Source organism: Arvicanthis niloticus, chromosome 8 (assembly GCF_011762505.2).
Source record: "Arvicanthis niloticus isolate mArvNil1 chromosome 8, mArvNil1.pat.X, whole genome shotgun sequence".
NCBI lineage: Eukaryota > Metazoa > Chordata > Mammalia > Rodentia > Muridae > Arvicanthis > Arvicanthis niloticus.
Window position 1 is genome coordinate 57,434,373 of NC_047665.1, and position 70,343 is coordinate 57,504,715.

A 70,343-nucleotide genomic window follows, 5' to 3' on the forward strand; every position below is an offset into this window, starting at 1 on the left:
AAACGATGACTGGAGGAACCTGGAATTGATCTTTTATTTTCTGGTTAGCTTGAATTGGGGCTGGGGTGGCTAGTGGGGGTGAGAAGTGTGTGGAGGCAGGAGAGATGCTGAGGAGAGAGGGGATCTTGGGAAAGTGACCATTATTGCTATCTTTCTATATAAAGATGCAAGTAGCATTTTATCTTAACCTGGCCCTGTGCTTTAGTCAGTGTTTATGATTAATTATCTCCTTTTTCATAAAAATAAATCATGTTAAAAATTAGGATCTCAGCACTGGGGAGAAACTAACCACTGGTTTCAGGTCGATCTTGTTAATTTCAGCCTGAAATTGACACACTAATTAAAGAGCATCGTGGTAAAGCACGAGCAGGCAAGATTATACCCAGCCCCCCCCCCTTTTTTTTTTATCAGATCTACCTTATATTTTCCCAATTAAAAACTGCAAAAAGCAGTTTCATTGCCCAGGGATAAAAAATAAGGGCCCCCTTTTCACAACGCTGGCCATCGCTTTCCACCATCAGATTCATTGTGATGTATTAGATGCAATAAATTATCCCATGTAACAAAACATTGGGAGCTGAAAAGCAGATAATCTGGAAAGCAGAGATAAGGATTCATTATCCAAATCATTATGAATCCAGCGTTGCCTCTGACTTCTTTCTTAATCAGCTCCTCTGATCCTGGATATGTGAGCAGGACAGATAAGGAAAGAGCCGTTTATAATTCTCCACCTCGCCTAATATTTTAAAATAAAGTCAGAGGCAAGAAAACGCCATAAAACACTGGTGAGCAGGCAAGCGCCGAATGAAAAATCACTTCCATGCCATTATATCCACAGTAAGATTTAATTAAAATTCTCCCCATCCACGTGCCTTATTTTCAGATAGGATTTTTTCCCATCACGTAATAATTGATAGGAATTTGCAAACGGGGCTATTTATTTAGGATGCCTGGGTGGATTGGGTCTGAGGGTTCTTTTTGGCTTTGTTGGTTTTTTCTCTTTTTTTGTTTTGTCTTGTTTTTAATTTCTAGTGGTTCTTCTTCCAAACTTCCATTTGAGACATTCATAGTTACCTTTTAGCAAGGTGCCTACTGCAGCCCACCCCCAATCAAACTGAATCTGGGGAAAACACACTCTGATTTTAATGAAAATGTTTTGTTGGGGGATGTGAAAAAACAAGAGGGTACCGGGCTCCAAGCTGTATGGCCTTTGCATTCCTTCAAGACAAACCTCTCCAGTTCCAGAGTAAGCGCCCACGAGTGGGACTGAAAGCCTAGAGTTTTATTTTGTTTTCCTATTTTGTTTTGCTTCAGACAGAATCTCACTTTGTAGCCCACATTGGCCTCAAAATCCTGATTCTCCTGAGTCAGCTTCTCTAATGCTGGGGTTACAGGAATGTACAACCACACCTATCTTGAAGGATTAGAACTTTTAATCACAGGGAAATCAATCATTAAGTGTGTTGTCGTCTTTTAAAGTTCTAAGGTAATCTCAAAGCGTGCACGTGAAGGTTGAAAAGGCAAGATGACATCAGAGACTGACGGGCACAGTGACAAGTACTTTCTGGTTTTAGGGGAAAGAAATGGGGTGATGGGAACCCGCTGACACAGGGTGGCTAAGAATTCCTCATCCTTACAGGCACCACAAGGCTCCACTAACTGGCCACAGCGTCTTAGGAAGATTGGAGATTCTGTCAGAGATTATTACTCTATGTGGGGACTCCCTTTCTTTATCCAACAGGTGAACCTATCTCCATGGCCGTCACAGAGATGGGCACCCGGTGTTTCATTTATGCCTTAGTCATTTACTGATTCATCTTCTTCCAAGTGCCTGGTGACCTCCCTTTCTATTTCAAACCGGGCCCCTTAGATTCTGATCTGAGAAAAGCTATAGAACTAACCTCCGGATTTGAAGCAGCTGGTGATGGTGGCCATTAGGAGGGTGCAATGGCCTCCAGGAAATGTCCCAAAGCCATTTGGTGTCCCTAGGCCCCGGGCTTCACACTGTCTCTCCAGCTAGCTCAGCTCACAATCCTTACCAGTGAGGAATGACCTCTGTCTCTACGTCCCATTTCTACCCCAAACACAAATGAAATAGTTCAGATCAGCAGTTATTCCATGGTTCAGTGGTTATTCCATGCAGGAGAAGTGGAGTCAGAAAAATCTGAGGCAGCAGGTTAGGAAGCTCACAGGTACAGGCAGTGGTTACCAAGAGTGAAGTCTTTAGGTGCCTGTGAACTGGCCTGTGTCTTTGTGATCTAGGTGTCCAGAGAACACACAAGAATCCTCAATGAACTCACTCCCTAAAATTAGTGAGTGGGACCATACTGTCCTCTCTGGTGGATTAACTCCAGGCAGACTCCCAACCCTGGCTTCTTTAGGACATGGTGTGAAATTGGTGTGAAATACAGTCACCTCTGACCGAGGCAATGGCATTTCTTCTTGACACACACACACACACACACACACACACACACACACACACAGAGAGAGAGAGAGAGAGAGAGAGAGAGAGAGAGAGAGAGAGAGAGAGTTAGTTAGTTAGTTAGTTCAACAGAATCAATGAGTGAGAACAACTCCATTGTAAGTCAGACAAGGATCCCATGGCTTCGTTACAGCACTATCTGTGTAGTGTGCTCAGGTGATGTCCGGTAATCTGAGTCAGAGTCTTTCACTTTATTTACTATCCAGAAAAAAAAAAAAAAAAAACAACCCCTCGCCCCCACTTTTTGGTTTGTTTTTCAACACAGGGTTTCTCTGTGAAGCCCTGGCTGTCCTGAAACTTGCTTTGTACACCAGGCTGACTAGTCAGAGATCCACCTGCCTCTGCCTCCGGAGTGCTGGGAATGAGGCAATTTATCAAAGGCCTGCTGGACTCTTTTTTTCTTTACCTCATTTCCTTCCCACTCCCCCAACTCCACGACCAGCCTTCGGTCCCTTATGAGAGCCAGATCATGCCTTTAGCCGCTGTCAGACCACTGTAGTCCTTACGATTTTCTTTTTTAACCCCTGAGTTTCTTTGGAAGCCTAGCTTCCTGCAGTTAAGGCTTTTGGGAGCGATGGCGGGGCGGGGGTCGGGGCACGCGATCACATTTTTATTGCTCTTTACGTTTTAGATCTGTAAGCAATCGGGAGCCCGTGTCGGCAGAAGGGAAGGAGCGCGAGGAGGCGAGGCCGGCAGGACAGACCGGAGGAGACCTGGGGGACAGAAGGTGCTCGCGCTTTAGGAAGAGGAATGGGAGAGGGAAGAAAGTCTGCTTTGATATCGGAAGTATTTAGGACAGGACGTACGTTCTAAGGGAAAATAAGGCTTTCAAATTGGAGGCGAACTTGTTGAAGGTAAGGAGAAAGAAGGGAAGGGACAGCGGGGAGCTTGAAAGGGGACAAGAAGCGTGAATGGGAAGCATGGGGAAAGCCGTAAAAGGCCCCATCTGCCTGCGGGCCCTAGAAGTGGGGTCTAGATACCGCCGGCTGCAGGGGCTTGGGAGGATCGACTATAGTAGTCACGTGGGCACATGCGTGCCTCCCTGGTCTCTGCTCCAGCCCCTACCCAGTCATATGCAAGGAGGAAGGGTGCTTGTGTCTCCTAGGCGTCCCGGAAGCCAGTAACATCTTCCAGGACCCAGGGCTTTCCCGGACAGTTCATAGGGTGCATTAGGGCAACAGGTTGGGCGTAGGTTGTTGAGAGCATGGCCACAGCCTAGTCCTCAAAGCCTCCTGGAGAGCTTGACTCTGCCACTTGGTGGCGGAGAGCCGGAGCGACAGGGCTGGGGACCGGCAGGATTGCTTTGGCGAAGATGGTTCTTCCGGGTTCCCTAAGGGACCAGAAGACTCCCTTCTTTTCCTTTTGCCAGATTAGCAAATGGGATTCTCAGCTTCCTCCACTCTTGGCTTCATCGCACCCTAGAGGATGCCCCGCCGAGGCTCAAACCGGTTGGCAGGCGGGTTGGTGTCTAAATGGAAAAAATTTCAGGTTTGTGGAAGTAGAGACAGGTCGCTGACACTATCTAGGAGAAAAGCGTGCCTATCGAGGTATCACCGGCTCTGCAATGTGATATCCATCACCCGGTACTTCTCTCCGCTCCACGGGTGCCCACTAACACTTTTGGGCCTCCCAGTTTCTCCTTCCTCCTCTGTCCTCCGCCCCGCCTCAGCAGTTCCTTCGGCTCTGACCATTCCCCTACTCCCAGGGATTGATCACCCCCAAACTGGACATTGAGTCACGTCTTCCTACCCAACAGGTTGGAGCAGCCCAAGCTTATTGACTTCATGGTTCAGCCACGGACAAAACTTTTGTTTTATTTCTCCCCAAAGATGTATTTATTTTAAAAGTCAGTCTCCGTATTCTTTTTGTATAAATATTGTGAAGGGAAAACTCGACCTGTCAAAACAAATGGACCCTGACCCTTTTCTACCTCGGTGTTTATGGGGTTTCATTTCACTCTAGCTGAAATTTATTCGTGGCAGATTCTCTTGGTACATGATTCCGATGTTGCTCTCGCTATTGGGATGGGGATGAGAAGGTGTGGGGGTTCGAGGGGAGGAACTCCAAGGAGGACAATGCAGTTTACTGGGTCTTGATAGGCAAACAGCTTCATTTTCTTCCGAGTTTTTTTTTTCCCTGAATGCTTCTGGTTAGTTCCTGTTTTTTATTTTCATTTTTCTTCTTAAAGGTAAAATTTCCTCTTGAAATATTTAAGAGAATTGGGACCCATAGGATTCTTTAGTCTATGTGCCACCTATGAGTATTTTTCTACACCTGGGTTAGACAGCGTTAATCTAGTCCAACCAAAGCCATTCTAATTCTAATTTACTAGCCATCCCGACTAAAGGGTGGTGGTGGTGGTGGTCTGAGCCTTGGGAGAAAGAAAGCACTTTGAAGACTTCATATGATGTTCACTCCTGGATATACCCATAAAACCTCTCATTGAACCATTTGTTCAAAAGTGAGAAGAAAAATGCTTCAAACACGTTTGTACCTATGGTAATGGCCCATTGCACGGGACAGTGACATTTATAGTGTTAATTCCAACCCTGTCTGAAGACAGTGGGCTGGCTTTGTAGGCACCAAGGGCAGGTCGCGTTTCAGGCGATCTTCCTTGCCCATCCCCTTCCAACTCAGTTTCACACACCTCTGATGTGCGGTTTGTGTGTTTGCAAAAGGGGATGCTGTTCATTCCCTCCCTCCTCCTCCTTCTTCCCTCCTCCCTCCTCCCCCCACCCCGTTGCAACCCGGAAGAGCTCTGCTGTCTACACTGAGCCAAGGGAGGCAGAGGGGAGGGGGCTCTTAGCAAGGATTCACATCATCCAGGTTTTACCTCTGGCTGGAAGCCTGGCTGAGATGCAGTGAAGCCACCTCCGCACTGGGGCTGCTGCGGGAGCTTCGGCAACAGTGGTGAAGTCTGCCTGTCATTCTGCCTTCAGATCTCCAGCAAGGCCGGTGGGAAAAAAAAATAAAAAACAGCTGGCCTTCAGGAGAGAGCTGCCCTGGTCAGTGAGTACATAGCTATCTCCTTTTCCTCAGTTCTCCTTCTCCCTGCACCACGTGGAGAGAATTAAGAGGAGGTCTCCCCCATGGGGACAGCTGCTTCTGGAAGAAATGAACTAGACCCCGACCCTTTATTGTTCTTTCTGGGCACTGGAAGTCTTTGGCTTCCTGCAGTGACCTTGGGTGATCATGGTGTGGGAGTGTGTGGATGCCCTTGTTTGGAGGAAGGAGCTAGCAGAACTTGGGGTGCAAAGAAAAACTGAATTGGGGGGAGTAAGAGCTGGCGGGATGTTTGGAAAGGGCTCTGGGTAGCTGCTTTTCACTGCATGGAGAACAGAGCTTTAGAGGAAACAGCCCATCTGCTCAGGAGCTTTCTCTAAAGGTGGCTGCTGTGCCCAAGTGTCAACTGCATGTTTACTTTTTCCAGCTTACAAGGGTATGTTTAGGTTCATTGTCTGCGTATCATCTAAGAAACATGTGCACTGTGAGACAAAGTTGGAGTCCAGATGTGACAACATCTGGCATCCCCTCAGGGTAACTAGTGGTCGGTAGGCACCCTTGCTTACAGAAGCACCCTGCAGTGGGAGAGAAAACCAGTTTCCCAGAGAGTGTGACCAGAATTCCGTGGAGGGAGAAGGCAGAGGGGATAAAATTTGGATATTTTTTCTGGGATAGCAGACCAGCAGACCTCCAATATGTCATTCAGAAATAGATCACAGAGAGAGAGAGAGAGAGAGAGAGAGAGAGAGAGAGAGAGAGAGAGAGAGAGAAAGAGAGAGAATGTTAAAATGCAAGGAAAGTCTGGTGAATCTGAGATATGAGCAGGGCGGTTGTTCTTTTATATATATATAATATATATATTTAATATAATATATATAATATATATTTAATATATATATATATATATCTTTAATAGAGCGGGCTGACAAACTGACAGGTGTAATTCCATCCAGAGTAGGAATGAAGTAACAGTGCCTGCTGGATCCTCCTTGGCGTAGATGTATTTCCATATTTCTTGACCGATTCTTCCCCTTATAGATCACACTGGGACCCTGAAATCACAGTTTGTGAGACCCAGAACTCTGTAGGGACAAATAATGACGATAGCCTTTCTGCAACTGTCACTCTTTGGTGGTGGTGGTCGTGGGCTGTCCCCCCATCGGCAGGTTGATAGCCAAGGAATCCCAGAGAGCCTGGTTTAATGAGTCCAGGTATTTCTAAACAAGATGCTCAGCTGCCCAAATAGCTGTTCCTGAGGAAAAGGGCTTCCTATAAAATGAAAATAAAAACATTCTCTATCCATTTGAACTAGGACTAGACATAATTTCTATCCTGCTCCACCAAGACTCATCATGTTGGTATCAATGAACTCTGTTTACTGATTGATTTAGCAGTAGGATTTTGCAGAAGGCCCAGCTTCAAGGTTCAAGCCAGGGTGTCAATGAGGCCTACGTTTTTCTGGCTCCAGGACACAAACAGGGCATAGAGAATGCCATGCATGGTGGTGGTCAACATCACCCTCTACATAAACAGTCCTTGCTGGCAGCCCCAGATTTCCCAATCCTTTTCAGTTACAATCCAAAGCCCAGACACGGAGAAGTGATCCGGCATTTTCCTTTATTTCCTATTCTGACACTGCCTTCTTGCAGAAAACGAGTGTGATGGGGTTCTGGCATAGGCGTATTGAAGGGATGGGTGCAAGCAGTAGGAAAGCTAGTGTCCTGTGTGTTTGCCCGTCGCCCAAAGCTACACAGAAAGGCCCAGGGAAGTTGCAGGTATATGGGAGTCCTAAGGCTTTCACCTCCTTCTGCAATTTGTATGCCCTGCAGTGAAGACTTTGATAGAGAAAGAAGGATTCTGACACTGTGAGTGGGACAGAAGGGGGAAACCTTCTGTTCTCTAGCTCTGGGCTATTTTAACTCTCTCTAGGCTACCCCGGAGGGTTGTTTTATTCTTGATGTTTCACACTTGAGTATGTGTTCCTTTTCAGATATGCCTTTGTGTACCAATCCAATAGTTCTGATCACCCCTCCCCCACTAACGGTTGGAATAACCCGGGAGGTTCATTAACCGTGGGGGAGAGAGCACCCTTTGCTTCCTTCTGGGTCCAACAGGGCTAGGGTGTTGTCGAGTGAGTGCACAGGCAAGTTGGACGAGGAAGGGTTGCTAGGCGCTCTCTCAGAGGTCCCGGTTTGTTGTCCGGAGGAGTGGTCTGCAAGGAGCTAGTGATGGGTAAGCACGTGCGTCTGGTGGTTGTTTAATTTTATGTAACAAATTGCTGGAGCTCACTTCGCGGAGGTGGCAGGCTGTGGAGGGTGCCCAGTAAGCCAAGACCTGGACCCGAGAGTCGCAGGCAGGCAGGCAGGCAAGCAGGCAGGCAGGCAGGCAGGCAGATAGTAGCTCTGGGCAAAGAACCCGTGGTGCCCGGGAAGTCTTGATTTTGATAGTCTGAGCCAGGCATACTCATGATTTTTTCTATGGGTATCACCATCTTGTTCAAAGACACTAATGGTAATGATTCAAGGGTTTTTTTTTTTTTTTTAAATCCTCTGCTCGTCCCAGGATCCGAGGCGTATCTCCTGCTTTTCCACCTTTGGTGTGAAGCCCACATCTCTCGTCCACCGTGGATTGTCTTTCAACAATCGGCATTCCAATTCCTTAGGCTATTCGAGATGCAAAAGCTCCACATCTCCAAGAAAAAGCCCACTTTCTCCTTTTGAAACCTCCAAAGCTCCAGAGGAGAGTGGGCTGAAGCAGGCGCTGGGAACTGGGGAGTGCCTCAACTAGCCGGGAGAACCTAGAGGCCAGGATTGAACCTAGCAAGGTGACCAAAGCTGGCCCTCCTCAGCCTCACAGCTTTACCGTATTTACTAAGACCAAGGGGCCTGGCCTGTGTGTTTAAGCGTCGAACTCTAACCAGCTGGCTCCGGATTTTCTTGGACGCCACGCGGAATTCTAGGTGCTTTAAAGGTGGGGCCTGGGGCTTTCCTGGGAGCAGGCCAGGTCTAAAGGCAGTGAATATCCTACTGAAAATTAATGGTGCCAAAGGGCAAAGGAGCGGCTGCCGGAGCCTGCACTTCCCAATGGGTCACCCGCATCCTTTCTTCTTTCCCACGGTCCTTCTAGGGATAGATAGAAAGTGCACACCTTCTTCTTTCAGGATTAGTTCTTTCTCTTCCCACCCTAGGCTTAGGCTCTCCAGTCACCATCTCCGTCGCGTGTGCTTTGTTCTATTCGAAAGCAGAAATCCCCGGTCTTCTCCCTGTCTGCCTGCCCCTTTCTGCTTCACCCCTATCTATCCATTTTTTTAAAACCTCGCTATAATCAGGGGTTTTCTCAAGCGGGGGAAAATAATAGTAGCTGAGGGAGGGCAAGAATCCTTCGAAGATGAAGGCGAGGGCTGGGGCTGGGCTGGGGCTGGGCTGGAGCTGGGCTCGGAGTGCGAGGGGGTTAATTGCCCAGCATCTCTCTTCTCTGGCACTCTCCTCGCCCTTATCCCGCTCCTCCTAGCTTGGGTAGCTTTCCTCTGGTGTTTTAAACTGTGATAGATGAATAAGCAAAAAAGAAAGAAAAAGAAAAAAGAAAGAAAGAAAATAAAGAAAAAAGAAAAAAATCAAAACACGTAATCCAAACAGTGGCTCATTTCGTTTGGGAAGTGGAGCCCAGACTCCGGGTGGGTGGGCGTGGGAGCCGGGAGATCTGCGGGTGCATAGCCTTTTTATTCAAGTTCGCATGGTTCCCCCCCCCCCCGACCCCCTCCCCCAGGCTTCTATTTCCAGCTTCTTCTAGTGTCCAGTGACTTTTAGCATCCTTCTTTCTCTACATCATTAAAGTTCCCATGTCTACTGTTTTAATTGGAAAGGTGTCTGCGTTGGGGAGCCTCAGCCAGCATGGCTAACTGCCTGCTTCGTTTTCCACCGCGGTTCGATTTTGCTCTCCTTTCTGCATTTCAGCTCATGCGGGGTCGAGGTGGGGGGAGAAAAGGGGACATGGGGAAAGCTACGGTGATAACGTAATAGTGTTTAACCTGTGAGGTCTGGGTCGCCGAGGCAAAGCGGCCTCCCCAGGCGTTTTGTATGCTCAAGCCAAGCTGGCTGGTGGCGCCTTGGGATTGTGTCCCCGGCATAACTCTCCTGCTCTGCAGCCGGCGAGCTATTTATACAGCGTTACCTGTACTATTCTCGTATCCAGTAAAAATCCTCGCCCGGTCTGGGTAACCTAATCCGGAGGCTGAAACGGAGGAGGGGGTTCTGGGGCTGGCTCCAGAGAAGGAAGTGTGTTGTGAGACTTAAGCGGGGTCTCTTATTTGCTCCTCCCCCGATTAGGAAGGTAATTCGGATTTGGTTCGAGGAACCGAGGCGGGGAAGTAAGATTGAGACTTGGATTCTTGTCCCAGCCTTCCAGGCTTTTCTCCTCTCAAACAGGCACTGTGGATAGACGAGGCGGCCTGCAGCTCCAACTCACGCTCCAAGAAAGAACAGTGGTCCGGGGGATGACCAAGGACGAGTCTCCTACCGTGGCCTGCTTGGGGGCAGGTCTAGTTCTCCCTCCCGCCTTTCTTTTACAACTTCCATGCCTAAGACAAAATGATCAAGGAACCCAACCGGTACCTTCGCAACCAGACCCTCCCGGTTATCCCAGGCCTGCTTATTCGCAGAGCCCGGGCGGGGATTGCAGAGTGCACAGAATCGAATTAAACGCAACTCGGTGGTTATTGTCTCTTGCTAATTGCTTCAACAATAGCCACTGTTAAAAACGGATACACCCAATTAAAGGCCCCGCGCGATCTCCCTGGGTTCTCGCCACCGCCCCACTTCCCTAGTCCGAGGTGATGCAGACCTCCGGGTTGCGAACCGGTGGTAAGGGGATACCGGCGCCGGCCCGAGTACCTCTGGCCTCCACTTCCTTCCCAGACGCACAGCGACCACGGTCTTTTCACTTCGTTTTTATTAATCGATCGCATCGAAGGAAGATTGATCGAGCTGGAATGGGAAGGGACTTTTTCCCTAGTCCTTGGGTCGTCGGGGTCCCGGGCTGTGGTGTATTTAGTTTCTGGCCTTCGGTGCTGCTCTGCTTTCTCCCCGACCACCCAGCCCTTCAGATTCCGGGCTTCACTTCAGTCGGTAACCGCGCCATCAGATCCGCCCAGGCCGGCGCCGTGGCTCCGGGAGGAGGGACAAGGCAGTATTGCCCCGCTCCGCTTCCTTCTCCAGCCTGCAAATATTTGCTTCCTCTAGGAGAATCCTACTATTATTCCTCTTGCGCTCTGCATGCAAAGTCCTTAAGTAAACACTCTCAAATGACAGCCCTAGGCATTCCGAGGCACGCTTTCTACCCTTGCCCAGGATTAGTAACTATAGAACCCCCTAGGTTCGGCTTTGCTGGCTGTTCACTCTCCGGAGGGTAGTGCTCAACACCCCCTCCCCATCCCCCAAGGTAGCATCTTTTAGCATCTCGGCCCCGCGGAGCTCGCCTGGCCTCTCCCGGAGTCAGGCTCGGGTTGATAAAGCTGAGTGAATTTCTACCTTTTGGGTCCATGGCCTCAGTGATGAGGCCCAATCACCCGCTTAGCCTTTTTGCAATCAGGGCTTCCAAATTCTGATGGGGACCGGCTGTGTCTACTTCTAGAGGGATGGGGTCTCAACGCCCAAGTGAAGGCGAGTGGGAGGGACCTGAAGATGGGCAAGTGTGTGTGTGTGTGTGTGTGTGTGTGTGTGTGTGTGTGTGTGTGTGGTGAGGGGTGTCCTAGCTTACTCCAAGCATAGAGAAAGTCAGATCCATTTCTTACCCTTTCCCCAAGAGGGCACACATACCCTGCTCAACTCGACGCCTGCAGCAGCAGCCTTAAGGCCTGGGGTTTTCAGATAGGTCAAAAAGGCTCCGGCTACCCAAGTGCACAGCCCCAGATCCCGGTTCTAGCTGAGCCTTCGCCTGCTCCGTTCCAGGATGCTGAGTCCTCAGGGACCCATAGCGTTCCTCAGCCCCTTACCCTATTGAGAGAGGCCTCATGAACTGCAGGAGCCAAAGACTCCAGGCAGCAGCGGCAACAGCATGCTCCTTGATGACTTTCTCTTGCCTTTCCCCCAGCTCCGCCAGATGCTCCGGGGGACGAAGGGGAGTACCGTACACCGAGTCAGACCCGGTGTACCTTGGGGGTGGGGTGGTGGTACTCCAGGTCTTTAGAAAGGCACCCAGGCGGTCCCTAACGAGGCCCGGATCAGCTTTGTAGCTCTGGAACTGGAGGATGGGGACCACCTTTCCCTCCGGCCTCAAGCCCCCTCCCCTCCTCCGCCACCCGCCAAGGGGGGAGGAAGCCCGGCCTGCATCTGCGAGCAGGGCGGGTCAGACCGGCGCCGGTCCTGGCCCAGACCCCCGGAGTCCAGCTCTCAGCCTCAGGCCACGCGCCTCAGCCTCTCCGGACTCGATCCCTTCCCCCTTCTTCCCGGTGGGTCTCGGAGCCGACCTCGGCCCACCCTCCCCGGTATCCCCCTCCTCTCTTTTTCCCTCCCCCTACCCTGCTCTGTGTTTCTGACTCTGGGGCCGGCCCGTGACGTCAAACCCAGTGTGGCGTCGGCGAGACTGGCCGGCGCGGGCCATCAAAAGAGCAACGTCCTCTTTCCCAATTACCCACTGTCAGTCCGGGAACAGGGGCGGACCGGCTGGGAATTACAAGTTAAATACCCCCTACAGGCTGGCTCCGTTGCCCGGGGCATCTAGCCTCAAGCCCCCTACCCCTCTCTGCCAGCCCCAAACTACCTCAGACCAGGAGGGGCCTACTAGATGTTTTATTTTTCCAAGGAAGGGGAGTGTCCTTTGCATCCAGCACAGCTCCTCTGGTGATTGAATTAAGACGAATAATCCTCTCCATCCCCACTACTAAATTTATTAGAGAGGCGCCCCTACTCGGGAAGCCTTCCTTTTCAGAAGTATTTTCTTTTTCAGTCTTTACGTTCTAAGCCTCATAGACTAACACGTTCAAGTCTTGGCGTCAGCAGCTTTCCTGTCTCCAGAAGGATTTCTTTTTGCTCTCTCTTGCTCTCTCTTGCTCTCTCTCTCTCTCTCTCTCTCTCTCTCTCTCTCTCTCTCTCTCTCCCTCCCTCCCTCCCTCCCCCCACCCCACCCCACCCCCAGATCTCGGTGCCCCGGACCAAAGAGATATGCTTACTTGCTTACTTGGGATTTTTTTCCCTCGAAGCTGTGAAGTAAGGTCAGGCTGACTGATACCCTATACAACACATGAGTGATGCAGAAGTAGTATCTTTTTTTCCCCTTTAAACTCTCATTATAAATCTTAATCCCGGGCCTTTTTAGCAAAAATGTATGTGCGGTCTTCTCTGCTTGTTTATGGAATGGTTTCTGGTGAATGTTAGACAGCAACTAAATAATTAAAAGGTTTTGAGAGCGCCGTGAGCTGGATGAGATGCTGGCAGCTTGATTGGCCCAGGAGAGATGAGTTGGTCAAAGAGTGAAAGTAAAAAATCGATATTCTAAGACTGGGCCGCCCTCAGAAACACGTGAGACCAAGGGGTGCAGGATGAACTCAGGAGGGAGACTTATTTTTTAAAAGGTATCTTCATAGTTTGTGTTTAGAAATTCAGCCTTGATTTCAGACAAAGATCAGAGGTAAAAGATGAGGAGTCAAGAGAAGCTCCAAACCCAAGCCCGCAGGGCACAATTCTAAATAAATTTTGTCTTCTTCAAGGGTGGTACTGTAAAAAGAACGCACCCCCTCTTCCCCGCGCTCCACTGGCTTCAAGGTAGACATTGATGACTTTTCTCCACAGTAGAATAGAAGTTATTTGGAACTTTTAAGAAAGGGCTTGTCGGGAACAAGTTTTAAATCGGTGGGTAATATTATGGGGTAAAGAAATAAAGATGGAGTGACGCTTTCAGTTCCGGTAACCCTCCAAAGCGAAGCTCTCTGCCCCGAGGGTGGAACGGGAACACCTTCTCTTACGCTGCCCTGGGGTGCACCCGAAGCCTTTTTCGGACCTTCCTCATCCGGGCTGTGTTTTCTGGACCCAGGCTGCAGAAACCTCAACGCCACTAGGGGATGCAGTGACTCAAAGGACGGAACAGGGCCGCAGAGGTTGGAGCCCATGGGGCGGGGCGACTGCGACCCGGTCGTGGTATCTCCCGATGATTGGTCCTTAGAAATGGTCCCGCCCTCGTCCGCCCCGCCCCCTCCACTGGGCGTCTTCCAACTTCTCTCTTTGGGTCAGCTTTGCTGCCCACCCACTAGACCGGGACCCAGAGACCCACCATGTCCAGGAAAGTTGCCGCTGGGTTCCACCCCGGAGGTCAGGGTTGGGGATTATGGAGGGGACTGTTTTCCTCGAGTGAAAGCAGAATAAAGTAGCACCCCGAGCTGGGAGAAGGGAAAAAGTTAGGCCACTCCAGCAAAGATCAAGTTAGTTGTACACCGTACTTCGGGGACTAGCGAGCCTATGTCTCACCAATCCAGCTTTTTTTTGCATCACGTTGTCACTCAAGTCAAAAGCACGCATTGATTATATCATTAGATCTGAAAAAGACAGCTGCAACAGCTGACGCTGTTCGCGCTGGAGAGGTTTGGGAAAGCAAGCGGAGACCATAACAATAACGCGGGCGTCCGAATCAAAGCCCAGGTCTTTTGCGCGATTCAGCAGCCTCCCGGGAAACTGGTTCGGGAGGCAAATCTTCAGTAACTTTGCCAAGAAACTTTTCTGATCAGTTTTACATGCACATAGCCCCTAAGCTGATATAAACTGAAACAATATTCTAGCTTGAATCCTAATTTAAAAGTTTGCTCATTTTTTAAAAAAAGTGTGTAAAAGAAAAGTCTGCTTATGGAAATTAGCTTTATGAATGGGGCGGCCGGGTTTCACTGGTACGGAATAATCTACTGAGCCCGAATGAATCGGCTTTGCTACATTTAAAGGGCCAGAGAGCGAATTCCCTCCTGCCTGTCCCCTCTGCCCCAAGCCCGGGCGGGCCTCGCCCACCCTGCCCGCGGCCCCTCTGCCCTAGGCGGCCCTTGGCGGCGCCCCTTTCCGGTCAGTAGAGGGGCGGGAGGAGGGGCGGCGGTGTGCGGGGGTGGGGGCGATGGGATGGGGGTGGAGGTGAAGTCCTGGAGCGGGTTTGGGTTGCAGTTTCCTTGTGCTGAGGATCGTGTCCCCTCCTGCCAGCGCCAGGCTCCTCCCCCTCGGCGCGGATGACACTAGAACCTCCTTAAGTTGCGTCGCGCCACAGCTGTCTGCGAACACTGAGCTGCCTGGCGCCGTCTTGATAGTTTCAGAAAGAATGCATTCCCTGTAAAAAAAAAAAAAATACTGAGAGAGGGAGAGGAAAAGAGAGAGCGAGAGCGAGAGAGAGCGAGCGAGAGAGAGACAGAGAACGAGACTTAGAGAGCTACGCAATCTGACCCGGCTGGTCACACGCCTCCTCCTCCTCCTCCTCTCCGCTCCTTGCTACTCAGGTTGGTATTGTGACTTTTTTTTTTTTAAGTTTGATATCACTCCCTCCTCTTGAAAGGACTGATTTTATTTTTTTTTTTTTTTTTTTTTTGTTTGTTTTTTTTGGTGGTGTGTTTGGTTTTTTTTATTGATTTTTATAAACTAAAAGTTCAGCTTTCTCCTTTTGGAGGACTTGTAGTGGTTGGAAAGATCCTGGGGCCGTGTCCTCCAGGGAGGACTTGTCCCTAAGTTTTAATTGCTTAGTCAGTCCCGGGCTCCTGCGAGCCTGGGTGTTGGAGGTGTGTTGGGGAGCTTGGCTTCCTTTCCCTCTGGGTCTTCGCGTGCGTGTGCACGTCCCGGGTGAGTCGGCCCTGCGGGTAGCTCGAGAAGACCTCGTGCCCTCCAGAATTTCAGGTGTTAAAAGTGCTTAGAGCTCATCCAGGTCTCTATTTCTCTCCCTTGCAGGTGATCGGAGGAGCAACCGTCTCTGAGCGCCAAGGAGCCAGTGTGCAGTGTGGCCACACTTGGATTCCTTTTTCTCTCTTTGCTTTTTTTTTTTTTTCCTTTATTCCTCCGTGTCTGCTTTTTTTTTTGGGGGGGGGGGCTCCCTCTTTTAGCATTCTTTCCCCTTTCTTTCTTTTCTTCCTTTCTTTTGCTAAGCTATCCCGCAAAGATTTTTCTTTCCTCCCTCAACCGTCCTTTTTTGCCCACCTTTTCTATCCACTTCACTTCAAACAAACCATTAAACGACCCCTCTCCTGGGCCTCCGACGGCAGGAGTCCGCGGACCTCCCAGGCCGACAGCCCTCCCTCTACCCGCGAGGGTTCTGGGCCCGGCGTAGAGGGCGCGAGCACAGCCGAGGACATGGAGGTGACTGCGGACCAGCCGCGCTGGGTGAGCCACCATCACCCCGCGGTCCTCAACGGACAGCACCCAGACACGCACCACCCGGGCCTCGGCCATTCGTACATGGACCCGGCTCAGTACCCGCTGACGGAAGAGGTGGACGTACTTTTTAACATCGATGGTCAAGGCAACCACGTCCCGTCCTACTACGGAAACTCGGTCAGGGCTACGGTGCAGAGGTATCCTCCGACCCACCACGGTGAGTCCACCTTGGTGCTGGAACCTTCTGGATCCGCGCCTGTTTTCCTGGGTCCAGGAGACCGCCAGAGACTCTGGCTGGGCCGAGTAAGCCAAAGCCCCTAAGTGTGTTACTAGTTCATTTAAAAAAAAAAAAAAAAAAAAAAAACTGGGGGCCCGGAAATGGGCGAGGAAGTAGTGTCGCTAGTTGAGAGAGTGCTTTTATATATACATATATAAAAGAGTGCAGCAGGCACCTCTTTTTGCCAGTGTCCTTTGGGTCAGGCACTCACCTGGCAAGCGCCGAGATGCAGCCCTGGTCCACAAGCAGTTGTAGATTTTGCAGCCGGGGAGAAATCTCAAGCTCTGCCTGCAGGCGCCGAGCCTTTCAGGCCGGGCAGCAGTTCGGGCCAGGCCGGACTGGAACTGGGCTCCTTCGAAGGGCTTCCAGTTTCTAGCTATCTGGTGGAAGGAGTCTTCCACCAGAGCCTTGCAATTTGTTTCTCCATTTATATTTCAGAAAAGGCCCAAACACGTGTATTTATTTCTATTTTCTTTTGCTCCCCACCCACAAAAGCCAGTGCATTTGAGTTTAGGCAAGTTTCCTACCTACCGGTGGCCTGAGGAAGAGAATCTGGTGGTTGCCACGGTACAGGGGGAGAAACCCTTAAGCTGAAGAGAGGTTTAAGTCAGGTTTGCTTAGACTCCCGGCTACACAGAATTTTTCTACGTCTTTGCTTTTAGCTTAATTGCCAGCAATCCTGGCTGCATTTTTTTCTCCGGCCTACAGTAGTTCTTAAGGGCTCCTCAAAGATTTAAGCTACATCAAAGTTTCTTTTTAAGTAGGAGTGTTTCCAGTTGCCTCCTCCCCCTGACCATTCACCTTGAGAAATTTAGGGGAGTTCTGAGGTGTTTTTAAAAAAAAAAGGAGAAAAAGAAAGAAAGAAACCCATCCTTGTGTGGTTGAGACAGGAGACTCTTAACACTCCCCAGCTGTGCGTTTATGCGCTTAAACGAGTGGGAAAAAAAATGGTTTTGAAGGAAAGAAGGTGGACGGTTTTCTTAGCTAACCAGAGGTCTGCTCAGGTCTTTCTCCTCAGAGCTAGCCTTGGCGCCTATGACCTAGCCCCTCTGGCCAGCAGGCATCCTCTACCCTAGAGTCACCAGGTTTTAAACAGTCATTTCTGCGGATGGGGCGCTCTTTGCTCGGGTTGTGTGTAGATTAGCAGTTAAGTGGAAATGAGGTAGATCAAACCTAATGTTATTTACTATACAACTTCCTGCATTAAAAAAAAAAAAAAAGAACCTTAACCCTTGGCGTTCAAGAGAATTCTCCATCTCTCTTCACTCCCCTCCCCTTCCTCTCACTTAAGATTTTAGTTTCAGTATTGTTCTTAATGGTTGACTAGAATGTCAAATGGTGAGGCAGATAGTGGATTGAAAGATCAATAAGGGTGTAGATTTGCGCTCGGAGTTTAAAGGTTACCCTATCAGAGAGTATGGGCTTGGATAACTCATGACCGCCTTAACATTGTGTATTTTAAGTGAAGGCTAAACATAGTGTGTATATGAGTCACCCTTCGTTTGAAATAAACACATACACTGGAATTTTGTGTCTCAGGTGAAAATTCACAGAATGCCCCGGTGAGCAGGAAAGTCTCCAGGACCTGGGGGGCTTCTTTTCCTTTCCTATAAGAGTTAGATGGGTGAGGAAAGAAATGGGGAATGGGAGGGATTCCCAGAATTTAGGTATGGATACCTTCAAGGGTTTGGGCAATGAAATTTTCCTTGCAAATTTCCATCTCGGGGCCTTCTGGAAGCAGCTTTGCCAATTCTAAACAAGCATTCAAGTTTTCTGCCATTAACTCTCAAAAGCACCCTGACTTCCCTTGCAGTAGGCTGTTGGAGCTGGGCCTCTCCCTGGACTTGAGGAGTGGTGTGGTCCTCCTTCACCGTTCAGGGCCCATCATTCACGCTGACTCTCTTATCAGCCTGGTTGGGATTAAGTCTGCGGTGGGAGAATCAGGGCCATTGAAAGAAACCAATAAATCAAGGCAGGTTCTAGAGAGAGACCCCAGGGGAATCTGGTTTAGACTTCATTTGGAGAGGACAAATAAGCCAAGAGACCTTTATTCATGTCCTTGCAACTCCTCTGGAGTATTAAGACCGGGTCTTTCGTTTTAGAGTGTGGACAGGGTCTGCTTCTATCTTGAGGCATGTGGGCCTGGTACTCCTGGGACCACGGAGATTAAAGTATGTTTGAGCTCATTTGCGGTTGAGCCTGGAGGTTTGCAGACTGGGAAGTAGGGGGTGCCAGGGGGGAAATCTCCAGGTGTGTCTCAGGGCAGCTCTCACTGCGGTATTCTTTTTTTTCCCTCCTCCTCCCCCGCCAAATCACCGCCATCGCTGGCATCTCAGGGAGCCAGGTATGCCGCCCGCCTCTGCTGCACGGATCTCTGCCCTGGCTGGATGGCGGCAAAGCCCTGAGCAGCCACCACACAGCCTCGCCCTGGAACCTCAGCCCCTTCTCCAAGACGTCCATCCACCACGGCTCTCCGGGGCCTCTGTCCGTCTACCCTCCGGCTTCATCCTCTTCTCTGGCCGCGGGCCACTCCAGTCCGCATCTCTTCACCTTCCCGCCCACCCCTCCGAAGGACGTGTCCCCAGACCCGTCGCTGTCCACCCCGGGATCCGCCGGGTCGGCCAGGCAAGATGAGAAAGAGTGCCTCAAGTATCAGGTGCAGCTGTCGGATAGCATGAAGCTGGAGACGTCTCACTCCCGAGGCAGCATGACCACCCTGGGAGGGGCCTCCTCCTCAGCCCACCACCCCATTACCACCTATCCGCCCTATGTGCCCGAGTACAGCTCCGGACTCTTCCCACCCAGCAGCCTGCTGGGAGGATCCCCTACCGGGTTCGGATGTAAGTCGAGGCCCAAGGCGCGATCCAGCACAGGTAAGCGCCATCTCCACCCCTGGGAATCTTTCTTTGGCTCCCTCCTATTTGCACTACATCCAGGTCAGGGCAGAAAAGGGGGCCTTCCTTTCCTCCAAAATAAGGGCCTCTGGGAGGGCTACAGGTATCTCCCAGTCCACTTTCTTCCTTTCCTCTAGCCTGGGAAGAATATGATGTGCCTTAATTCCTACTGACTTAGACAGCAGAGGGGAAATGTGATCTAATTGTAGCCCCCTATCCTCTCCTCCCCACTCCAGTGAGCTGGGAAAGAAAAAAGGCTAATAAAAACAAATGGAGACCCTCTCCTCCTGTCTGCTGAGGGACTTCTGGATTCAACCACTACCCTTTAGTTTCCAAGACCAAATGGAAGGCTCCAGGAATAAATCTGTAGTGTTTAAAGCTAAAACGAAACCTCCTCCAACCTAAACAAACATAGGTCCTTCCTATGACCCCTTTGGCCTCTGTCAAAGGGACTGTTCCTCTTCCCTTCACTCACAGAGGGTCACTGGGGCTATAGCCAAGGACTGTCCTTTATAGAGAAGTGTATAAATAAAGTGTGTATTTGTGTCATTTGGGAAGGAGGCAGACACTTTGTAAAAGGAGAGCAGGCTTTGCATGGAAAAGGGACTCTTAGCTGAACTTCTGAGGGCAGGAGGTGGCTCTCTGGTGGGATACAGGGACAAAAGAAGACCAGTGTCCCATCTAGTCAGTTACCTACAGTGTCTTTTGGAGCATTCAGTGTTAACAGGGGCCAGAGGCCCAGCTTAGGATGATTCCTGGGAGTTGATTTGAAGCCAGGTGTGATAGATAGACTGAAAAAGATCCTGCAGGTGTGTGTATGCCTCTGCTTTTTCTTCCCCTTTCCCTCAAAAGCAGAGAGTGTGTTTCCTAGCACACTGAGAGATTTATTCTATTGAGGTCATTGCAGGAAAAGCATACACAGGCAGAATTTTTCTTTGCTTTAGAAATAAGACAAATTCGCTCTCAATTTGTGGCTACTGGAAGCCTTTCATTCAGATGAGATTGTGATCAGACTGAAGTGTATTTTTAGAAAGAATTTTTTTGTGAAGATTGTTATGTCTCCTAAGGTGTGTTCATTTCAGATTGGGCCATATCAACTACACAGATCACAATGGTTACAAAAACAATCCCTTGTGTATAAAGGTTGATGAGCAGTCTTAGGACGTGCTTAGGTTTGGAAGACTTTAGGGTACTGGGGGGGCCAGTGACCAAGAAGACAGTTTCAGGATTTTCTTTTTTCTTTCTTCCTCCCCTTTCTCTTTCTGTTTTTCTTCCCAGGGTGACATTCACTCTGACTGCCTGAGCAGGACTGTCTCTATTTAGTTGATATGTTTTAGCTAATCCAATTATTTTCAGACGGCTGCACGCGACAGTTGCATTGTTTATCCTGGGCCAGGAACTTTAATAGAGTCCGGATGCGGTTAGGCCGACAGAAAAACTCAGACCTGCATGTTCAGTACATGAAAGTAGGCAGGAGGTAGCCTCGTTGGTAGAGTCGAAAGGAGAGCTAGAGGAAGGAGAGCCGAGAGAGCAGTGTGGTCTGCTAAAGGTGCCTGGGCAAGAACCGGGCTTGTGGGAAGTGAGGGCGGTGGACTAGAAAGAGCCAAAGGGGGGACTGTTTGCCTCCTAACATTCAGCTGGAGGGCTGAGATCAAGGGACAGAAGCCTGTGTGTTTTGAAGTTGCAATGGGGTTTAAAAACAAAGCAAAACAAAAATGCTCTATACTGGCGAGGCTCTGAGGTCAGGGACGAGCCTGGTCTCTAAGGCTAAAGTGGTGGCTGTGAGGGGGAGGGGGCACTCTGACTTTGCAAGAGACTCTGATGTCCAGGTTTCTTTTCTACCTATTTAGTTTTTCTGCACTTTTTGTCCTTGGTTTGATCCCTTTCTTTCTCTCCTTGCTGTCTTTAAGCTTGTGAAGGGGGATGGGAGGGGTGAGGGGCAGAGGCAGGTCAGTACTAGGCCCTTTCTAAACCAGATCCTATGCATAAAGTTTGTTTATTTATTATTTTGGTGGAGGGAAATTATTGTAGTTTGGCTTTCTATTTCCTCCTTGTTACTCCTTTCTCACAGTCATAAAAAGCCAGAGTGGTATGCCTGACCTGCAGAGGAGATGGCACTTTTGGAGTATAGAGAGAAGTTTCTAGAAGCCCGCAGGATGCAGAGGGTAGACTAGTCAGAATTCTTGTAGAAGGGATTCTCTTAGATTTAGCTCCCTCCCTCCCTCCCCCTTCCCTTCCCTTCCCTTCCCTTCCCTTCCCTTCCCTTCCCTTCCCTTCCCTTCCCTTCCCTTCCCTTCCCTTCCCTTCCCTCTCCACCTTGCCCTCCCTCTCCCCTTTTCCTTTCTCTTTCCTCTTTGCAGATGCTTTTATTGGAGGAGACAGAAAAGAGATGCTAGTCAGGATTGTTGCTGTGCTTCGGAGAAAGCTGTGGTCAGGGCCTGCCTTGCTTTCTTGATGTCTTTGCTTTCGGTCTTGGTCTTGGTCTCAGATCTATCTTTGTGAACAAAAGACAAAGCTGCTGCTGCTGCTGCTCCCTTCAACCCCTCCCCCGCCCCCACCATTTTTTTCCCTCAGTTTCCCTGACCATGTTTTAGATGTGGGTATCCCCCTCCACTTTCCTGAGAAAAATGTCTTACCCTCCTGCTCCTACACAGCCCAGTTTCAGGGTTTCGGTCAGAAGCCCAAGGGGCATTTGAAAATGGCTGTTGAATGTCAAGAGGCCTCACCGTTCTGTGGTTCTTGTCACCTAAGAGAGGTGTCTGCCTGGCAGCTCACAGCAGACAGGGGGAGAGGCAAGAGGAAGACAGAAAGCAGGAGAGTCGGCCCCTCCATTAGGAAAATTGGCTGTGTGCTGAAGTCACAGTGGAGGCAAGGAGAAATGACAAGAGGAAAACCCACGCAAGGCAGTACAGCCAAAAAACGTATGGAGTGAATCAAGACAGAAAATTGCTCTACTGTGCAGGGCTGTGCCTGAGAGCAACCGTTGTAGTTCTTTGCTTTCAAGAGCCCTCTGAAAAGGAAGCTGTCTTCCTCCCTCCTGCCTGACAAAGGAAAGGAAATCAGCCTGGCCACAGGCTGGGAGATCCCCTCAGCGGGGTCAGGGTGCCTAGGTATTTATGCTGCACAGAGGCAACCAGCCTCTTTACTACTCTTCTGTTGGGCCTGGTGCAGGGAACATGTAGCCAGCAAGCTTCAGTGTGACTTTCTGCACAGTGCTTATGCAGGGAAGGGAACCTATGTGGCCCCTGTGCAGACAGGATTAAAAAGCAGGCTTTGGCTGGCTCATGGCCTATGCTGCTCTCTTCTGGCGTGCTAGCTGTGGATTCAGTGGGCATTTGAGAAGCCAAAGCCAAAATGCCTCCTTGGCCATGGCTCTACGGCTGGTACCTCCTCATCACCCCCATACCGTCAGAGTTTGATCCTATGTGAAAGTTGTCTGAGTATGAAGCACCCCAGGACCTATGAAGGGAACCAGAAAAAGTTAACCTAGTTCCTAGGGAAGTACCCTTGACTGTACATGTAATGTTTTATATCTAGTCCCAGGGGACTAGATATAACTAGGATAAGAAGAAAGACTTCTCCCTAAGCTAAGGAGCCTTTTCTGTAATCCGGATTGAGAAAAAAAAATATCTCTGCTTAAATCATTTTTTTTGCAAAGGCATGTTTACACATGGTCCCTGAGTAATGAGGACGGTGAAATGAGAGAATATTTTTCATGGTTTTCTGGCCACTTGGTAGAGAGGGTTGGAGTTAAATCGTAGTGATAACTTCTTAGAATTGTCCCTGGAGAAGGTGGTGTGACAGGCTTACACGTGTGAATACCCCTAGCTCCTTTGGGTTTGATCTAGGGCCTTTTAAAAATCATTAAGTCTTTTTCCTCTCAAGGTAGATTTTGTTCCTTTTCTGGGAAGCCAGAATTTCCAATTGATCTTCTGGAGTTTCTTTCTTTACTTTGTTTGTCATTGATTAATCTCTCAAAACATAGGGATCCCTTTAAGTGCAGGGCATCAAACCCAGTGCCTTGTACGTGGTAGACAAGTGCCCTTCTATAAAGGTATAGCTTTAGACACCCTCAAAGCTAATCTCCATTTTCCCATCTACCCTGAATGTCTCCCCCTCATCACCTTGCCTCACTTCTGTGGTAGACCCTCTGGAGTTGAGCTGCTTGCTCCTGGAGATTGGGGTCTCTACTCCCTTCTTGGCTTGAGGAACTAAGCATTCTAGAGTCTCTCTCCACAAGTAGAAGAGGTTCTTTTAGACAGAATCTTTTCCCCCTTCGGATGTTGGAAAGAAGTCTCTTTGGCCACTTTTTTTTTTTTTTTCCCCAGGGATCCATTTCTACTGAGGAACTTTCTGGAGTGGGTCCCTGTCTGGCTTTAACTCTGCTTCTGAGAGTGAACAAACCTGGCTGGGCTGGTTTTCTGTTTGTTTATTTGTGGTTTTGGAAAAAGAGAAGCTGCAGCCCGCCTTAGTTAATGAGGGGACTGACATCCCCCCCACCTCTTGACTAACTTACCTCTCCTCCTAATCTGTGTCTGACCTTCATTCTGTCTCTTCTGCCCTTTTCTCTCCTGGCTTTTCCCCTCTTGCAGATCTCCTGCCTAAAGGCTGGTCTGTGTTTCCTTCCATCAGCCCTTGTCTAGCCAGGCTGGGCTAGAGTCTGACTTTAATTCATCTAATAGCCGCTTCAAACCTATGGGAAATGTTGGCATTTTTTGACAGGGAAGTTGTGAGGGTATCGCATGAGTCAATCCTGCTGGGCCTTAATTGACGACTTTGGAATGAGGGGAATTTATAGTTTTATTGGAAGTTAAAAAATGTGAAGTTTTAGCCACTTGATCAGCCAACTGATCCATGTGTACATCCGTCTATTATCTGTTTATCTCTCTAGCCATTGGTTAATCTTTCTTTTCTTTCCATCCTGATCTCTGCTACAGAGTCAGTCTATATAGAAGGGCTTGGTGATGAACTGGGTCACTGTCCCTTGCTTCATTTACTTTTCCTTTTGAAGAAAATGAAAGAAGTCTTTGGCTTTGGCCACTGACTGATCTGCGCACAGCATGTTCTTAGGGAAATGTTTTAAGGTTTAGTCTCCCTCCTTCTTTTCCTGCTCTATCTTCCTCACCAAGTGGGACATGTCAAATTTACTCACCTGCAGTGTGTTTGTAGCCGGGAAGAGTTAAGTCAGGCCCAGAGGGTTGCAACTTTGGATCACTTTGTAATCGTTTCCCCACTCCCAAGAGTTTGAAATGCTTTTGGTTTTATTTTCCCTTCTGATCTCATTATGTGTCTGGGGAGTTGGTTCTTTTCTACCATCTTGTATATCTCATGGATGGGATTCAGATTTGCAGGCTTGGGGCAAGTGCCAGGCCACTGAGGGATCTCACAGACCCTCCCTCATCATTCTAAGTGTTACTTCCTTTTGGTACGCATTCCTTCCCTAAGTGACTTATCTGTGACCTTGTTTCCAGAAGGCAGGGAGTGTGTGAACTGCGGGGCAACCTCTACCCCACTGTGGCGGCGAGATGGTACCGGGCACTACCTTTGCAATGCCTGCGGACTCTACCATAAAATGAATGGGCAGAACCGGCCCCTTATCAAGCCCAAGCGAAGGCTGGTAAGTTCTTAGAAGAACTGAACTCATGTATCTGTTTTGGGTTTTTCATGTCTCTGAGAAGGATGGCTTTCTGCAGGAAATTGGCCTGGTTGCTTTCTCTTCTTTATTTTTCCTCCTTTTTACTGTTTCTCCTTCGCCTTTTATTTCTTTTATCTCTTCTCCTTTTATATTTTTTCAAATTAGATACAGAAAAAAAAAACTTCCTATTTTCATCTTTCATGGCTAAGTAACTTCTTAAATTTAAGGATACTAACTTGCCAGTTATCACATCTGAAACAGATTTCCCAATCCAGTAACTAAGCTTAGCCACATCAGGACCACCGTGTCAATAATTGCTGTGTCACAGAGAAATTTAATGTTGGGAATGAAATATCCCAGGACCTTTTAGAGCATACTATGGAAGTTGTAGAAGACTTTGAGGAGGTTGTTCCAGACCCAGGGCTGTAGATGATCCTCTGATATCAATGCTATTAAGATTAATAGGACTCCATATTGTGATCGTGCACTCCTGTAATCCCAGAATTTAGGAGTTGGAACCACAAGATCAGGAGTTCAAGTCCAGCTTCAGCCACATACTGAGTTTACAGCTAGCCAGGGCCATGGGATTGATGGTGACTTAACTGAATTTTAGAATCAGTCTCTGGTATTTTTCTGCTTCTTGGTCTGACACTTTGAAGACTTTATATGTGTGATTCCTGTCTTGACTTGCGGTCTCATCTTTGCTTTTATTTCTCTTGAACCACTCTCCGTAGCATGAGAGTTTCCTGCTCCACCGAACACACTCCTTCTTTCCTGAGCTTTTTGATAATTAGGAATCCTTGAGAGAACCTCAATCCGTTGAGCATTTAGAAAGGAGTCAAACAGGAGGTGTTTGTTTGTAAACTTGACTCCGGAACCTTGGTATGAGTGTGTGTACCTGGGGCAGTAAGAGTGGTTAGCAGGGGATGACCATGCACAGGCCAGATCAGAAAGCTGAAGCTCACTGTGCAAGCAAGCAAGCGAACAGAGGCTAAGAATTTCCCCATGCAGTTTCTAAGGAGAAAAAGTGGAGCAGAAAACGGAACAGATGAGACACCCCCCCCCCTTCCTTAAAGCACTATTCGTCTTCCCTGTTAGACAGCAACACGATTTAACACCTTTCACATCCTCTTTAGAAAAAGTCTAACTTTCTAGGGGTGGAAGTGCCTACACGACTTTAACTTTTTTTTTTCTTTTTCTTTTTTTTGGCAATCTTAGATCTCTAGGCCTCATCCTATCTGATCTTTGCTCTTTTCTCTAACAGTCTCAACCCCCCCCCCATGCAGTTTAGGGTTTTTTTTTTTTTTTTTTTTTTTTCCTTTCTTTTATGTGCAAAGCGAACTTCCTAGGAAAAAGCTGCCGGATATCTGAGTGCTAGAGATAACTCATAAACAACAACTCAGCTTCCCCAACTTAAACATCAAGATGTTTAGACCGATCAGAACAAGAAGCATTAAAAAAAAAATGGCTGGAGGTGTTAGCTCTGAATGAGTGTGAGCACACCACAGAAGAATGCCGTGAATCATTCAGAGCCCGGCCTTAAAAAAAAAAAAAAAAAAGAAAGAAAGAAATAAAAAACCTTCTCGTTGAAATAAGTTGTGGTATAATTGCAGTTTTTAATTTTAAAGACCAAAAAAAAAAAAAAAAAAAAAAAAAAAAAAAAAAAAGAAAGAAAGAAAGAAAGAAAAAAGAAAAAAAATCAGTTTAAAAAGTTCTGAAAAATTGGAGTTTTCTGATGGACGGTGGAGAGTTTCTATGGCTGTACCGAGAACGCAGGGGAAGGCTCTACTGCCAGTTTATATAGGTTTGCCTTTACTCACCTTTCATAGGAAGTCTGTGGAACTCTGAGTAATGATTGCTTTTAATTCTAGAGTTCACAGGCTGTCTCAGGTTAAGCTGTCTATCTTAATGGTCTCTCCTGGTTGGGGGTGGGTACTGATATTTTCAATCCCATTACAATTGATGTGCTACACAGAGACGGTTCTTTTCTCTCTTTGACGTTGGTGGTTGGTGTGTGTGTGTGTGTGTGTGTGTGTGTGTCTGTGTGTGTGTGTGTCTGTGTGTCAGAAGATCAGTTGCAGGAAGAGTTAGTGTTCTCTCACTCTGGGAGTTCTGGGGATTGAACCTGTAGCATCAGGCTCACCCTCAGCACCCTTATGCTCTGAGCTGTCACACCAGCCCCTCCTCCATTAGATGCGCTCTAATTCCAAACATGTTGAACTTTTCAGGTTTTTTTTTTTTTTTCTTTCCTTTTCCTACCTTCGTGCTGGAGTATAGAAGCCCAGGCTCATGCATGTTAAGGACCTGGAGCCGTATTTTCTGCTTTCTTACAGTCCTGTCCCTTCCCTTTGGCTCTGCCTTTCTAGCTTGCTAGTTTTCTCTTCCGAATTTGCAGACCCCACTGATGATGACTCGGCTCATAACGTAGCTAGCTTCTTCATGAGATACAAATCTAACACTGACATAGAAGAGATAACTGATGGCCAGATCTATAGCCCCCCTCACCACACACACTAGTATTCCAACATTATCTTATGTTTTACAACTAGGAAGGGTTGAGTGGCTTGCCTAATTTAAGGACTTCTTGATGCCTCTGTGACTAAGTCCAGCAGTGTGGCTCTGCGCAGTTCTCTAAGTTTGCCTAAACTCTGTCTAACTGACATGTGTCTGGCACTCGTGTGTTCTTAATGATATTTACAATATAGTGTGAAGGATTAATTATATGTGTACTGAGTTCTTTCTTTGGAGTGCTCATTGTACTAGTTGGTGTTATATATTTACATTAGATATTCAAAATTATTGGGTTGGGAACGCTGCTTGCCTGAGTGGACACTGTTGGGCTTTATGTGAATATTTCTTCTGAAATGCCATTGGAAGGTGATAATAATCACATGTAACATAATTGTCACAACTGATTAGGCGTTGGTTTTCAGTAGGACTTTTTTCCAGAGAGCAGAAGAGGGAAATGGTTATTTAAGTATTAAATGATCGCATTTCACAAAGGCAGGTGGCCAAAGGCACCAGAATCAGCATCAACGCTCTCGGGTCTGAGTGGCTGGTTTTCAAAACGGGCATCACCTTCTCCACGATGACTGTTTTTAATTTCACCTCCTTACAATCCCAAAAAGAATTACTGGGGAGGAAAAAAAAAAAAAGTCTGAGTTTGGCTATTTAAAGCCCTCAGGACTTTGGTTGGAGGATACCATAGAGGTTTGGAAGGAAGGAAATATATTTGCTGAATTCAAAATTGCCACTCGGTTTCCAAACATGTTTGCTGCAGCTTTGTGCTTGATATAGAACTGATAGAGAATAAGGCAAGGACAATGTAGTTCTTAGTTTCATGTTCTTAAAATCATACCAGGATCCATTTTCCTTCCTTCTTCCTTCTTTGCTTCCATTCCCTCCCCACTTCCTCTTTTCTTCCTTCCTTTCTAGTTTTCTCTACTTTTCTTGTCTTTCTTTTTTGGGGTGCTGGGGATACAGCCCAGGCCTTTTGCTGTTGTTAAACAGCCTATCCACTGAGCTGACTCTCCAGTTTCCAGAACTTTTTTAAAATGCAACTGAACGCTTTGTCTTTTGTTCTGTTTCTTTACTATTAATTTTGAGCTCAGGATCCAGACTCATTTTTGAGTTAACATTTTCTTTTCAGGGTGAGAAAGAGGGAAGTGTGTTAGAAGTGACAGCTCCATTTTCTTTTAACTTTTTGTGTGTGCGCACACACGCGGGGTTGTACGAAAAAGACACGCACTTGTGTGCATGTGCTCGTGCTCGCGGTTGTACATAAAGGACAACCTGTATAACTCGGTTCTTTCCCTCCACCACTCACGTTTAGGGATCTAATTCAGGTTGTCAGCCTTGGTTGTGAGTGCCTTTAACCGTGAGCCATCTTAATAGCCCACAGGTCCATTTTCTTTCAATAGTTCTGAGTTTAATTTTTCATTAAGAAAATGTGCGTAGAAAAGTCGGCTGATAAATTCACACGCACGAAAGGTAAAAGAAATCTCTCCCTGTTAAAAAAAAAAAAAAAAAAAAACAGCAGAACTAAGGACATTTTAATTTAACTTTTGAGACAGGATCTCTCTTTGTGCCCACACTAGCCTGAAACTTTCTGTATAGCCCAGGCTGGCCTCACGTTGGTTGCAGTCTTGCTTCAGCCTTTCTAGTTTTCAGGTGCAGGAATAGCAGGTGTGAGTGAGCCACCAAATCTACAAAACCAAGGGATTAAAATTCAACATGAGGCTGATATTTGGCCTGTGGCTGCTTTCCACCTCCCCAGAGAACAACAGATAGGAAATGCGTAACTTCACCCAGGTGGTGGGAAACTAGAGCTGGCTGGGAAGGGCGTGTTCAGGATTTCTACTAAGTCATCAAAATATCATTTCGTTTTGGGATTGTCTCATTACCTGATGGCTACCTACCTAAGGACAGCAAGGGCGACTATCCTGGGAGTGGCAAATCTGAAACTGTCAGCTGTGTGGGATGGCAGCAGGGTGATGGAGCCACAGGGCTTGTTGACTCAGAACGTCCTGCTCCAAAATCATGGCACCTTGAATGCATCACACACACATACCCATGCACACACACATCATACACACATACACAAGAGCATTCGTGCACACACATACACACTCACTTCTGAAAGGATAAAATCTCTTATGTAGAACCCTACTCTACAGAATCAACTTGTGTGTGTATGTGTGTGTGAAGTAGTCCCTAAAATATCTGTACTTATTCATCTCTATATAAATCATTATTTTAGTTTGGCATGCACAGTATTGGGTTTCATTAGGCTCTCTTTCCACATCTGTATCAGCATAGCTTATTTTCACTTGCTCTCCTTTCCCACCATGTATCCTCAGCTAGCAGTAATCCTCCTGCCTCAGCCTCAGAGTGCTGAAATTCCAGCAGGCACCACTATGCCCAGCTAATTTAACAATTTTTGATGTGTGTGTGTATGGGGGGTGGGGGGAGCGGTATCTATCTAACAAGTGGCTTCCCAGCTCAGCTCTCCCTTCCTTTTCTTTGTTCTTACTGTCCCGTGTCAGCCAGTAGCTGAGGTAGAAATCAATGGTTTTGATTGTCTTTTCTTGAAAAAGAAGTCACGTGGGCCTGGGAGTGATGAATGGAAATGACGAAGAGCTTGGTGCCCAAATTAGCCTGGCTAATTGGAAATTGTCACTCTAAAAGATATAGAACTTGGGGTTGGAGGGAGCTGGTAATGTTCCCAAAGAGGTGGCACTGAGATCCTGCTTCTCCCTTAGTTCTGTGCCTAAAGAGAGCAAGGTTGGTATTTGCCTGTGGAGACCCAAGAGTCTAGATTGGCTGCATCTTTCTTCTCAAGGATGATCTGGGATCTTGTTGACTTTCATGTGGCACACTTGCTAGTTTTGATTTCAATGTCTTTTTTTTTTTTTTTTTTTTTTTGGTCTCCAAGCCGGTCTTCATAGCTCTACCAACATATTTACTGTGTGTTCCAATTTTATCCTCTCCTCTCTCCCCACCCCCCAGTCTGCAGCAAGGAGAGCAGGGACATCCTGCGCAAACTGTCAAACCACCACCACCACCCTTTGGAGGAGGAACGCTAATGGGGACCCCGTTTGCAATGCCTGTGGGCTGTACTACAAGCTCCACAATGTAAGTGAGACTGGAACCAGCCGGGATGGTGGGTGGGGAGGGATCCTGACCACGACCTTGAAACTTTACTAGCAGTTAGATTTCTGATGGGTTTCAGTCATCTTCTTTGGAGCTAAGCAACCTGTCAGTTAGGACTGAGTTTATTATTTGTATTTCTTGGTTTTCTGAGACACATGTTTTATATAGCCCAGGCTAGCTTTGAATGTTTCGTGTAGAGGGGGCTGTCCTTAAACTTCTGGTCCTTCTGTGGCAGCTTCCAGAGTGGCAGGATTATAGATGAGTGTCACTACATATGGCCACACATAGTTTTGAAAACATCTTTGCTGAGATGGAAGGGGTTTGAGACAGAGAGGGAACACAGGTTTAGTAGCATGCCCATAATCCTGGTATTTAGAAAACTGAGACAGGAAGACCATTATGAGTTGGAGGCCAATACAGCCTACATAGCTAGAACTGGGCCCACCAAGGCTACATAGCAAGATCCTGCCTCAAAAACAACAACAGCAAAGAATACAGCCTACTCCCCATTTAGTATATTTTTGACAGTTTTTATGTGAGGTTAGCACCTGGTAAATATCATAGACCTGTGGACATTTTAGGGGAAAAGTCTTGGAAAACAGGAAAATGATCAGTTCTAAAGCAAGATCAGGTGGCACCTTGCCTTTAATTCCAGTGCTTGGGAGACAGATGCAGGTAGACTGTGAGTTCTGAGCCAGTCTGATCTAAATAGTGAATTGTCAGATAGCCAGGACTACTTAAAGAGACCCTATGTAAAAAATAAAACAACAACAACAAAAACCAACCAAACAAGAAATCATAGTTCTGTTTTGATGTTCCCTTTCATGAGATAGGGGGAGGGCTGGGGTGGGGTGAGGGAGTCGACCTCCCTTGCAGGAGGAAGGGAAGAAGATGAATAAATATAAACATGTGGTTCTGCCATCCATTTCTGAGCCAACTAGGACAGATAGATTTGGTTACTGATGGGGACACAAAGCCTTGGCTGTCCTTGTGCTGTGAACTACAAATGGTCCCCTGTACGACAAACATGAACTGAAATTTTATTAATTGTCCCTGTCCCAACCAGTTTTTCATTTGTATACAACTAGGGGGAAGAATTAAGGTTAGAATGGTTGGAAAAAGAAATGGTTACTTCTGCCTTCTAGACCTTATTAGCATAAGGTAACTGCTACTCACTAGAGTCTAGATGGCTCTACCCACAGACACACCCCGCCCTTTTTTTTTTTTTTTTTTTTTTTTTTTTTTTTTTTTTTTTGAGACAGGGTTTTATATTGCCCAGGGTAGCCTTGAACTCACTATGTAACAGAAAACAACCTGAAATGTATAGTTATTCCTAACCCTGTCCCCTCCCCACCCAGAAGTCACTACTCTCTTGTTCCTCAACTTTACCTGACTCTTCTGAAGTCCTTTACCTTTGGCAGAGTCTGGGAGGAATGAGGAAGAAGCAGAAATTTTTGCTTGTGGCTATTCTTGAAGTAACTCACTTTACCCAGGAATACCTGGGAACCGAAGAGGAAGCCAACTCCCCTACCCCTTTCTGGGATAAAGTTTCTGAGATTCCTTTGGAGTCTAAATTTACATATCTTGACATGGTCCCCTTCAGTGTTACTCAGAATGAGGAATCCGGAGGCCTCCTAAGGAGAATCTGCTGCTCTTCCCCTACTCCTGGGGCCGTGACATACACGGGTTTAGCAGCAGTTAAATCAAGTCCGGCTTTCAAATGTGAGGTAGAGGAGTTAGAAATGTTCGTGGTTACAGTTAGCATTTGGTACCCTCTCTATATCTCCCTACAGCCTGTAGGGGTATTTTCTGAGCTACAACTTCTAGCTAAGAGTGTCCATGGTACTTGATGGCACGGGAGCCTCAGAAGCCCCACAATGTAGACAGGGCAAAGACTCGATTTCAGCTGTACTAGGAAAGCACATACATACAGTGTGCAGGGTGTCACAACTACTTGGTAAAACAATCTGACTTCGCAGTGTCACAAGCTCTCCATGAACTGCCATGTGTGTGTTTCTCTACCACCTCCATGGAGTCATAGAATTCTAGGAAACTAGCTCCCCATACTGCTTTGAGCAGTGGTGGAGAGCTATGATGAAGCTGGTTTCTCACCTAACTATGCGTATTTTTGAATGATAATGATTGGACGTTGATGGTTTCTCCTGTGGGGCAGCAGGGACGGAATGAAGGGCTTGATGCAGGAGGCGAGTGCTGAGTCATGCTCCCTCTCAACCTATTGACTAGTGCACTTTCCTTACTCCTTCCTGCTTCAGTCTCCAAGTGCTACAGTTACAAGCTTATCATGAGGGGAGAGAATTTTCTCAATTCTCATGCATAGTTTTGCTTCTCCTCCCCCTCCTCCTCCTCACCCTTCTCTTCCTCCTCCTCCTCATCTTCCTCCTCTTCCTCCCTCTCCTCCTCCCCCTTCTTTGTTTTCTGCCATTTGGCTTAGCACGGATTCGTTAAGGGAGGCAACTTCGGTGTATTTAACACTGAGATAATAATCTAAGGCCATTTTCTTTCCTCTGCCCATACTGTGTCTGCACATGTACACCATGGGCTCCTCTCCCCTTATCTAAGTGTTTAGATGATTACCTATCTCTGCATCAGCGTATCTAGGTGTGTTGTGACTAGCTAGCTATCTGTGGCCGTGTAGCTATTGGTGTAACCAGATATTATATGTAGATATCTGGCTGTGTACATCTAGTGATCGCTGTACACAGTGGTGTATCTAGACATTATCTTAGGGAAGGCCTGATGTGGGGTGGATACCTGTCATCTCCGTGGGCGGCGGCTTTATCTTCCTGACAACCTGGAGAAGGAGCCCTGAGACATTTTTCTGGCACTGACTTTGGCTCTTTGGCTTTTCCTCACCCCGTCTTCCCGTCACAGGGACAAATAAGGTATGAGGCTCCAGTGTAGGGCTCTGTAGCCCTTTCTGGTGACCTCTGCCAGCCCTGGGAAGTCAGGTGCTTAATGTACCTAGAAACTTGGTCCTTCTGAGCTTTTTGGATCTTTTCTTCCTCACCTGTCATGTTAAGCCTCAGAAAAGGAGGATGACTACTGGAGCCCAGGCATTCCTTTTCTCCACATCTGAGGCCACTGGGGTTCTTTACCTTTAGGACGCTAGGCGGGACTGCCTACCGCTCATCAAGATTCTTGGTTGCATCCCTGGAAACACAGCCAGAAATGCAGCTAATTCTTTGCAGCAGATGTGTGCTGGTGACATTCACTTGCTTGGCCCTTTGTGAAGAGAGGCCTTTATTAGTTTTGTATAAAGTCCCATGCTTGATTCCGGGTTCCCAAAGTAAAGGATACTTAGGAACCAAAAGGATGTTCCAGTATCAAAGCCTAGTGCTCCCTCTCCCTCTCCCTCTCCCTCTCCCTCTCCCTCTCCCTCTCCCTCTTCTCCCTCTTCTCCCTCTTCTCCCTCTTCTCCCTCTTCTCCCTCTTCTCCCTCTTCTCCCTCTTCTCCCTCTTCTCCCTCTTCTCCCTCTTCTCCCTCTTCTCCCTCTTCTCCCTCTTCTCCCTCTTCTCCCTCTTCTCCCTCTTCTCCCTCTTCTCCCTCTTCTCCCTCTTCTCCCTCTTCTCTTCTCCCTCTTCTCCCTCTCCCCCTCCCTCTCCCCCTCCCTCCCTCTCTCCTACCCCTCTCCTTCAGTGAGAGTCTTACTAGTAGCCCATGCTAGCCTAAAACTCCAAATCTTCCTGTCTCTGCATTCTAAGTACATGCCAGCGTGTCCTGCAAATCTCCAGAGTAGGGTTTTGCATCTTTATTTGATGCATTCACATGTTTTTATGTGTGACCATGAGTGTCCTTACAAGCCATCAAAGGACTTTGGGTCCTGTTGGCTGTTATTAAATCATTGTTGATTGGTTGGTTTTAGTTGCTCGTGCAGAAGCAGGTGTGTGTGGGGGAAGCAGCAGCTTTCAAGCACTGAGGGTGTGTTGGATGATGTGGGCCCAGGGCTATCCTTTGGAAAAGCATACAGCTTTAGCACAGTTTCCAGGGCTGTGGATGTAGCTCCTACAGGGTGAGGCCCTGGTTTTCATCCCTAGAACCCTCCTCCCTCCAAAGTCTCAGAATGCACACATTTCCAGGGGAAAGATTTCTAGCACATCATCCTTTGAATGAAAAAGCCAGGTAGAAGAGTATGACAGCCAGATATTGGGGGGGGGGGGGGGCACAGGAGATCTAGTTTCCCAGAAAGATAGATTTCAGCACAGGAAGCTTCTCTCCGTCTGGCTCTCTGTGGCAAGTCCCAGAGAAGTAAACAAAATGGTGTCTGGCGACCTAGATCAGCCATCTTCTCGTGAACTACCTTAGAGAAATCTTTTTTGTTTTGTTTTGTTTTTTGGGACAGGGTTTCTCTGTGTAGCCCTGGCTGTCCTGGAACTCACTCTGTAGACCAGGCCGGCCTCGAACTCAGAAATCCACCTGCCTCTGCCTCCTCTGTGCTGAGATTAAAGGCGTGCGCCACCACTGCCCGGCCCTTAGGGAAATCTTAAGTAAGTAAGACAGGTGTTCACATTTTAGTCATCAAATACTGGATACTAGGTGGGCCCTGAACGTGCCAACTTCCCTCATCAGATGTTGATGAGCTTAGCTGAATTGTGCTTGGGGTCTGTGGGCTTTGAAAGCAGTAGAAGCTGAATCAGAAGCCCGGTGCTCCGGGACCTGCAGTACCTGCGGGACCTGCAGTACCTGCGTCTCTGGAAAGTAGGAAGGAACAGGTAGGAAGAAGAGGCAACCACCACAAAAACACATCCCTAGCCTGGGAGGGGGGGGGGGGCGCAGAGAACAGGGCTCTGATACTGTGCAAAAGCTTTTTATCATTTCAAAGGCAGCAAAAAAGTAAAAAAAAAAAAAAAATTGATCTTTGTTTAGATTAACAGACCCCTGACTATGAAGAAGGAAGGCATCCAGACCCGAAACCGGAAGATGTCTAGCAAATCAAAAAAGTGCAAGAAGGTGCATGATGCGCTGGAGGACTTCCCCAAGAGCAGCTCCTTCAACCCGGCCGCTCTCTCCAGACACATGTCGTCCCTGAGCCACATCTCCCCCTTCAGCCACTCCAGCCACATGCTGACCACACCGACGCCCATGCACCCACCCTCCGGCCTCTCCTTCGGACCTCACCATCCATCCAGCATGGTCACCGCCATGGGTTAAGATAGGCAGAGCCCTGCTCCACACGCACGAGGAGTCTTGAGTCTGCGAAAGAGTTCCTCCAACCCCTTCTACTTGCGGTTTTTCGCAGGAGCAGTATCATGAAGCCCGAAAGCGACAGATCTGTGTTTTTGAAGACAGAAAGCAAAATGTTAGCTTCTTTTTTCAAAGGAGCTCCCTGGTGGTGTCTGCGTTCCAACCACTGAATCCGGATCCCATTTGTGAATAAGCCATTCAGACTCATATTCCCTATTTAACAGGGTCTCTAGTGCTGTGAAAAAAAATATTGCTGAACATTGCATATAACTTATATTGTAAGAAATACTGTACATTTGAGGAAGACTTTATTGTACCTGGATAGCTGTAAGAAAGGCATGAAGGACGCCAAGAATTTTAAGGAATATAGGGAGAATAAGGTATGGAGATACAGAAGAAACTAAGTCTGATGTCCAAATGGGCACGCTGTCAGTTTTGTTTCCCTTTAGTTGTTTGATGCATTAAAAAAAAAAAAAAAAGAAAAAAGAAAAAAAAAAAAAGAAAAAAATGAGGGGAGGGGGAAGAAAAAAAAGAAATTAAAAAAAAAAAAAAATAAATAAAAAACAAAAAAAAAAAAAAAAAAAAAAAAAAAAGGTTGTAGGCAAATCATTTGTTTCAGGCTGTGAGCCTCTCCAAAAAAAAAAAAAAAAATTCAGATCTGGGCAATCGGTGTATAATCTCACCAATTGAGGATTTGAGAATGTCATGCCTAGGCCTACATGCTCTGTGAATCAGTCCCTGTAATTGTTGTTTGTATGTATAATTCAGAAGCACCAAAATAAGAAAAGATGTAGATTTATTTCATCATATTATACAGACTGAATTGTTGTATAAATTTATTTACTGCTAGTGTTAGGAACTGCTTTTTTTGTTTTTGTTTTAATTTTTTTTTTTTTCTTCTCTCTGGATTTTTGGTTGAGCAAACTAGCTTGCTTTCAGTTGACCTAAGGTGGATGTACTCTGGAGGGTTTATTTTTCCTTTTATTATTATTTTTTGATGGTATTTATTAAATAGCTTCTATGGGCCCGGCGGTACCTGTCTTTTTGTCACTTCTCTTGCAGCCTAAGCTATGAAGGTAGCAACGTACCAGCTACCAATGTGCATGTCAGCGACCTGGCCACTGACAGGCCTGGTCCTGAGGGCCACTTGGCTGACTGTTAGCCCCTGTGTGTTCTGTATTAGTGATCACTGCCTTTAAACAGTCTGTTGGAATAATACTATAAAAATAATAATAAAGTTAAAATATTTTAAAACAACAAAGTAACATTGTATCAAAGTGATGGCCAAGCTCTCATAGAATTTGGTAGCACTAGCTAATTTCAGGGTTGCTTTCTTTTGAAGCGTCCCAAAGCAAATATGGTAGTTATTCACCTGGAGATCATGTGAACTCGGCAGGCAGATATCCATTCCTTGAATGAGAGACTTGTGAGTTCTACTGTTGTTTAGAGAAGTCTATCCCTGGTCAGGTGCAGCTTCTGGGTGCTCTGGTGAGATGCCGGCTGTTCTTGGGTATCTTCCGGGGACAATCTTAAAGGAAGAGTGGCAAACGCCCTGGCTGAGATTTCCAGGTATAACTACAGTCAGGGGATTATTCCTCTTTGACACTGCAAGCTAGCCAGTTGCTTCTCAGTTCATTCACAGTTTGCTTTGCTACTGTTTGAATCACACAGCAGTGGAGGGGTGACTGGGATGTCTGCACAACACGAAGTAACCCATTTGAAACCTGCTGTATATTCCCTCTGCCCTCTGACAGAACGTGTAACTCTGGCACACACTTACAAATCTGTTATTAACTGCTTTTGCTTTCTTGGCAAGTATTTTTAGTCTAAAGCTGAATGTTGAAATAAATAGTAAGAGAAATGATGTGCAGTGGAGAGCATGCTGGCTCCTGATTGATGACCAACAGTCCCCATACTGTTCTCCAACCATATCTAGGAAGCAGGGTCCTTGGAAGCAGAACCCTGTTGAGGAACCTAGGAAAGAGGGTTGATTTGAACCTGGGGGATTTTATCATCAGGTTGGGTTCTACCTCTCAGGATTCCCTGCTTCTGTTCCTAAGACCATTTGTGTTAATGCCCTTTCACCTTAAGAACAAGGAATTCAAATTCTTGACATTCCTGGAGTGAGAAGGAGTAAAGGGGGTGGGGTGGGGGGGTAGGGGAGGACACAGGGAAAAAAAAGTCCCAAGGCTAGCCAGCCTGAGCTTCCCTTTGTTTTTAGATAAGGTAGCAACAGTACAGCACCAGTTCTTTGTCATTTCATCATGGCATACTTCGATTTAATTTTCAAAGCTGTTTCTAGAAGATGATGCAAAAGCTTTGTAAAATATCTATAGAGGGAGAGGATAGTGGTTCAAGTTTCCTTTGGAATGTGGATCTGGTAGGTTTTGGTTTTGTTTTTTGGCTTTCTTAGAGAGAGAGAAAGAGAGATTGAGGGAGAGGGAGAGAGGGAGAGAGAAAGAGAGAGCTCAGAAGAGCAACGATGTTGGTAAAGGTTTAATCTGAGAAATCAGGACAAGAACCAAGACACTGCTGAAGCACTTTTGAGTAAACTGTATCCTCGGTCAGTCTTCAATCTGTTTGATCTCAATTTTCAAAACTGTATCAGCTTAGCCACAGAAAAATATTTGAGATATAATATGGAGTTTGGGAGAAGGGAAAAGAGACAATGATTTGACATAGGTATTGTTTTAAATGGGGTCTCACACTGTAGATTGGGTTGGCCTGGTACTCACTGTGGAGCCTAGGCTGGTCTCAAACTCTAGGCCATCCTCCTGACTCATCCTCCCTGGTGCTGAGTGACAGTCATCAGTCAACACCTCTGACTTGGGTTAGTTCTTTAAAACATGTCAAAGGCTAACATCACAGGGGAAAAAAAAAATCCAGCTCTGCTGTTTAGGAAGTCCACGGAGTAAATATCACTGGATGGAAGCACTTTCTAAGATGGTTGTGGCAGCTCGTGCCTCCAGTCACAGCACGGGGGAAGCAGAGGCAGGCATGTTGCCTTCAGTTAGAGGCCTGCCTGGGCTACCAGGTGAGTTCTCAGGCAGGCTGAGCTAAAAAGTGACACTCTGTCCTCCAAGAACAAAGTAAAACAACAACACATGCAAAACAAAAAATTAAACAAAAAAAGCTGTCCCATATTCAGTAAATACCTATTGAGTATCTAGGTTGAATTTTGTTCACGTAAAGATGCATGTTGCTAAATCTGATGACCCGAGGGTGATCCCCTGAATCCACACAATGAAAAGAACTTAGTAAGAAGAATTGGCTTCCATAAGTTGTCCTCTGATCTCTACATGTGGGCTGTGCCCTGTGGGTGTGCACAAACATGTATATGTACGTACACATCCACACTCACACATAATAAATAAAACCTTAGTTATATATTCATTTGCTTATTATTTTTTTGCTTTGAGTCAGGGTTTCTCTGTGTAGCCCTGGCTGTCCTGGAACTCATTTTGTGGACCAGGCAGGCTAGTCTAGAATTCACAGACCTTCGCCTGTCTTTGTCTCCTGAGTGCTGGGATTAAAGGTGTGTACCACTATTGCTAAAAACTGTCTTTAAAAAAAAAAAAAAAAAAGATGTTGGGCTGGTGAGATGGCTCAGTGGTTAAGAGCACTGACTGCTCTTCCAGAGGTCATGAGTTCAAATCCCAGCAACCACATGGTGGCTCACAACCATCCATAATGAGATCTGATGCCCTCATATGGGTGTCTGAAGACAGCTACAGTGTACTTACACAAAATAAATAAATAAATTCTTAAAAAAAAATAGATGTTAAGATAAACCAGGCATGGTAGCTTATACTTGTAATCTTAGCTCTTAAGAAGGCTGAGGCAGGTGGATTGTGTTTAGTTAGAGGCCAGCCTGAGTTCCTATGTAAGACTGTCTCAAAAAATCTGAAAAAAAAAATAAAGAGAAAAGAAAACAATACCAGGAAATAGAGAGATTAAGAGGCCAGTGACGTCAGTCTTACTTTGTGACATTAATCTTGTTATTCCCCTTTAAAAGGAGCTGCATAAACTGTGGGGAGTTCATGGCTGGGCCTCTGGGTTAGTCCTTCAGGTAGAACTGGGGCTATTTCCAGCCTGCCTTCAGACACGACTATTTATCCTCCAACATTTAAAGGTGATTGTTTCGGGGACGGGAGAGAGCTCAGTTGGTAAGCTGTGTGTTGTATAAACTTGAGGACTTAGTTTGAGCCTCGGCCCCACAAAAGCCTGGAGTGGTGGTGAGAGGTGGTCATCTCAGTGCTAGGAGGTGGAGACCCTGAGGTTGGCTTTAGTATGTCACATAGGCGTACACACAAGCATGCCTGTGCTCGCATGTGTGTGTGAGTACACACACACACATACAAATGTTTTTAAAAGCATATTCTTTATAAGTACTTTGTTCTCTGTCTCTCTTTGTCTGTCTGTCTGTCTGTCTGTCTGTCTGTCTCTATCTCTCCTTCCCTCCCTCCCTCCTTACCCCGCTTCATCCTTCCCTCTTTCCCTGACTTCTCTGTCGAGAGCTCAGGATGTTCAGGAATTCCTTATGTAGCCAGGGTGACTGAACTTCTGATCCCCCTGCTTTTGCTTCTCAAGGGCTACCATCACAGGTGTACGTTACTACACTCGGTTTCTGCGATGCTCAGTGTTGAGCTTAGGGCTTTATGCAAGCTAAGAGAACACTGTGCTAACTGAGCTACATCTTCGTTACTATTTTGAGAATTCTTTATTAGGGAAGGCTAGAATTTTGAAAAGTGGCATTTGAGAATCCTCGAGTGACAGGATCCAGAAGATTCCCGAAGGTCTGGTGGCTCCTCACCTCAGTGCCGCTGCATGCTACCTTACTGAACATAAATTAACCTGCGTTGCCTGACTGGCAGTTCCACACAGGAGTCAGAATCTCTGCCTTTGGATTCTCTGCTCTATCTGAACTGTGTCCAGGCCCCTCTGGAGCTGAATACATGGGACTTACTCGTCCTGCTGATTTGGGCCGCCTGGCTCATCCATCCTGTAAAGAAATCCTGCCTGAATGAATGGCTCACGGGCTATTCTCGGAGTACAGCCAGCATCCAACCTTTCTTTCCCCTTGTCTCTCTCTCTTTCCCATTGGAGAAGGGGATAAACAGAGGAAGTAAACCAGTGTTCACAAAAGCAGTTCCTTTCCGGGTGCCTTGGTCACATTCCTTCCTGACTGGCCCTTGGCTCCTTTGCAGGGGACCCTGGTACATTAGCTACATTGTCTGTGGTGCATTTTTACAATCCCCTGTCATGTCTGTGTGCACGGTTTGTCAGGCTGAGCATTGGAGAGGGGATTTGGAGACTGGGTCCCCTCACCCCACCCATCCTGTTGTCCCATAGGCCTGGAGCTGAGCAAAAGCCATGCCCTAGGAAACACCCATCTCACTGCCCTTGTGGGAGGGGTCTGGTCCCCAGCAAGAGCCTAAAGGTTGTGTCAACACCTGAAAGGGACATTGTGTTATCAGGGAAGCAGCTTTGGGATGTGAGTTTTATGGCTCAGGGTAATGAGTAAGGACATGAAGCCATTGCGCCCTGAAAGGGGACCTGATTCTGTGGCTTGATCTGAGGGTGATGTAGCTGCAGAGACAGGGCTACAAAGAAACCAGCTTATCTGGGTTACCTAGGGGTTGGTGAAGGTGGGTAGGAAGGTCTGTGGGCACAAGAAACTAACAGGAAAATGAAAGTTTTGTTCTCTTGTTCCCCCCCCCCCGTGATAAAACTGGCTAATACTTACGAACTGCATTTATAAAGTCCCCAAACACTATTTATTATCGGGCTTGCAATCAAGTCCTCTTTCACGCTAAGCAAGTACCTTGAGGCTGAGCTACGTCTCTCGTGCAGCCTAAAACATTTTAAAGACGGAGTAGAAATAGCAATCACCTATGCTGTTGAATTGGTCACAGGTGGGCAGTCTTTGGGACAGTTGACCTCAAGTGTCACTGTAAGTTGTTCCCTGGGGATGGGGGTGGGAGGAGCTTAAAGATAACAGTTGCTTCATTTTATCTTTAAGACAGAACCTCACTCTGTAGCCCAGGCTGGCCTGGGATTCACAAGAATCCTCCTGGCAGTTGTTATTTGAGGGTCACTAAAACTCCATTTCAACTGGAAAGGTCATCACATAAAAGCCCTGTAAACTGACCTGTTTACAAACTAACCTGTTTAAATCTGAAAGCTGAGAGTACTCTTCACTACAAGGAACATCTTCAGGGGTTCCCTGTGGCTGCCGAGAAAGTGGGTTTTGTTGTTTGTTTTGTTTGTTTTATGCTTGTGCCCGTTTTGTCTGCATGCATATCTGTGCTTCTTGGGCACTCTCTGTGCCTTTAAAGATAACAAGAGGGTGTTGCATCCCCTTGTATGTCACCAATAGGCAAGTGATAGGATTCACTGTCAAATACCTCAGGACCTCTGTCTATTTCCCACAAGTTGTCCTCTGGCCTTCACACAAGCACTATGGCAAGTGTGCACCAACACACACACACACGCACACACACACACGCACACACACAATTTAAAAACTTGTTTAAAGGACAGGAACATAGATCATTTGATCATTTGTTCAGTTCAGTTCTTAGGACCTTAGATTTCTCAGAGCAGACAATGGAAAGGACAAGTGTATGCGAGGCTGGTCCCACGCAGCACATAGAGCTGGCACCACAACAAACTACTGGCAAACTGTAGCTGACCTTCCACCAAGGTCATCACAGGAACTGCCACCGGTACTTGGTTCCTTGAGTGGATTTTCTCACTTGATTTCTTTCACAAAAACTCTATAAAGCTCTTGTTTCTATTATGAATAAAGAATATTCCAGAAAAAGCAAGTAATTTGTCCAAAGGCTCACATCTGCTAAGTGTAAGGCTACAGAGCTGGGTGCCGTGGAGCCAAGCGTCTAGCCCCAACAATAGTGTTAATGGCATCAAGAGAATGACAGTCATTGAAGCCTGCTCACAGCTCAGTGCCTGGGCTTGTAACACTGTTTCTTGTGTTTTGTTAAACACATAAATGCCAATGTTCTACCTCTCTGAACACAAATGGGTTCCTTTCTCAGAGGAGACATTGAGATTACCCACTGAGTACAATGGTTTCCAGGCTGGGGAGATGGCTTTGTAGGTAAAGTACTTGCCATGCAGCATGAAGTCCTGAGTTTGATCCCCAGAACCAATGTAAACAAGCCAATCGTGGTGGTATGCCCAGTAGTGTAGCTCCAGAGGAGAACTGGCTGGCCAGCTAAGAGCAGCCTCCTCCATCTAGGCCAGTGATAGATCCTACTTAAAAACATCGTGGACAATGCCTGAAGAATGACACCTGAGATTATCCTCCGGCCTCCACATGGTCATGTGTAGTTACACAACAAATACATACATGCACATGCACATAGAAGACACACAGATAGCAGAGACTGTGAGGATGTGTCCTCTGGTAAAGTGCTTGCTGCACAAAAAGAAGGTTCTGAGTTCAAATCCCACACTCACATATAAAGCTGGCATGTCAGTGTGTATGTGTCTATAACCTCAGGGCTGGGCAGAGACAGAAGGATTCCTGGGAAGAGAAGAGATCAGGGCCAGCTTGGGCAAGTTTTTGAAACCCTGTCTTTTTTTTTTTTTTCTTCTTTTTAAAATTAATTCATTATTTTATTTATTTACATCTTAAATGTTGCCTCCTCCTAAAGTTCTTCCCCATCCCTCCTCCCTTCTGAGAGGTTACACACACACACACACACACACACACACACACACACCCTGGTATCCCTGACCCTGGGGCATCAAGTCTCTACAGGATTAGTTGCATCCTCTCCCACTGAGGCCAGACAAGGTAGGCCTCTGATGCATATGTGCTGGGCGTGGGGGGCGGGGAGAGGATTTTCTTTGGTTGATGGCTCAGTCTCTGCAAGCTCCCAGGAGTCCAGGTTAGTTGACACTGCTGGTATTCCTGTGGGGTCACCATCCCCCTCAGGTCCTTCAATCTTTCCCCTAACTCTTCCGTAGGGGTCCCCAACCTCTGTCTAATGCTTGAGACCCTGTCTTAAAATGAAGATTGCAGTGGTGGCTAGTGGTTGGAGTAGCTCACTGATAGACGAGAGCTTCCTCAGCAGGCATGAGGCCCTGGGTTCCATCCTCAGGAAAAAAAATAAGTGTACAAGTGTAATAGAGACATTTGCACGGTAAGATTTTACTCAACTGGAAGGGTTTGTGTGTTTGTAAGTATGCATGTATGACTGCTGTGGAGGGCAGAGGTCAGTCAATGTTATGTGCCTTCGTCAATCACTCCTTCCTTCCTTCCCTTCCCCTTCCTTCCTTCCTTCCTTCCTTCCTTCCTTCCCTTCCCTTCCCTTTCCTTCCTTCCTTCCTTCCTTCCTTCCTTCCTTCCTTCCTTCCTTCCTTCCTTCCTTTTTCCTTCTTTTTTCCTTCCTTCCTTCCTTCCTTCCTTCCTTCCTTCCTTCCTTCCTTCCTTTTTCCTTCCTTCCTTCCTTCCTTCCTTCCTTCCTTTTTCCTTCTTTTTTCCTTCCTTCCTTCCTTCCTTCCTTCTTTCCTTCCTTCCTTATCTTTCTTTCTTTTTTTCTTTTTTCTTTTTTTTTTTTTGAGATAGGGTCTATCACTGAGCCTTGAGATTGCCTATTGGGCTAAACTAACTCGCCAGCAAGCCCCAGGAATCCTTCTGTCCCTGCCTCCTCAGCGCTGAGAATTCAGGCATACAGCTAAGCCCAGCTGTTCAGTGAGTGCTGGGAATTGAACTCAGGTCATCTGGATTGCATGGCAGCACTTTTCTGACTGGGCCATTGCCTAAGAGGGTTTTCGCTGGATGTAATTTCAGACTATAGTGGACGAGGAGCAGGTAAGAGCCAGGGTTCTGGGCTGCAGATGTAAGAGCATTTACCTAGCATCTACAAGGCCCTGGGTTCCATCCCCAGCACTGGCAAAAATGTGCGGTAGAAGGAAGGAGCAGGTGGGCAGAAAAACAAAAGGAGAAAGAATCTTTTCAGCTTTTAATAATGAATGTTAAGTATAGGCATCCAATCCAACTCACATGGTGTCAACCGTCCCTTAAGTGGTTACCCATCATCTTGTTGGTTAACGATATGTGCCTGGGAACAATCAAATTGTGAATGGGCCTCTGGCTTGCTGCTTGAGCAAATCTGGATGCTCCACTCTGACTTTGCGGATAGGGCAGAAATGGAGGTCCATGCTTCTATAATTGGATCGGGGGTCCAGAGCTGCCACTTAGACTTCTAAGTGACTGAAGAGATGGGAGCTTCCTTTACGTCGCTGCTGCCCCACCCATCACATCATACCCTCTTGCTCTATCAGGGGCCAGTGATCCAGTTTGTATATTACATGGACCTTCTGCATCCCTAGCTTTGCCTCCTGGATTTCAGAGCTGGACCATTTCCCCTGCTTCCAAGCATATCAACAGAAGGTAAGGATTTTTCCCCTTCCTTTGGTTTTTCAAATAGGGTTTCTCTGTGTAGCACTGACCTGGAACTCACTCTGCAGACCTGGCTGGCCTCGAACTCAAAGATCCACCTATTCCTGCCTCCCTAGTACTGGGATTAATGGCATGCACCACCCTGGCCTGAGGCAAGCCGGTGGTAATATTGGTTTTAAAGGCCATGGAATCCATGTGACCTGCTTTGCTGATCACCCGAAGCTCTGAGGAGTGTGGAGGTTTTAAACTACAGCCATGGCTAAGGTGAAGTTTAGGGATAAGGTGTCTCTGCTTTCCGTTACCCCAGATAGAAGAGCGCTGGCAGAATGTCTGCCCTTTGAGCCAGCTGGCTGAACAAAGGTGAAAGGAGAGGAGGGAAAAAACCCGAGGTGCACACCAATCCACTCTTTCCACCCGACTAGCTCTCTAAGGTGTACTGTTGGCCCACGTTCTCTCTCTGCTATGGCCTGGGAAACTGAAGCTCTGGGGATGTATCTGAGTTACTCAAGGACACAGAAAGTCTTGTCCCCAGGGGCCTGCCCTAGATTGTGGGAGTGTTGGTATATCTCAGCTCTAAACAGTAAAACAACAGAAAAGTCTACAGTGGTGTGAATCTTGAACTTCAGGGAAACCCCAAGTTAGTTGACTGCTGAGAAAGTTGTCAGGATCTAGATAAAGGCATCACTAAGAGAACTAGTGTCCTTTCTGTCTCTGCTCAGAAGGAGCCGAGCTGAGGGCCACCCCAGTCTTGTCAAAGAGCTGTCAGTGGGATAGAAGGGCGCTCCCCCCCCACCCCCATCAGCCATTGGCTTTTTCTTGTTTTGTGATTTGAACAGAATCTTGTGTGGGCCATGCTACCCTCCAATGTACAAAGTAGCTGGTGGTCTTGAACGTCTGGCCATCTCTGTCTCCTAAGTGCAAGGATTACAGTGTGAGCCTTCAGGCCTAGTTATGTGGTGCTAGGGGTTTTCTTTGTGCTGGGCAAGCTCTCTACAAACTGAACGGCATCCTCAGCCCCAGCCTACTAAGGGTATGAAAAAAAAAGTAACTCAAGCTAGAGAGATGGCTCACATGGGCCTGAGTTAGGCTCTCCAGCAACCAAATATAAAAAGCCAGGCATGGGGTGGTGCCTGCCTTAAGTCCTAGCACTCTGGAGGCAGAGGCAGGTGGATCTCTCTGAGTTCAAGGCCAGCCTGGTCTACAGAGTGAGTTCCAAGGCTACACAGAGAGAACCTCTCTCTTGGAAAAACGAAACAAAACCAACCAACCAAACAAACAAAAAGCCAGGCATAGTAGCGCATGTCTGTAATCCCAGGACAAGGGAGGTCGAGACAGGTGGAACCCTGGGGATTGCTCCAGGTTCAGTGAGTGACACTTGTCTCAAAAACTAAGGTGGAGAGTGACTTAAGAAGTGACCCAGATATTGACCTCTGGCTTCCATTCACTCTGCATGCAGACACATTCCACACACATATGCACCTCCACCAAAAAGGAGGAGGATTCCAGCCTATTCCAAAGTTTGGATGGACGATATGAATTTTTGTTGGGGAAAGGCAGCTGTAACTTGTTGGGAGTGGATGCCCGGGTAGGACTAAGGCTTGCAAATCAATACAATGTGTTGGCTTGCAGGAAACTTGTCCCATTTTGTTAAGGATTACATTTCTACATGGTTTGCAGACTAGATGTTAATCAGTGGCTCTTGGCCAGAGAGGGCAAATCCTATCAGCAAATAAATGCATTTAAGATGTCAGGGGATGACCAAAGAGAAATATGTATACAGAGACCTAAAAATAATATGAAACCATTTAGGAACTTGAAGGTCATTTTGTTGAGGGCAAACTTCTTGTGCAGGGTGCCGACAGTTTGCCCTCTGGGTGTTTTCAGAGCTTAAAGGATCAAACTGTCCACACAAAATATGGAATGTCTAATAGAGAGGTCCATGTACTCTTCCAGCCCAACCTTTTAGCCTTTTAATTACCATGGCTCCAGCTCGATGTTGGCTACCACCCTGCATGTAACTGTAGCATAGGTGGGGCATTATGTGGCCAAAGGATTGGCTGGTACCTCTGAAAGGGACTTTAAGGAGTCTTAGCAGATTCGAGGAAGTCAATGGCAGCCAGTCATAGCTCATTGGAAGCTAAGCAGATGAGGGGGAAACGATCCTTTGCCACATTGGAGATTAGTTCCCAAGGATAATTGAGCTTCTTTGCCACTGTGCAGAAATCCTCACCAAAACTTCCTGTGGTATTATTGAAAGGTGCTGCCATGAGGCCAGGACTCATTGGGTAGGGTCTTTGCTTAGCATGCATGAATCCCCTGGGGTCATCCAGCACTGCAAAAATAAAGCATGGTTGGTGTGTACCGAGAATCAACACTTGGAAGTTGGGGAGCTGGAGGCAGAAGAATCAAAAGTTCAAGGTCATAGTTTGGCTACATAGGAAGTTTGGAGCCAGCCTATGCTTACACGAACCTTGTCCGGGAAGAGAGGTGGGGGTGGGGGTGTGAGAAGAGTTAAGAGTGAAGTGATTTTTAATTCTGTACTTTAAAAAAATACGGTTCTTTCTTGCAGGTTGCAGGATGTAGCAGTACTAATAGTCTGAGATGGTGGTGATCTTAAGGGCATGAGTTTCAGGCTACAGAGTCTCAGCTCAGTGCATAAAAGCATGAGAACCTGAGTGTGAAGCCACAGAATCCACTAAAGCTGGATGCCACAGCGTGCACCAGAAATCCCAGAACTACTATAGCAAGCGATAAATGGAATTGCACTATGTATTCCAGACTGGCCTTGAACTCATGACCCTCCTTGCCCAAGCTAAGCATACCCTCTATCGCTGAGACATCCCTATGAAAGAGCAGAGTCAGGAGAATTGTTGGGAGCTTTCAGGCCAGTGAGCCTGGCATTCACACTGGTGAGCAACAAAGAGTCCCAATCTCAAGCATGGTGGGAGGTAAGATCAAACTGGAGGTTGTTTCTTGAAGTCTACCTGACTGCTATGGTATTTGTGCACTTGTGAGATAAGTGTGAGGTCTGCCTTGAACTCTCTTCTGTCTTCTCCAGTCCCTACCTGCTTTGTTTTGTGCAGTTGTCAGTGATGCTGAGCCTCTGTTCTCATTTTCATTTAGCTGTAAAGCCTTGCTGTCAGTAGAACCCTGTGCTCTGGGCTGACGTCACCTGCTCCTTTTTTCTCTGCATCGCACTCCAGGCTAAGTCTGAGCTGATGAACTCTTGAGCCAAAGATTTGATGATGTGTAAAGGCTTCATGTTATTGTTCTTTGTTGGGATTTGCACAACAGACAAATCTTTAATGCTTTCACATGTCAACTAAGCAAGCGGGTCTTGTGTGACTTCTAGGTACCAGGAGATAGAATGTTTTTGTTTTGGTTGGTTCTTGTGGTACTGGGGAAATAGCACCCAGGATTTTACCCATTTGAGGCAAGCACTGTACCACTGATTTATATTTCCAGACAAGATATAATATTATTTGAACAGAAAACTTTAGGGTCTTTTAGCACCTAGCACAATGAAGTCTAAAAATATACAAATATATTATATATATATATTTGTGTGTGTGTGTGTGTGTGTGCGCGTGTGTGTGTGTGTGTGCTATGCCACATGTGGTCAGCCAGTGGACAATTTGCTGTCCTTCCATCATGGACTTGGACATTTGATTTCATGTCATCAAAGTTGGTAGCAGATACTTTACCTGCCAAGCATCTTACCACACCCTGCTTTGGGACAGAGTCTTTATGTAGCCCAAACTGACTGTTAATTCATGATCCTTTTGTCTCAGCTTCCTAAATGCTAAGATTACAGGTGTGTGCACATAGGAGTTGGTTGAACAAATTTGCCACTTATGTGGGAGATGACCACGAGTCTGGAAACATAGTATTTTACCATATCAGGAAATATTAATAAGCCACTTGTGGCTCCATCTCTGTGCTTGATACGTGACCACCCTGAGCACTGAGTACTTGGTGTGCTTTACATAGACATAGTGTCTCACTCTGCACTCCTAACTGTCCTGTGATACACTGATTATTACCCCGGATTTACCCAGGAGCACAGACAGAGAGGCTCAGAGAAGCTAAGTTAACTCCAGTTTCATTTCCAGAGCTGTGTGACTACCTTCTACCCTGTGCTACAAGAGGCCGATCCTCAGACAGAAGCAGAAGCCAAGTTGGGCATGGTTGTTGTACACAATTATAGTCCCAGCACAAGGGAGGCTGAGGTAGGACCATAAGTTCAAAGCCAGCCTGAGAAACATAGTGAGATTCTATTTTAAAAAGCCAATGACAAGAAGGTCTTGGAGCCCTACACCCTTGGCTTCTGAGTTGTTTTCCTTAGGTGCCATTCCAATGGCTCTTTTTGCTGAGTGACTGTGTTCAGTTTCTTTCTCACAAGGCAGCATCACCGTTTAACCCTCTCTCCCAAAAGGTTCAGTTACTCGACCCACATCTCAGAGCAGGCAAAGGTCAAGGCTGGATTGACAACTGAGCACAACACTCAGGGCTGTGGATCCCTCGGGGAATGTTCATGGCAGAGGCGGGTTATGTTTAGACTTGATCGCTTGGTGGTCATCAGCAATTTTCAGGAGCCCAGGATAATCGCTCACATGGAAAGTCTGGCTTTAAAAAATTACCTAACACTCTATCAAATAAAAGTACCCTCTTTTCATAATGGAGAAATTAACCGGGTTGAGCAGTAGTGGTTAGGAGAATGGCCATAAAATATAATAATAATAATAATAATAATAATAATAATAATAATAATAATAATAGTGGTACACTCTTAGTGGCCTCTTGCCTTTCATCCCAGAGCTAAAAGAGACTGGCTATTGTTAATTAATATGATTTGGCCCTGTTGATTTCTGAGCTGAGAAATGGTGGTGCATGACTGTCATCGCAGCACTTGGGAGGAAGAGGGTTAGAGGTAGGCAGATCTCTTTGAGTTTGAGGCCAGCCTGTTTTATATGTTTTACATAGTGAACTTGAATTCCTGGCCAACCAGGCACGATCCTCTCTCCCTCCCTCCTCTCTCTCTCTCTCTCTCTCTCTCTCTCTCTCTGTCTCTTTCTGTGTGTGTGTGTGTGTGTGTGTGTGTGAGAGAGAGAGAGAGAGAGAGAGAGAGAGAGAGAGAGAGAGAGACAGAGACAGAGAGAGAGACAGAGAGAGATTGAGATTGCAATTTGAAGCTGGGTTTGGTGATACAGTTCTGTCTCTTCATCTATTTGGGAGGCTGAAGCAGAAGGGCCACAGTTCAAGGCCACCTGGAATATAGAGTATATTCAGGGTAAGTCTGGGTAACTCATCAAGATTCTGTCTTAAAAGTCGTAAAAGCAGATGACAGGGTAGATCCAGTTCAGTGGTATGGCATGTGCCAAGCACCAACAAGGTCCTGGAATTCAATCCGAGCTCTGAAAAGAAAAGAGGAAAGAAAGAAAGAAAGAAAGAAAGAAAGAAAGAAAGAAAGAAAGAAAGAAAGAAGGGAGGGAGGGAGGGAGGGAGGGAGGGAGGGAGAGAGAGAGAGAGAGAGAGAGAGAGAGAGAGAGAGAGAGAGAGAGAGAGAAAGAGAAAGAAAGAAAGAAAGGCCCCTTCCAGGATCGAGGGAGGGTAAGTTGACCTGATAACCTCCAGAGAAAGGTAGTTTTCCTTTCCACTGTTTGCTTGCCTCACACCTGAGTTATGACGGAGCTCCAGATGCCACGTGGAGACTTGCTGTCTTTAATTACGTCTAGGCTGGTAAAACTCAACCAAACTAATCACCCAACACTCGATCCAATAAAAGTACTCTCTTTTCATAATGGAGAAATTAACCGGGGTTGAGCAGTAGAGACTAGGAGAACAGTCATAAAATATAATTATAATAATAATAATATTAATAGTGGTACATTCTTAGTGGCCTCTTGCCTTTCATCCCAGATCTAAAAGAGACTGGCTACTGTTAATTAATATGATTTGGCCCTGTTGAAACTATGCATATGGGCCTGAAGAAGAAAGCAGGGGTGTGTTTGCTTTTGGTAGGGAACTGAGTTGCTTTCTCTGTCCAATGAAGGTGAGGTGGGGAGGAGAGGTGTAAGAGGGTGGAGTCAGGAGGTTTGACACAATTCCCTTCTCCATTGGGGGGTGGTTGGAAAGAGTTAATAGGTACATAGAAGGTTGTCTTCAAGGTTTTTCATATTTATATACTTCGCTGCTAGGTGGGTTTGGTTTTTATTCCAAGCTTGCTGTGCTTGGCTTAGAGGCTGTTGGGCCAGCATTTGAAATGGGCTCTTGAGGACACAGGTCATAGATGCTGTTGGCTTGGGAAGTGATGAGGGTGATGGGTAGGGCCCAGCTTGTGTGTGGTCAATTTTTCCTTTTCTTGCTTATTCATTTTGGTTTCTTTTTGAAATGAGCTCTCGCATAGATCAGGTTGGCCTCACCTTCTATAGCTGGTGATGCTCTTGGACTCCTCAGCTTTCCTCCATTTTGCAGGTTCTGTGATCACAGACCAGACAGTGGGGGAACACTTCAGAAGTACCTATCATATGGAAAAGGAGGGAGACCCAGATAGATCTTGATCTGAGACCTAGGCTGCAGAGGTCAGGGATGTCTCTGGAGCAATCACTCACCTATTATTCCACCTCTGACAATGTAGTAGAAATGAATGTATACTCTGAACCAGGTAGCCTGCATGCCAAGGCTAGCTCCATCAGTGACTAGTGAATGATCCAACCTGGCTCAATTTCATTGTTTTATCTGAAATGAAACCATGTATATGTATATTTGTATGTGTATGTGTATATATATATATATATATAGAAAGAGAGAGAGAGAGAGAGAGAGAGAGAGAGAGAGAGAGAGAGAGCCATCCATTGAAGTATGATGGGCCTACCAGACCCATACCCTTGAAGAAAATTGACTCTTTTCCCAGGAAGCCTTTGACTTTCCATGAATCTTTCCCACTCCAGGCTAGAAAGTTGATGGGTGCTCAATCTTGTGGGAGTCTTGTGTAGCCAAGACTACCACTGCTGTGTACTCATGTGTGCAGTGGCTCTGCCATGCCCACAAGACACTGTCTCATCTAGTCATCCCCAATCTCTGGTTCTTACTCTCTTTCTGCACCCTTTTCTTTGATGGGGTCTGAGCCTTAGGGAGAGGGTGTGATGTAGATGCCCCCTTTGATGTCAAATGCTCCACAGTCACTTATTCTTACACTGAAATTATTTTCTAAGCCCCTAAAGTTCTTAAGTTCTTATGTTGTATTTGTGTATATGTGTGACTCCTTTCTCTCTGTCTCTCTGTCTCTCTCTCTCTCTGTCTCTCCCTCCCTCCCTCCCTCCCTCCCTCTCTTCCTTCCTTCCTTCCTTCCTTCCTTCCTTCCTTCCTTCCTTCCTTCCTTTCTTCCTTTCCTTCTTTCTTTAATATGGAATCTTGTTATGTGGCCCTGGATGGTCTGGAATTATACTATGTAAACTAGGCTGCTCTTGAACTTGAGCTCCTCCTGCTTCTGCCTACCATGCTGGGCTAGCAAGCATTTCCAAGAACTGACACAGCCTTGGTAAATACAAGCCAGGTTTCCATTTGTACCTTTCTCTATTAGTGCTATAAAAGGGCAAGAAGGAAAACATCAGTTTAACGAGAGGTGGCTATCTGCCAAGGGCTTGGATCTGATCCTTCCAGTTTTCCTTTCTTCCTCTTGAAATCACTAGGTCTCTGAGAGATGTGATGAAAAACGTGCACAGTGCTAGAGAGTCCCAGTCTTCACCCTATCGTCACTTGTCACATGATAGCAGGCGAATGACTCTATCTCCTCTGGGCCCAGTTTCCTCATTTCAAGTCCATAAGATATCATCAGATTTATGGCTTCCAGGTCCTTTGGTGGAGGGACCAAAGTGCTTAGAAAGTGTTGTCAGCTCCATTGTGGCTTATATGTTTTCCCCAATGGTTGCATTTAAGTCCAGGATGAGGTCAAAGAATTAAATAACATTGAAAAATATTATTACAAACATGATATTTGACCTGTGGTCCAAAGGCACTCTTGATGTTCAGGGCGAATGTTGTCAGTGAGTCTGGATACAGGCCCCAGGTATATTCAGGAAAAGGAAAAGACAGAGCAGAATAAAATCAGAGTGTTACCTCCAGTAATGGATAAGAGTCAAGGTTGATGGAGAATGGTCAGAAAAATGGGTGTCTACAACTCAGAGTGTGGGTGTCTACATCTTTCTCAACTGAAGTGCCTGTGTTTCCACACGTGTATTTTCACTCTAACATGTCAAGTCCTCATGCAAATAAGTTGACGTTCATTTATTATCTTGAAATATTAGGAGTTTTTTTCTCTTCCATCAGAGGAGCTATTAAACTAATGGTACATGTCTGTCACCTTAGCATTTAGGAAGCTGAGGTAGGAGGCTCACCAATTTGAGGCTAGCCTGGGCTACATAGTAAGATCCTATCTTAGAAAGAAAAAAAAAAAAAAAAGCTACGGATGTAACTATTCATAGAGTGTAAAAACTCCTGAGTTTGTACGACATAAACTGAGCATGGTGCTGCAAGCCTGTACTTCTAGCACTGAGGAGTAGAGGCAGGAAGAACAGGAGTTGAAGCTCCAGTTTTGGCTACAAAGTGAGTTAAAGGCCAGGTTTGGCTATATATAGCCCTGTTACTAAACATACAAACAAACAAACAAACAAACACATGAAATACAAAGTAGGATGGGCATGTTCACTCACAGTTAAAATCTGAACATTCAGGAGGCTGAGGCAGGAAGATTCTTGAATGTCTGAGAGCAGCCTTGTCTACATAGTAAGGCCTAGCCTGAGCTACAGTGTATCACAAAAATTCAAAACAAAACACATAGTAAAAAACACAAAAGGATTAAAAATAATAAGTACATGAATAAAAAGAAAAATTCAAAGTGCAATATTTGAATAGGAAAGAGAATACCTTTTTAGGTTACCTTCTGCTTAATTTAGTGCTGAACTCACTGGAAAGAAGGGCAGTGAGACCCATTCTGAGTCTGATATCTGGGATGGGACTGGCCTTGACAAAGACTAAGCTGTGTTCTCAGTCACTGAGGTAGGCAGAGGGGCATGCTATGCTCTCTGTACATAGGTTTCTTCCTGCAGGTTTCATATTTTCTATGGAGCATGCTCCCTTGGGACTTTATTAAAGGAAAGACTCAGATCTTAGAGAAGAGGAAAAAAAAGACACCTCCCCCTCCCCCTTGAAGATACATTCTATGTAAGCTAGGCAAACACATGGATATATATTACAGCTGGGTATAGAAAATCGTTCAATTATATCCTAAGAGGAGAAAACGTTTCCCTGAAAGTGTAAGTGCCTACCATTGTTGACTGCAGTCACTGTGCTGTGCCCTCACTGGTGACAGGCAAGGTACATAAATCTTCCAACACTGAGCTAGAAGTGATTCAGATGCTTTAAGACAAACAGGTCTGACTGCTTCTCTTGAGCTTATATCCTACTGACTTGTTCCTACCGCTGATTAATAAAGCAGCAAATTCCAAACAAGTGCCTCTTCACAAAGGGGCCCAGTGGTTGTATACACTTAGATATTCTTAAAGTTAGGTACCACAGCTAATTGCTACTTAACTCTTTTAGCTGCTGGAGCTTAAAGAAAAGTGCATAAGGGTCGAAGGAGAACACAGACCTGCTGATTTCCATGTTCTTAGATGGTAGGAAACATCTCAACTTTTCTGCCACTTGGAGATTCCTATGATGAGCAGAAATGAGGACATGGTAGGAATATGAGAGTGTGAAGCACAGTAGAGATGTTTTGCATGTATGCTTACACCACTCCAAAATAAGTAAATAAACAAACAAATAGTAAGTAAAAAGGAAAATGCTGCTACTGTGTTTACTTCTTTAAGATAAACAAGATGGCTGGAGAGATGGCTCAGAGGTTAAGAGCATCTGGCTGCTCTTCCAGAGGTCCTGAGTTCAATTCCCAGCACCAACATGGCAGCTTATAACTGCCTGTAACTCCAGTTTCAGGGGCTCTAAAAACTTCACACAGGCATACATGCAAGCAAAATATAAATGCACATGTAATAAAAATAAATTATTTTAAAAAGATGATGGAGAGGAAACTCAAAGATGGGTTGATAGGTGTGAAAACATGGGAGATCAGAAAGCCACTCATTTGACTCATAATCTAGAAAGACTTTTTTTTTTTTTTTCATGGCTGCGAACCAAACCCAGGACTTTTTGCATGCTAGAAGAGTCCTCTACCAGTGAGCTCCACCTGTAGCCCACTCAGTAGAATTTTGATAGGGAGAGTGATTTGAAGAACTAGGGCTTTGCATGCATGGAGGTGGTGATGGAGGAGTCCATGACCTGATGGAGACCACATGGACAGAAAGGCTGGACAGAGAATGTGGGGCCAGATTAGCCACAGCACCTCAATAACTGGGATTTTTCTTCAGAGACTAAGATGAAAAGGGATCACAGCCTGTATGTTGGACTATGGATATTGGGAGTGCTAAGAGACCAAAAGAGGAACTAGCCAGGGGGCCACAGCAGGAGTCCAGGCAGGAGGTAACAGATGGTACCTGAGGAAGGTAATAACTTGGAGAGATGGAGATGGATGGAGAGTTCTTTTGAAGAACCCCTCAACCCCCCCTCTTCCCCCCCCCCCCCCCCCAGAATCTGGAAACTAGGCAGATGAAAGCGGCTAAGCTAGAACAAAGTAAACATCAGGTGGTGGTGAAAACAATGGAAACTTTCTGATTGTTCTGTTTGCCCAGATGCTTCTTGGAAGGACACAGAAACTGGCAAAGGGCAGCTTTTGGAGAAGAGATAATAAGCCTAGCATGACCCATCCTGGATTGTTGGTGGGTTTTTCACAGTGTCCAACAGGCAATGACAGCGGTTAGGAAAGGCGAGCAGGCGGGGTTGGTTATCTCTGCAGAATTCTCCTCGAAATCATGTCAAGTCTACAAGAACCCAAAGAGAAAGCATGAGGTCAGGGGGTGCGGCTCACCATCACGACCAACCTGGGAAGTAAGAAGTGGAAGACAGAAGGAGCAGGGGCTGGTAAGGCAGGCAGAGAAGCCATCCGAGAGGCTGCCTCCTGGAAGCCAAGGGAAGAGATACTTCAAGAAGACTGAAGGGCTGGGGAGGTACTCCAATGGTAGAGTATTTTCCTAGTATATATGGGGCTCTGAAATTTGATATGTAGCATTGGGAGTCAGTGAAGAGTACAGGGTTATAAAATTAAGGTTAAAGACAGAGATGGTTTGTATCAGTACTTCTCAACTTTCGTTATGCTGTGGTTGACTCCCAACAATAAAATTATTCCACTGCTACTTCATAACTGATAACTGTAAGTTTGCTATTGTGATGAATTATAATGTATACATTGGATATGTAGGATATCTAATACGCGACCCCTGTGAAAAGATGTTTTGACTCCCCACCCCAAAGAGGTCATGACCCACAGGTTGAGAACCACTGCTTTAGACAGTAAAGTGCCTGCTGCACAAAGATGAGGACCTGAGTTTAGCTCTCTAGCACCTATGTGCATGGCAAGGCAACAGTGGCTGGGTTTGCAGAGACAAGCAGAGGCTCAGAACTTATCGACCAGCCAGGCTGACCAAACGTGGATTTTTGTTTTCAGTGAGAGACTGTGTCTCAAAGCATATGCTGGATGGCGCTACTCAGTATTTCAGTCTAGAGGCGAGGGGATCATGGGTTCATGAACACCCACCTTTAGCTGAGGAGCTATTGGTGGCTGGTGGGTTTTTGGGGAAGGAAAAGTCAGTTTTTATGAGTGTGGTCTTTGGTAGGTTCTACACTGTAGGTGGATGGCCATGAATATTTGGGTAGTACAAACTGGAATTGGTAGGTTAGAAAATGTGGAGGAAGAGGAAGGAAGGAAGGAAGGAAGGAAGGAAGGAAGGAAGGAAGAAAAAAGAAGAGGAGGAGGAGAAGGAGGAGGAAGAAATCAACAAACAAATAAAACCCAAGGCCACAAAACTGGAAGTGTGTAGGGAATAGGAGAAGTTATGCAGAAAGTGGGGGGATGAATATGATCGAAATAAAGTGTATACGTGTATGAAGTTCTTGAAGAATTAACAAAACTATCATAGGTTATCATGTTAAGGTGAAGACATTGGAAATCACACACAAACACATACTCAAGGTTGATCACATGAACTCTTGGAGCCTGCTGACTGTTACGACCTGAAAAAGAGATTCAGGCAGATGTCATGGTAGCTGTGGTGTGGTGTGAGACAGAAGCATGGGTTGTTGGAGAAGGGGAAGCTATGCAAACTCATGAAAGGCTAGGGTGTTAATCTAATCAGCAAGATGAGCACAGTACACGGCTCTATTCTGGAAGAGAGCTGATTGGATAGGCACTCATGAGAAGTAAGTGATGGAAACGAAATAACGTGGTACTCAGGGGGTGGGGCTGGATGGAAAGAAAGCCCTAGTGGGAGCTTCGGGAGAAGGGGTGGGGCATGGAGGTAGAATTGGCTTTCTCATGGGGAAAGGGGACAGGAAAAAAAGAGTCAGGGGTTGGAAGAGGGAGAGAGACAGAAGTTGAGGGAGGTTGTGGTAGGAAGGTGAAAAGTCAAGTGTCCATAGCGAGGGATGGAAGGCAGGGCAAGAAGATGCTAAGGAACCTTTTGGTGAGTTCTTTTTGAACTGTATGGGACACAGGTAGACCTGAAAGCTTGCCAGGCAGCAAGGTTGACTTTCATGGGGCTCAAAAGTCTGGGGACTGGAACAGAGAAACTCGGCTGACATTGTCTGTTGGTTTGAAATGCTGAGCTATTTGAGGGCTGCGGTTTCTTAGGTTCAAAAGCAATATATTCTATAAATTAGCAAGATTATAGAATTAAAAAACAAAACAAAACAAACCTGTAGCCTGATGGTACAGCCCAATGACCCGGGCTGCTTAGGAGCTGAGGCAGAAAGCTCATAAGTATTAATGCCAGCCTAGGAAACTCACTGAAAGGCTGTCTCAAAACAAAGAGCAAAACTAGGGCTGGGAGGTAGCTCAGTGTCAGAGTGTAACATACATGAAGCCCCGTGTTCAATTGCTGATATTCCAGAAAAAAAATATAAAAAAGAAAAAAAAAAGGGGGGGGAGGCGGTGGTAGTACACACCTTTAATCTTAGCACTTGGGAGGCAGAAACAGGTAGATTTCTGAGTTCGAGGTCACCCTGGTCTACCAATTGAGTTTCAGGACAATCATGTCAAAGTTATACAGAGAAGACTTGTCTCTTGAAAAAACGAAACTTAAATTAAATTTAAAAGGGAATATAACTGTTTCTTACTTATCTCAAAGCAGGAACCTGGGCCTCCAAAGCAGTGAGCAATTGTAAGAGTTTAGGCTGCTTCTCCCCACTCTTTGTGCTGCTACCAACAAAGAGTTATTCTGCTAGATTCTCATATGATCATTTCTTTCCTCTCCTTTTTTTTTTTTTTTTTTTTTGAAAGATGAGCTAGTTATCTGGCCTGAGAGGCAGGACTATCTAGTTTATAGTTTGAGCTGCCTTGGGTGTCCTATGCATGCAGGACACCCAACTTCCTTATAGCTTCTTCCTGAAGCGGCATTAAATCATCACTGTCAAGCCATAAGAGGCAGCTGATAGCAGCGATGGCCTCGGGCAGTTTAAAGTCTGGAGCCATATGTCCCAGAGTAGCATTCCGGTTGCAATGCTCTTAGGACAAAGAGCAGCTTTAATAGCAGTATGAGCCATGAGTAATGAACCATACTCTACATCAGCCTGGCAGAGTCAATTCTGCATATAATAGGTGAGTACATTTATGTGCAGGTTTGAAGCCGTGGCCAGCGCCAGGTGGTGTGAGGAACAACACAGAAGCAAGTAGGTTTGGTGGATACTTTAAGAGAAAGAGGAAGGAAAGAAAAACAAAAAACAAACAACAACAACAACAACAAAAAAAAACCCAACCAAACCCCTCTACTAAAAAGAAAGGGGATGGGCTGGTGAATCTGAATTAAGAGCAACATACATGAGGCCTGCCTTGGCAACGCAACCTTGTAATCCTGGCACTGTAGTCTAAGGCAACAAGATGAGGACTTTGAGGCCATCTTTGTGGCTCTATATGAGTTTGAGATCAGCTTAGTCTATTTGGAATCCTGTCTTAAAATAGCAACAAGAGTTTGAGGCTAGCTTGGGCTACATATTTTGACCCCTGTCTCAATTAAACAGAAAACCAAAACAAAATGACAACAAAAAACCAGACTACACTGTGACTGGACTCAAAAAATTCATGTTGAAGTCTACACAGTGACCTCTAGACCCCAGATGCATCAACTGTAAACTGGATACACCAATATTTACCAAGTTGAGTTACTGGGCAGATTCAAAGATAATTTGCGAAAGGCTGTCATGTATACCTCACAACATAATCATTGTTTTTATGATTTGTTTCTTCCACTGGATGACCTTGAAGGGAGAAATCACATGTCCTACGGGGCATGGTGGTCATCCATATGACTGTTGAATTAGGCTGGTAATATTGCTGTGTTGGTAGAATGTTTTCTAGCATGCATGCAGTTCTGAAATGGATCACCTGCCCTGAAGGTCTGGTGGCGTAGGCCTGTAACTTGGGAGATGGAGGCAATAGAATCAGAAGTTTAAGATCCTCTTCGGCTACAAAGAGGGTTCAAGGCTAGCCTGGGATATAGAGGCCCTGTCTAACAGAAAAAGAACAAACAAGAAAGAGAGAGAAAGAGAGAGAGAGAGAGAGAGAGGGAGAGGGAGAGGGAGAGGGAGAGGGAGAGGGAGAGGGAGAGGGAGAGGGAGAGGGAGAGGGAGAGGGAGAGGGAGAGGGAGAGGGAGAGGGGGAGAACAGTTGAATGAATGAATTACTAGTCACGAATGACTACATTCCCTGTGCCAGGCTCTGCAAACATTTTATCTCACTGAATCTTTGTAGCAACTTTGTGGGGAAAATATTTTCATTACAGACAACCTGTAAAGAGGTTGAATTATTCGCTTGCCTAGTGCAATGATCTCCCCAGGGCTGTTCCATACAAGAAACACAGAGGCAGAGAAATGCTTCATCAAAGAGGGGAGTCTCAGGAGTGTCTGCCTCAAGCAGTGGGGAAGGAGTATGGTCAGAAGTCTCCATCTCTGATGTTCTTGTTGTCTCTCCCACTGAAACCGTACAGAGATAAAGCCACCCAGCCTGCTCCCCAGCGCAGATGTTAGATTTTAAGAAGGTCAAAGGTATTCCCCATAGGAACAACCACGAAGGTTCACTCAGTACTGGGTGATTTTACTGGGCAGATGTGAGGAACAGTGGGCCCGGGTGGGTGGGAAGACCTGGAATGCAGGTCACAGTTCCCTGCTCCATGCCTGCTGCTCTCTTGATTAATGGGACAGTGGAAAATTACTCTTGGTTTATTATTTTTTTTTCCCCTGAACTAGAACTAGATTTAGGAACTGTGAGTGCCCCAGGGTGATGCTTTCCCATTTGTCAGTATGGAGTACTCCACCCTCACCTGGACAGGGTGGCTCTCATTGCAGCAAGTCAAGGAGGAGCCTGGGCCTGGCCTCAGCTCCCCAGGGGAAGATCCAGTTATTATACAGGAAGGGGCCCTGGGAACGTGGAGTTGTTATTTTCCAGGTCCCTGTGCTGGCTTTAGTCATCTTGCTACACGGAATGCAGAGTCTTACAGGACAGGAACCAGAGTGGAGCACCCTGGCTTCCATGAACCGGAAGTGAAGTGTTCTATCCTGGAATAGGTTTTCTTTTACACCACTTTGGAGAGCACTGAAAGCTTCTCTTGAGCCCTGTGTAGTAGAGACAATGCTAGTTCCTATTTCTGAATGAGTTCCTTGCAGATTTTCTATAAAGAACACAGTTTGCTTTAGTAATCAGAGATCTGGGAGAAAATTCTAGGATAACCTTAGCCTTCCTTTCCAAAGCTCGTGGGATTTCTTACAGCAGTTTTTGGGAATGAGTGAGAAACTGGGTGTCCCTTACCTATGAATGTAGCCTACCCACTTTTTCCATTGAAGCTAATCCTGGGACTTTAAAACTGCCACCTTAAACAACAAACAACAACAGATAAAAACTTACCAAACCAGACAGCTCCCCAACCAACGCGTTTATCAATGAAAGAGTTTAATCTCTTGATCGATTTATAATTTCTTTTCCACCTTTTATGAGCTTATCTTGGATCCTTCCTCAAGCGCTTTCCTCTTAGAATGTTGCCTTTTGTTTGACTATTTGAGAATTTGAATAGTTTTGTTTTGATTTCATCTGTTCTTTTTTCTTGTTGGAGATCAAGCCCAACGGCATTTTGCATGCTAGGCAAGTGCCGATACCGTCTACTCTTCCCTAGGACAGACTTATATACCTTGGTAGCTGTTGAGTTTTCTCCTATTAAATCTCTGCAGACTTTGTGCTTGGGGCAATGTCCCTGTAATGAACACAGCTGAAGACAGGGGAATGGAGGAAGGAAGCCAAGCATCTGATCATCTCTGGGATTTTCCCAACCCCAGTGCTTTCTCTCCTAGCTGCTTCCTCAGGATCTGTTATAGACTTGAAGCTGAGCTTGGAGGAAGGTGAGTTTTTAGGGCAGACACATGTTGCAGTTTGAGTACAACTGACTTATAAACAGCAGGAAGACTTATTGGCTCTGCGAGAAAGATGCTCTGCTAATCAATCTGCAGCTGCTCCCAAGAACGCTCAAACCTTATCACCACAAAAATTCAATACAAATTTAAAAGGGCAGGACTCTCGGCAGGAAGGAAAGTGTATCTTCACTTGGTTTTTTTATTTTTATCTTATCTTTTAACTTGACACGGGACTTATGATGTTGCCTAATCTGGCTTTGAACTTGTGATCCCCAGACTTAGCCTTTGTGCAGCAGCTGTTAAAGCATTCGCCACCATGAAACAGCCTATGCTATTATAAACGCCAGAGCAATGCTTGCTTGCTTGTTTGTGACCGACTCTTACTTTGTGGCCCAAATTGACCTGGAACTCACTCTGTAGCTCAGATTGGCCTCAAACCTTGTCAATCCTGCCTTAGCTTCTTGAGAGCTGGAATTCTGGAACTAGAGGTATTACTACTATAGGTATTGCTACTATACCAGATTTTTTTTTCTTTTCCTTTCTTTTCTTTTCTTTCCTTTTCTTTTTCCCTACTCCTCCTTTTTAAGTTGAGACAGGGTCTCATTGTATTGCCCTGGATGGCCTTGAACTTACTGTATAGACCACGCTGACCTTAAACTCCAGATATCTGCCTGCCTCTGCTCTCTAAGTCTTAAAAGCATGTACCACCACACTCCATGTTTCTTTCAAGACTTTTGGACTTTTTTTGTTTGTTTGTTTGTTTGTTTTTTACTTCAGAGGTGATATTGCTGATTGTATTAATTCACTCAAACGGTAGTTATGAGGTCAAATTGATAAGCACTACACTTGTAGCATTTTCGTGTATAATGCAGTACCAAGAGGCTACCTGATTGTGGTGATAATCTGGATGTCAGATTATCCACCTGGAGCCTGCCATTCTATGCTGGCTCCTTATACTCCTAGGAATGTTCTTGAGCTGGTCACATGGCCTTTGGACATCCCTTGTTCTTCTGTATGAGCAGAAGTATGGCCTGGAGACCCTCTGACAGCCGATCTAAATCTAAATTTCATCACTTGTGTGTAGAAGATGCTAAGAACCTCTTGGAGGTTGCACAAGGCTCTTTGGAATTTCACTTTATCTCATTCTTCTTCTAGTGCTTTTAAGGAATGTCACAGGAAGTGAGGTAACAAGCAACAGATCTTCAAGATAACGGTGTTTGATGGTGACACCCTTCTGGGAAGGATATTCTTATTCTGAATTGTGTCGAGATGAACTATCCCAGACACCCTCATTCTTCCTATAGGAGCTGAAAGGAAATGGAAGTCTTCATTGCTTAGGTATTAGATTCTGGTTATTCCAGGACATGCTGCCTCCTTGGAGATGAGGAATCTTTTCTGTGGCTTCCATTGTCTCTAAGATGCAACACTTCAACGTAGCGCCTGGCTTTTCTCTATGTAAAATGGTTCGACTGTCAGTTGTCAAGCTGCCTCTCAGAACACTTGTACACAGTAGCTGATTATTAACTGTGCTGGGAAGATGTACTAGATGAAAGACCAAGGAGACTCTGCTGTCATCATGGGGACATTAGAAGGAAGGCAGCTGGGGCCTTAATGAAAGTCGTTGTTCTTAAGGATAATATCAAATCATCCAAGGCCGAATGTTTCTGGCAAAATGTCCCTTTCAGCAGAGTGTCCAGTAGGCAGATTTGCCTGCAGGAAGTTGCTGGGCCTTTTGGAACTTCAGCTAAGTTCAGCGTGACTGGGATTTGAGCTCTTCCCCACTGAGCATAGAACAACAACAGAGTGTGCCTGTCATCCATTTCTACGGTTCTTCTTCTCTCCCACACTCGGCTTCAGCTCCAATTCTGTTGCGGCCCACCCCTCTCTTCTTCTGTCTCCTCTTTCCTTCTTTCAGTAGTAGCTGACCAGCCAAGAAACAGGTCTTGTTGAATCGATTGTTTTTTATTATTATTATTTTACTCTTGTTGTTGTTGTGGGTATGTGTGAGTACTTTGAGAGTAGAGGAGAGTAAGTTTTGGGAGTTCATTTTCCCATTAGGCTACTTAGGTCTCAGGGGTTGAATTGAGATCATCAGGTTTGGCAGTGACTGCTTTTGCATGCTACCTTTGACTTGCTGAGCCACCACAGTGCGCCAACAGGCCTGCTTAATTTTTATCCCAGCATCAGAGCCTACAAGTCATTAATCTGGATTAAGGTGAACTCTCTTTCTGGATATAGAGGGGCACTCCTTTAATCTCAACACTTGTGAGACAGAGGCATGCACTCTCCGTGAGTTCAATGTTCTCCTGATCTATGTAATAGAAAATTTGAGGCCAACCAGGGCTACTTAGTAATGCCTGCCTTAAATAAATAAATAAATAAATAAGAAAGAAAGATAAAATCAACTATATTAATGCTTCAAAAATTACAGCTACGGGGGGGGGGGTGTAGGTAGAATCACTCAGGGAGTGAGATTTCTTTTTATACAAACATGAGGACCTGAGTTCAGATCTCTAGGACCTACATCAGAGAGCTTAGTGTGCTTGTATGTGTGCCTGTGGCCACAGTGCTGTGGGGAGGTGGAGGCAGGGGGATCCCTGGGAGCTTGCTGACCAGCCAGTCTAGCCAAACGGGTTAACTCTAGTTCTATGAGAGCCCAGAATGTCCTCTTCTGATGTCTTTGAGCATGTGCACCTCCACTACAATTGTAATTGCTTACTTAGAAAAGAACGCCCCTCCCTCCAAGTCCAAATTAAGCTTTAATGTCCTTTCCAGGGGACAGAAGGACTCAGCTGGGTCATCTCCTGGTAGCACCGCTCGTGCTCCTAGCCTTGCTGCTTTCTTGGTTCTGGTGCTGGAGATTGGATTGAACCAAGGCCCTTGCCTGTGCTTGTCAAATGCTCAACCATAGAGCCACACCCCAAGCTCCTCATCCCTGGTTTCTTATTAATGCCGGCACTGAGTTGAAAGGCAGGCACAGTGCTATGCAAAAGCTCCACCATAGAACCCTAGCCCTAGTTGTTTTTTGTGAGGCCTTATATGCTGAGGCAGGGTCTTACTAACTTGCCTAGTCTACCTCTGAATTCACGAACTCACTGTGCAACCACAGAAGGCCTTGAACTTGTACCCTAGCGCTCCCCCCCCCCAAGCCTTCCAAGCAGCCATGAGGCCTGGCTCTCATCTTTCTTTTTACCTGGACCTTTCACTCCCTCCCATTGGCACTCCTCCTTTACCCCCTTTTCCAGGATTTCCAGGCAAAGGTGGGAACTTTGAATCTCTGGGATTCTCTTTTAGAGATTCTCTCCCCAAACAGCTCCCTTCTGGTAACAAAACATATTCTAGCCCAGGGCAGCAGACATTTCCAGAGGGTCTGGGTTTGGAGTGGTAGAGAACCTTGTTGTGGGTTTACCTCAGTCCACCTGAGGTTCCTTGAACTAATTAATTAGATGGAGCTGGCCTCAAACTCATAGAGATCCACCTGCCTCTGCCTCCAAGTACTGGAAGTAAAAGAGTGCGCCACCATGCCTCGCTTTTATTTGTTATTTATTTATCAGTTAGGTTTCTTTTCTTTTCTTTTCTTTTTCTTTCTTTCTTTCTTTCTTTCTTTCTTTCTTTCTTTTTTTTTTTTTTGTAGGATTTTATGTAGCTCAGGCTGGCTTTACAGTCATTGTGTAGCTGAGGATAGCCTTGAATTCCTGATTCTAGCTGGTTTCACCTTCCAAGTGCTAGGATTATAGGTATTGTGACCATTCCTTGTTCTTTCTTTTCTTTTGATATTGTTAAATAAACAAAAAAATTAGACAAGGGTCTGTGTACGTTTCACGGAAGGGCCCTCCTTTTTGTTGCTGTTTGTTTGCTTTTGTTAGCTTATTCCTCTGCTGGCGCCCATGAAAGATTGTAGATAGAAAGCTCTTCTATTTACTTATTTATTTGCTTACAAATGATGTGTGTGTGTGTGTGTGTGTGTGTGTGTGTGTGTATGTTATGATGCACTTGTGGAAGTCAGAGGAAAACTTGACAGTGTGTCCTAGAGATTGGACTCAGCTCGTCAGATTTGGGGACAAGCACCTTTACCTGCTGAGCCATCTTGCTGGTCTATATTTATTCTTGAGAGAAGGTTTCATGTGTAGTCCATGCTGGCCTTAAATTCATGGCCGTTTTCCTGTCTCTGCCTTCTGAGTGGTAGCATTAAGAGCCACCATGCTCAGCTGCTGAAGTTCTCATTTCATTGAGGAGAAATCTGCTTGCCATTCTAGTACACGTCCCAGAAGGTCCTTGGAGAATTCTCCTTGTTTCATCTTGGGTGTGGGAAGAAAAAGATTTACAGTCCCCCTCTCTCACTCCCCAAGTCTTATTGTGATCCAGGTTGGCTAAGACTTCGAGTTTCTCCAGCTAGAGCATTAGGGTGGTATTTAAAATTAACAGCTCAAACCGTGAGGGCTTCTGGGGTCAGGCTGCCAGCTCCAGGAGACCAACGGCTGTCCTGGCTGTGCTGGTACTGTCTCAGTCCAACTGGGTGCTGGGCACTGGGTCTCAGTGGTCACTGTGGGAGTGGATGTCAACCTGCTCAGGCATTCTGCTGCTGGAATTTGGAAAGAATTCAGGGTCTATCACAGGTAAGGGAACATTTTAATTTCCTAGAAAAATCCTTTGAGGCAGTTGGGCAGATTCTCCTCATGAAAAATGGGTTTTTAGGAAGTCAGTGAAGGAGGGTACAGTGTGGATTCTGGACTCTAGGTTTCTGTTCTAAGACTTGGCAGCAGAGGGCCCTCCCTAGCCACCAGGCCTGGGGGGCAGAAGGGAGTGGTTGGGCACCTCCCTAACCACCCACTCCCACTTGGAGCAAAAAGGGAGAGGCCAGAGACACCTGCATTTGTGTCTTGCCTCAGGAGAAAAGCCAGAGACACCTGCTGAGACTGCTTCACCCCCCAGAAGCGGGAGGGAGGGGCTATCTCGAGCCCCTGCTTGCCCGCCCCAGGAGGGGAGCTGGGAACCTAAAGATGTTTGCCAAGGTTTAAAGAAGTCAAGCACAGACCTCAGGGTGCTAGCTATTTCCCTAGGGAAACTTTTTCAAGATCTTTTTGTGGTTTGATTCAGAGTCTTGTGTAGCCCAGGCTGGCCTCAAATTTGCTGGGTAGCTGAGACTTTCTTGCTGTGATTACAGGTGTGTACAATTGTGCTCACATGTTCAAGACTTGTTTTTCCCTTCTAGTGCTGGAGATTGAATTGGGGACCTCATGCAGACTAGACAGCAGCACCAGCCTTTCTCCCCAGCTCTGGCCTGGAAGGTTCTTGGTCAATGCAGATCTTCCTGCTTCAAACAGTGTAAGGTCATCCTGCAAGCAAAGACTGCAGTAGAATCTAGAATCTTACTTCTCATTATGTTGGATTCTTGCCTGTTGGAATCTGTTCTGTGGACTAGCCCTGTGGTTATTCTTTGTGGGAAGGGGAACAGTAAAAATCAGAGAATTCATCCGTCTTGCTCTGTCTAAACTTCCTGACCTCCACAAAAGCAGCTAACCTACTTGCTGGGGAAAAACCAGGTCACTGGATTGATGAAAATCCCCATTTCTAACTATGGTGGTTAGGACTGTCCAGAAATGGAAGACTTCCACCTGGTATTTGATGCTCAATCTTGCCTTAGCTTATCAGACCTAGTTAACTGATCTTATTTTCATACTCAAGCTATCAATTGTTCATGTGTGTGTGTGTGTGTACAAGCACACACATAATTTTGATTAATATAGCCTTTTTTTTTCAGTCTAGAAGTTGGAAACTGAGAGCTAGTCATGAAACCTCTTACTTTAGCTTTAACAGTAAGCGAGCATCTGCTCATGAGAGCCAAAGACAAGGCACCAGGGTAGAGGATGTAACTCAAGGAAGAGCATTTGTTCACAAGACCAGGAGTTCCATCTCCAGCACTGGAGAAATGGGGTGTGGTGGTGGCACCTGTAAACCCAGCACTCAGGAGGTGGAGGCAGGAGGAATGGAAGTTCAAGTAGGGGGAGTCTGTTCTTGAGTTTCCCATCCTGTGCTGTAAGTTTGGGGGTTTTTTAGTGACTGGACAAGAAAGACGCCAATCTTAGCTCCTGCAGCCACTTCTTCTGCCATCCCTCCTCCACATTCTTAAGTTATCTGCTAGCAATGGAAAAGGAGCTTCAGGGCAGGCCAATGCATAGATATTTGTGATTGAATACTAAATAGGATATCCACACAATGCTGGATTAGCTAGTGAAAGCCACTTTCGGAATCTACACACTGTGCAATGAAGAGGGAGACTCTACAGAAGCTTCTAGAAGTCAGAGTCTTTACATTGCATACATTGCACCTTGGTCATTAAAACATGAGCTAACCCCATTCTCAGCCAGGCACGGTGAAACACACAGCTGTAATTCCAGCCCTGGGGAGGTGGAGGCAGGAGAATCATCAGGTATTCAAGGTCACCTTAGCTTCACAACAGGTTCAAGGTCTGCCTGACCTTCATAAGAGCCTTACCTTCCCCACCCGCCACCTAAAAAGGACTCTTGTTGCATAGGGGTTCAGGCTTGTGATCCCAGCTACTTGGAGGCTGAGACAGGAGGACTGCAAGTTCAAGGTCTGTTTGGAATACCATATAGCAAGTTCAAGATGAGTTTAGCATGATTGTCTCAAAGTAAAAGTAATGATAAGTGTTGAGGATGCATAGTGTACTCTCCTAGCAGCTACAAGGCTCTGAGTTTGATCCCCAGCATCTCTTAAGAGCAATAACAGCAAAATGTGTTAGGCATGTAGCTCAATCAGTAGAGTTCTAAGACCTGGGTTCGATCCCCAGCACCTGACAAATTTGGTGATTCGTGATGTGTGATACTTACAATCAAACAAGTGCTCACAACCCAGCTCTCAGAAAGTTGGAAAGTGCAGAGGAGGGGGTCAGAGGTTTGAGATCATCTCCAGAAATGAATTAAGTTTGAGGCTAGCCTGGGTCTCAGTCTCAGAACAACAGCAGCCACAATGACAAGACTTGTATGTGGTGGCCAAAGACTCATATTCTTAACATACACACAGAGACAGGCTTTCCTGGACTCTTGTTTTAGAAGCTGTCGTGAACCCTGGGAAAGAGGCTGCTTGAGACTGGGGCTTCCAGGATAGGAGAAAGTCCTATGAGCTGCAAGAGAGTCCCAAAGGAGCCAGGCAGGGTACAAAGCTGGCCAGGAGGTAGGAGTCACCTCCGAAGACTCCTCCTTATCGGCCCCAGAATCTCAGACATCAAAGAGAACTCGCATTAGGAAGGAATCAGATGCCTCACCAGGATCAAATACAGCAGGCGGCTCCAGCCCAGGTACCTACAAGTTATCATCTAGCTGTTATCTGATGCTGGCAAGGGGCAACCTGGGCTGACTCTCCTGAGAATGACTGGGGGCATTCCCCATGCTGCTCTGGGAAGTTGTCACCTCACTGAATGGGCAGCTGGGCTTTTCAGCAAGTAATAATCGTTACGATTAGCAAAGGCAGCCACCCCCTCCCCCTTATAATGTCCAACTTCGGGTCTGCAACATCACAGAAGAAAGGGGGCTGTTGACAGTGCCCCCCAACTCTGACCTGGGGAGATAACGCCCTCAGATTCTCATGCTCAGATGTGGCTTGGAAGGAAGCGAAGCCGGGATGAAAGTTGCTCATCTTGAGTGACAGCTTTCAGATACTGCGGTTGTCTTGAGAGCTTTGGTTGCTTTATGCTCCTTTTCTCTAGGGAGAAGAAACGTTTGAAAGCACCCACTTGTAGAACAGCAAACACTGGCTCTTCTTGCTGTTCCTGGCTTTAAATTGGAAGCTGAGCAATCTTTGCTCATATCTCTCGCAAGCTCTCTCCCATGTTCTAGGATAACTATGAAACAAACAACCATACCTTATTATTTTAAATTGTTATTTCCAGGGCTGGAATTAAACCCAGGGCCTGACATATGCTAGCCAAACAATCACTGAGCTAGACCTCACAACCCTGTTTTTCCTTCTTATTTTGAGACGAGGTCCCTCTAAACTTTCTTCACATGCCTCAAACTGACTCTGTAGCCCAGGGTGGTCTTAAACTTGCCCACTCCAGCCTTGAGGTAGCTGGGAATTTCAGGCCAGTGCCATTAGCTTGCTGTAGAGTTTTGTACTTTCTTGGGGGGATGTTTCCCAAAGTCTCAGGTATTAGAGAGGTTTCAATGAGTGGCAGGTAGATTCTTTTGTCTGTAGTCATGATATGGAGAAACCCCATGATAGGTGTTGATAGGGGATGTGCTATCTTTTTATCGGGTTTGTCATTAGATTTAAGTGACATAGCACATGCATCTCAAGTCGTTTGAATAATACCACCCCCAACCCCCACCCATACGCATCAAGTGCTGCCAGGAAAGTATTGGGCATTCTCTGCTCACTCTCTATAACACGTACATCCGACCATCCCCAGAAACTACTGGTCCCCTGGGTTCAGAGTGAGGCTCTGGCTGGCTGTCTTGGCCCAGCATCGCACCTGGGAACTGGTGTGACATTTGTTAAGGTGCAGAGTTGCTGTGGTGAGAGGCAACTGTCTCAGTTGGCAGTGAGGTGAGCTAGGGCCGGCCATTCGATCTGATCCAGTCCCTCTTTCTTCTGCTGGAAATGAAGACGAGCCGTTCTCCTGGGAAGGTGGGAGGCCATGGTGTGGTGGATTTGGGATGGTGCCTGGCATTTGGAAAGTGCTCAGTAATGAGTAGCTGAACCCCTGAGCCCCACTCCTACCACTATACACTGTGCTCCAAGCTCCATTGTCCGTTGTCAGATGGCTCGGAGCTCTCCTGAGAGGGGTTCTGCTGGTTGGAGGCAGGCTCTACTCTTCCAAATGTGAGCTATCAGAGTAGGCTGTGGGCGGGGAGGGC

General features: G+C 46.3%; 1 protein-coding gene and 1 long non-coding RNA gene across 5 annotated transcripts; both read left to right on the plus strand.

The window, feature by feature from the left end:
* The first annotated feature begins 2,856 nt into the window (after positions 1–2,856).
* On the plus strand, positions 2,857–9,089 carry LOC143443358 (uncharacterized). 3 transcript variants are annotated; one of them, XR_013112273.1, is made up of 3 exons: positions 2,857–3,339; positions 3,855–5,494; positions 8,051–9,089. It is a non-coding gene; the product is annotated as an uncharacterized LOC143443358 (long non-coding RNA). The 3 variants fall into 3 exon arrangements; XR_013112275.1 differs by having other exon boundaries at positions 3,855–5,490; XR_013112274.1 differs by lacking the exon at positions 8,051–9,089 and having other exon boundaries at positions 2,858–3,339; positions 3,855–3,973; positions 4,242–6,310.
* Positions 9,090–14,623: 5,534 nt separating this feature from the next.
* Gata3 (GATA binding protein 3) lies at positions 14,624–35,937 on the plus strand. 2 transcript variants are annotated; one of them, XM_034510288.2, is made up of 6 exons: positions 14,624–14,945; positions 15,388–16,027; positions 18,424–18,960; positions 24,456–24,598; positions 30,125–30,250; positions 35,154–35,937. In XM_034510288.2, the coding sequence occupies exons 2-6, from the start codon at positions 15,787–15,789 to the stop codon at positions 35,436–35,438; spliced, it is 1,332 nt and encodes a 443-aa protein (XP_034366179.1). In that variant the 5' UTR covers positions 14,624–14,945; positions 15,388–15,786; the 3' UTR covers positions 35,439–35,937. The 2 variants fall into 2 exon arrangements, with proteins under 2 accessions (XP_034366179.1, XP_034366178.1); XM_034510287.2 differs by having other exon boundaries at positions 14,627–14,945; positions 24,453–24,598.
* Positions 35,938–70,343: the final 34,406 nt, after the last annotated feature.

What these genes read in the sequence shown, in the direction of transcription:
- Gata3 (XM_034510287.2), top strand. Translation starts at nt 15,787, where the DNA reads ATGGAGGTGACTGCGGACCAGCCGCGCTGGGTGAGCCACCATCACCCC. An exon ending in GTATCCTCCGACCCACCACG is followed by an intron (nt 16,028 to 18,423) that starts GTGAGTCCACCT and finishes CTGGCATCTCAG; the next exon opens with GGAGCCAGGTATGCCGCCCG. An exon ending in TGTACTACAAGCTCCACAAT is followed by an intron (nt 30,251 to 35,153) that starts GTAAGTGAGACT and finishes ATCTTTGTTTAG; the next exon opens with ATTAACAGACCCCTGACTAT.